Below are 71,871 nucleotides of genomic sequence, written 5' to 3'. Positions count from 1 at the left end.
TTATAGCTGGTTTTATCATATGTATGTGTTTCTTCTTTCCTCTTTTATGAGTGACTAAAGTCTATCTTTTGTTGTTGTAATTCCTAAATGATTCAGGCTTCAAATTGCTAACTTGCGGTACAAGGGTTATATGCGAAGCTTAACTTGAGCATGTGGTGAAGCTTATAGGCAAAAGAACATCAAGTTTCATATGTTCAAATTAACCAAAACTTATTACTGTGAGGGCAGCGATTGGTGCGAACCCAAATTCACTATGGTCGTGATATTATAAGTTATTTCATCATTGAAAGTGATATCCCCATTCTCATATAGCCTCATGATCTTATCTTTCAGCAGAAAACACTTCTATATAGAATGGTTGATCAAACAATGATATTTATAATAATTTGGATTATCCACTTGGTTTGCTTCTTCGAGACGTCTTAACTCTAGTAGCTCAATGAGATTTGCTTTGAGCTAATCATATAGAATTCTAGATATGTATGAGCTAGGGAATGAATACTTTTTTTCTTGTTGCTCTTTCAAGGATGACTTCTTTCTTTCATCCTTTTGAAAAGTAGTCAATGTTGCAAAATCATTCCTTTTAACTCTAGTTGGTACTTTTATGGTAGCAAAGTTAATTACTAAGATTGTTTTCCCTTAACTTTTGGAGCGCTCTTTTCAAAACTACGACCTTTATTTCTTGGGCTCTTGCATAGGTAATGATGAGTTTTTTTGTTGTAGCAATGCTAAGTTTCATATCATGTGCTTGAGCAGCCAATTCTTTAAAAGAATTTGGTTTGATGTCTTGTAAAATGTAGCATGGTCCCTAATGCATCCATTGAATACATATATTTAACATGAAAGTTTCAGTGAGTTGATCCCTACAATTAAGGCTTTGGTTTCTCCATCGATGAATGTAATTAATGATGGGCTCTTTTTTCCATTGACTTGCATTAATGAGTTTAATCATGTTGACCACGTGACAAGTGCTATAGAAGTGGTTAAGAAACTTATGTTCTAATTGTTCCCAACTATCATAACCCATTTCTCGATTATTCCCTAAAATTACATATTTTCTTTCCAAAATAAATATCAAAAAATAAAATAAAGACTGACAACATGGAGAAAACAGGCCGAGGAGGATTTCAAATATAAAAATCAAGTTGCAATTTTGAAGAAAATTCGAGGCCTAATTGTACCTTATTATACCCAAGATTGAAGTGACAATGCAGATTTAAGGTCAAATTAAATTATTATTGGACAAATTAGCATAAAAATGAAGTTCGAGGATATAATTAAATTTTTAATAGGCCAATTTGATTTAATTATAGGCCACATTAAAGTTTAATTATGTTTAAGAATTAATTTGGGTCCAATTAAAGGATTTAATTAGGTGCAAGGATTTAATTATACTTTAAATTGGTCAAATTATTTTATTAGGGGCTTAATTGGTGAAACATTAAGTTTGGGAGCCTAATTTGGGCTTAATTGAGAAGATTAAAATTTTAGGAGACCAAATTTATTTTTAGCCAAATCAATTGAATGAAATCAGGGGTAAAATCGTAAGAAAATAAAAGTTTTTGGGTTAATTAGGGGTTAAATTAAAGAAATTCATAGCTAAGAACCAATCTGCAAAAAACTCAAAATTATAGGGACCCACTCAGTTGAAATCAGGGGTGAAATTGAAGAAATTAGAAGTTAATAGTCAATTGAGGGTCAAATTGCATAAATCCAAAACGAATGACCAAAATGGAAAAGGCACTGAAATATAGGGTTAAAATTGAAGTAATCCAGGGACTAAATTGTATTAAATCAAAAGTTTAAGGTCAATTGAGGGTGAAATTAGCATAAATAAAAAGATGGAAGACTAAATTGAATTTTGGCCAAAATCCTAATTCAAGGCAAAACAACACCGTTTTTTTTTTTTTAAAGAACCAGATGATGCGTCTTCTAGTTATTGTTCATTGTTTTCTTCTTTTACTTGAAAAGGCTGTTTAGGTCACCTACTTTGCACGTGAATTTAATGCTTTTAACCTTTACCAAATTTGACAAAACTTGCACGAAAATAATCACCTGACATTTCCCTTCAGCCCGGTATGGTCCGTTCAGGTCGATTGACAATACAATGGTCACGACGCTACCGGATTCACCACAGGTAGCTAGCCCAACCACCAGCCAGTCACTAGGAGCCACCACTAGTCCCTCACTCTCTCCTGCATATATTTTTGCTTCTTCTTCCTTCTCTGCCAACCGCCACCAACTCTATCGCTACAACAGTTAGCTGCACGTCATCCTCCACGACCGGACCACCGCCATACCAGGTGAGCTCCCCTTCCCCTTCTTCCTCTTTTTCTTCTTCACTCTCTGTTTATAGCGTGAATAGTAGACGTGAATTATAATTCACATCAACTGTTCTAGATTAGCTTAACCCCTTTTTAGGCTAAGCCGAGCCAATTAATTGGGTTAGCCTAGCACATATATTTAATAATATTTAATTATAATAATATAATAATATATTATAATACTATATATTATATATTATATAAAAAATTAAAAATAAAATAAAATAAAAAATCCTTTTAGAAAAATGTAATAAAATGTAAAAATGCTACTTTACCCCTATGTGTGTTCAATCCTTTGGTTTTTAAAGGATAAAGTAATTATTTTACTCACAATCAACAACAGTAAAACACGAGTAGAATTATTGTAATGTATAATAATATAAATATGGGTCTTATCGTTAAAATAAAATTATTTATAAGTTCCATTGTTTATGTCATAGGAGAGTACAGTTCCCATGATTCCTCATAACTTGGAAAGATGGACGGCCAGTCGAGATGAAAGAAGTGCCATTTTAATTTTGATTTGGACCTGTCATGTGCTATAAAGTACAGGCTTACTGGGTGTTTCTAACTGGATTTGGATTGTTTGTTTTTATATTATAATTTATTTTTTATTTAAAAATATTAAATTAATATTTTTAGATGTTTTTGGATAATTTGGATGTACTAGTATTAAAAATAAAAAAATCTGAAAAAAAATTATTTTATTATATTTTAAAATTAAAAAAACCATTGAAGAATTTGTTTTGTGTTACAATTGGATATCTCCATTTTTTTCATGTAAAAAGTGGTTGGTATTCTTATTTAGATTCATTTTTTTTTCAAACAATTTTAAAAATGCATTTCCTACATAATGCATTTAAAACAATTCAATAAATTTTGATGTTATCTCAAAATTTAAAATAAAAAATAAAACAAATTTTCCTTAATTTTGAAGCTAACTCTTTGAGGCTAAAAATTTTTGTTATTAAGATAGGTGTTTGTTAATGGATTCATGATTGATTTTTTTTTCATAACTCAGACTCACTAAATTACATGTATTTAAAAACATCTAAAATATAATAATTTAATATTTTTTTCAACTAAAAATTATTTAAAAAATAAATTGTAACAATAAAAACAAACACCAAGATAATAATTTACCAGTATATTATTTACATAAGCTATCAAGTAATGAAACTTGAAATCAATACCACCCCATGTCTCAAGTTAATCATTTTCCCACTTATGGGTTTCGAGCATGAGACTTGCTGGAGAAAAGATCAAGAACATAATGACTCATTTATAAACAAGAGTCATGATGATCAACAATCATAAATGCTTGTAAGAATAACAGAGAACTTGACCAACTGCACAAACTGTGCGTGCCTGCAAATAATGGAGGAGATCGATCATCTCTAATTGAATGTCCGAATTCAGATGGGGATCGATGATAGAAATTACTACACAACAATATAGTAGAGTTTAATGTATTGAAAGCTAGAACCTAACATCACCAACATCCTTAAGTCATCTAGAGATGTGAGAATAAAAGAATGGAGCAGGAGACATGGATCCATGGTCGATCCACCTACATATATCTGCATCAGTAAGTGTGACTAACTAACCTCCTCTACCTCCACTTATTACTAGTATATAATCTCAACTGTCAGCAGACGACAACATTAGGAGTCTTGTCCAATTTTGTAAGCTTATAGGTATTGGTAGAATGGATATCTCATGCACATTGCATTACATATATGTATATAATATAGTCATAATATATATACTATGACTAGTTTCAACTGAGACGGCACGCTAATTTGTATGGAAAAATAATATATATTGAGTATCACTCGCTATCAGCAACATTCCCACACGCCCAAGTCACCCACCTAATTAATCCCAGCTTTTGGCTATATTGTGAAATCCATCTCCTTCTTCCACTTTCAGACCGCTAAACTACTCTCAAAACAGCTTAATTAAAACATAAATTAGCTTGTCATCTATATATATATCTCTCTCTCTCTGTGTCTTTCTCTGTCTCTCATTCGAAGATATATTTGGAGTGGTCAGGCCAGGCACAAGCAAGCTAGCTAGCAGAAGTTGCTTTGCATGTGGCTGCTCGCAGTGATTTGGATCATCTCTCTTTCAGAATCTTACAGCATTGAGTTGAAGGAATGGAGAAAAAGGAGTAAGAATCAACATGTTCTTAATTTCTTTCGTCAAAATAGGAATGAATTCTTCAGTTTTCATCCCAAATCTAGTTAAACCAGCTTGCATGCACATGTTGATATGTTTTCGTTATTTTCAATGGAGGAATTCAAAGTAAAACAAGTGTATATATATGTTTTAGCTAAAATTTAAGTAGTAGGAGGAACTTTAATTAATATACGCTGTGAAAGCTAGCCTGATCATATCATATTCAATCAACCATATTACAAGTATTTCTATATATAAAAAACAGCATAATGAAGACAAAAAATAGAAATAAAAAGCATAAATAAACACAGTTGTTTTTGTTTCCGTAACCTTATCATGAAGGTGAATCCTTGCACTCTTCGCAGTGCATCTACTTTGATTAAATTGCCCTTAATTATGGCTCATAGAAAATTTCATGCCGTAATAGCGACTGCAAATATGAAAGCATTAAATCTTAAGACAATATATTACCTTTACGTGCTCCTACTAATTAACTCTAGCTAGACACGCTTGATTTTTTGTTTTCCAAGATCTAGCTTCCATATTCGTTGGATTTTCTCTTACAAGGATTGCTTTGAGTTTTTTTTTTCTTTTCCCATGAAAATAAATAAATAGTAGGGATACGAAATTGGATACAAATTCAATTAAAATATTAGAGTGATATAAAAAACAATAAATCATAACAAATCATATAAAATATTAGAGTTGCATAAAAAACAATAAATTAAATATGCAAATTAATTCGATTACAAATTCAATTAAGAAAATATACAAATTAAATTCAAGATGTATATATGCCAATAAAAGGGCATCAAGTCCTTTCCATTACAAAAAAATAACCCTAAAGTCGGGGAAAGAGAAACTTTTCATCCATTTTGAAACCATTGGATAATTAATTAGCTGTAAGAAAAATTCAACCAGCAAATCTTGTTACAATTAGTATATTATAATCGCTATTTACACACAAATTAGTTCCTAAATCTTGTTACAATTAACATGTTTGAAATCGCAACGTTTCCTCAAAAAAATTTTAAAATTTTTGATATTATTTTATGTTTTTAGATTATTTTAATTTGTTAATTTTAAAAAAATAAAAAACATATATTATTTTAACTAAAAAAAAATATTTTATACTACCACTTCTATCACAATGACAAATTAATACACTCTAAGAAGGACATATATAGATGCATGAAGGCACTGCCTTTCTCACAGACATTATATATATAAATATATATAAAAGATAAAGTTAGTAATAAATTAGTCCTTGTAGTTTATCAAAACTAATTATCAAGTCCTTATAGTTTATAATAAATAATGAATATAACTCTTGAATAACGTTGACCATCCTCAGTTTCGTAATTGTTTGTTTAAGAACTACCTCTTCTCTTTACCCAATTCTCCTTTCTTTATTCCATCATCCAAGAAAAGAAAAACAAAATAAATTGAAAGGTCACATGAAACTTACAAGAGTACTAAATTATAAAACAAATAAAAAATGTAGGGATTAGATATATAGTTTCTAAGACCACGAGGATTAGGTAATTACTTTTACTAAACTACAAGGACTGCGTTAAAATACTCATAAAAGATAGGAAATTAAAAAGAATGCAGTCTTAATTATGCGGAAAATAAAACTCCATGATTTGGGTCAAAAGCTCGCCAAGTATGGTAAGTTAGGTAATTAATCGCGGGAAATCTGATAAAAAGGTTGCCACTCTCATCTTTTTCTCTCCATATAATACATAAAGAGAGATTAAGTAGCTCTCTCTCTCTCTCTACCCATGATCTATCTATCTTCCTTCCTCGGCTTCTCCATTTCTTTCTTATAAACAAACGTCTTAATTCCCTAGCGGTCGCACAGTTCTAGACAAAGTGAAAAGATCCAAGGCAAAGCACTGCACCCCACTGAGTAATATTCTCGAATTTTTATATCTACTGTGGTGATATATATTTTTAATTGATAATAGTCTACGTTTCTTGTAGGCCTGCATTAATTTATCTCTAAATGTGTGCACATGCATTACAAACCAAGATGCATGAGACATTTATAGAGGAAACCCATGTATATATGTGTTTTGTGAAGAGCTTTTTAGCTAGTGGTGAAGCTGCAGGCCGGCTGCTGAGAAACAAACAGATTACACAGATCCCATTTCTCTTTCTTTCTCCTGGATTCTCATGCTCAGATGATCATATAATACTATATACCTTGGATTACAATATGCATGGTTCTGTACCCTTTTTTCTTATAATAATGTAGATTGATATAAGCAATGCGCTCGAGAGACCGTGGCAGTGCCTGAAAAGAAGTGTTTCTTCTTGTTCTAGTTAAATATTCTATGTCTTTGTCTATGTATTTTTAATTAGTTCAAACTAATTAACGTACAGGAGAAGATCGAAAAGAATGGAAGCATCATCAGGAATACCCCTCAAAAGTAGTAGTGGGGCTGGAGGAGAAGTGAGACGTATTCATATCATTTACTTTCTCAGTCATAATCTGGGCCGTTTTGAGCATCCCCATCTCATTCGAGTTCATCATTTCAATCTAAATGGTGTTTATTTAAGAGGTAATTTCCTCATTCTTTCAAGTAATTTGCAAAGGTTTTTGATTGTTATATAGTTACTCAATATGAAAATTAAAATTTAAGATAGATGTCAAGAGGTGGCTTGCGGATTTGCGAGGAAAAGACATGCCAAAAGCCTTTGCTTGGTCCTATAAGAGGTTTGTTTTATTTTGTTCAGCAATATATATCTGGTAATTAATGGTGATTTTATAGATTTTTTATTTAAAAAAATAATATTAAACAGGAGATACAAGAACGGTTATGTCTGGCAAGATTTACTGGATGATGATCTGATTACCCCAATCTCTGACAATGAATATGTCCTCAAGGGATCTGAAATTTTCGTCCCTCCTGCCAATCCCTTCGGTACGTAAAAAATCCCTTATAAATAGCTAATATCTTCGTGATGCTATCGTTTTCTTTTCAAGGAAAAAACCAGCAATTTTTTTTTCATTTGATTTAATTTCCAAATAATCATGTGATTTCAGCACTAAATCCCATTTATCTTCTTGTCCCTGGAAAAACTATACAGCTGGTAGTGCATATGGTGAAAAGAAAGCTCCTGACTTGTTAATGAAAAGTGAAAATGATAGCCAAGTTGAGAATACTGAAGTTGAAAACAGAGCACAAGATCATGAGCAACTTCCTTCACCAAACCAAATTTGCGACGACACTCCCCCACGAAAGACAACATCATCTGAAATATCTCAAGAATCACCTGTATTCAGTTCAGAGATTTCAACATTAACTGACGATTCCATCAAGGAAGAAGAAGATGCATGTAAACCCAGCAACCCTCTTGAAGAAGAGCAGATAGACATTAAGGTGGAACAATATTCATCTTTTTACACCAATTTCTTGGGCAGCAAGAGCAAGAAGAACCAAAAGAAAAGGGTAGACAACAACAGCAATATTGAAAAGATGGGCACCCCAAGTTCATTCTCCTCGCTATCGTCATCAACATCATCATCACAAGCTACATTTGCAAAGAGTAAGAGCTATTCAAGTGGAACATCCAAGATGCTACGTAATTTGATGGCATGTGGTGCTGTTGACACAAACGATGCTGCATTGGTTCGCCAAGGCCAAAAATGTAATGGTAAATACAAACCAATCGAAAAGCCGGCTGATCAGATTTGTGAAGGAGAGGTACTTGGAGGGCCTGCCAGAGTTTTTGCGACTCCATGGAATCAACAAATACAGCAACACGATATTGCTAATGCTAGGTATTTTGGCAAAAAAATTGGTACTAGTAGCCTCTCAAAATTTGTCAGTGTCATGAATATTGTATAAATGGGCCATTAATACATAGTGTTTGGATTGGTTCTACTGCATTGTATTAGCAGGAAAAGCTATGATGAGGCGAGAGGTTCAAAGAAGCAGCCTGGTGGATTTGGCAGTCCAAAAGTGATTCCCCCTGCATACAAGCCAGTGGCTGCACCCATCTGCTCGTAAGCCCAGTAACCCATTTCCTCATGCTATCTCTACTCTAACTACATTATAAAATTTCTTTTCTAATTTTAGATTTGACCATTTTGAAACCCATGATTTAATGTTGCATTGTAAGCAACTAGTAAAACCTAATGATGGATGGTGCCTTGGCTTGGACTGCCAAGTAGACTCACAATGTTGTGTAATAGTTCACCTGCTTTTATGATGATGATGGAGCACTGGAGAAATGAGATCACAACAGACAACAAAGTCAAAGCAGAACCAACCAGAGCCCCTGCTTGCACGCAATTATGACAATTGTCCATCTGACTGTTCAAGGAAGTAATCAGTTCCTAGTCAAACGAAAAGCAATCTCTCAGTCAAACATTATTGTTTGTTCATGTTAGATTTTCTGTCAAGAGTTTTGATAACTGCCTGCCTGTTAGTTAAGCTAGCAGAATGACAAAGTTTTTAGTAAACAACGTTCATACATGATTTACAATCTGAATCAATAGACACACCCTTCCTTTTCTGGGGTTCTCCTTTTCTCTCTTAATTCTCTGTTCCTGTTGCCGCTGATATAAACATAAATAGGTGCTTCTACTCCTCAATTTGGCACGCCGACCCTAGAGTATTTGATTTTGTGTGCTCTGATCCAAAGCCTATTCATTACCGTACTTGGTTATTAGCAACTAAAATCTAACTGTAAAAATGCAGGCGGTGCGGGAAGTCATTCAGGCCAGAGAAATTGCACTCGCACATGAAGTCTTGCAGGGGATTGAAGACCCTGACAAAGGCTGCTTCAGCTTATGTTGAGAAAACACCGTCACCTTCACATATTTCAGTTGATTCAAAATCTGAGGATGGCTATTTCTTGACTAAATGAATGTTCAGTTGTAAATTTCGGTAGTACACTGTCCAAAGCATGAACTTCTTTACCACTTCTGCTGTTATTTGTGTAAAGTAAATATAGGAACATGTGGTTTGGCATTTAAGAAATGGCGATTACATTATTATTTCTTCTGAAAATTAATCACTCTAATAAGATTCCATTTTAAATGCAACTTAGGGAAGCATCACTTCGTCCACAGACACTGCTTGCACTTTGCTTATATTATGAGTGAACTTTGTAAAGTTTCAACATAATTCATAAAACTTGACTGACAATAGATGCAAATTGTTCAAGCAATCTATTGCATACAAACGCAGTACAGGTTACAATATTTCTGGCTGGCACGTTTCCTAACACTAGGTCAACTATGGTTTTACCACCTGGGAAAATGAAATATTCTGAACGCGCAACTTCTCAACGAACTCATATAACAATGTCTATCTGAAACCAGAAATTGGTGAGTTTCAGTGTCATTTTGTTAGCTCTTAGTATTTACCTACTTACCAGTAACAGTAGCAGAATCAACATATTCTAGCAGGAATCCATATAATTTCTTTTTCAAGCCTTCTATCCTCGCATCAACCTTAAGCCCACCCCCGACTAAGTCATCCAGCCACTGGTTCACCCTTCTAAGCTGCCCAAGAAAACCTGCAATCTCAGAAATTTTCCCTTCACATAACCCAAAACCGACATTCAATGAATCCTCCATATACCTCAAGAACCATTCACGGGAATCTAACAGCAGCTTTTCTGCTAAACTTGCTGTCTCCTTTAATCCACTTCCCCTGGGACAATCCCTCCTTTCAGGATTCACATTCTTTACAGATGCAAGATGTCGTTTCGAAGATGGCACCCGCTTAGCACTTAAATCTGGTATATAGTTGCTGTGGTTTCTAAGACATGGTTTGTTTTGAGGCAATTGATTCTCAGAATGCAATTCCTCTAGAGAATTATCTAGGATGACATAATAACATTTATCAATATCCAAAACTCCACTCTTCTCTGGCTTCTTTAACAAACTGAATTTGGAAAGATTAGTCTGTATAGCAGCATGAACCCAAGATTCTGCATTAGTATTTCTTGAACTTTTACGTACATCAGGAAATACACGCTGCAGGCTATCATAATTGCTTGCTTTAGTTTCAAGAAGACTTGCATCACTGAGTAAAGAATTAACAATCTTTGCTGATCTCTGAATGTTCTGGTAGAGATCCAAATATTGTTCCACTAATGGTCCTGAAGACGCTGATTGCGCAGACTCATGTAGTTCTGCAAATGATCTGGAGGAAAAAGAAAAGCATTAAGCTGGAACATGTGGTAAAATGGATAAAGAGAGAAGCTTTTCATATAAATTTCAAGTTGGCAGATAAACCCTTTCTTGTGGTTTCTTTTTTAATCTAGTTTCCTCCCTACACAACTCTCTGTATTAATCTCCAGAGGATGCCAGATCTACTGCATCCTCAGGCAAACCAGAGATGCATATAACACATTAGTTTTAGTTGCTTTACTCATTTTTCTTAATCCCATTGAACTATAGATGGAGAGGCAAGAGAAAAATTGATTTCATTGGGAAGAGAACGTAGGTGCTGACGCACCCTAAATTATCTCTTAAAAAGGCTCTTTCCATATTTTACAGCCTAACACCCAAGAAAACGCAGTTCAAAGCTTTGCACCATTATCCAACTGATAACCTTCATCAACACTTGTTAAGTTGGCGTCAAACTGATGACAGCCAGAAAGCAAAATCTCATTAGTTAGATTAAAATTTTAATCAAATGACTATGAAAAAGGAGGGGAAGGAGAGGGGTGTTGTTCACAAGTCAGCAACAATATTGCAGGATATGAAAAACATTAGGAATTCAACAAGTTGACAATAGAAAGAAAGAAAAGGCCAAAGGATTCATACTGCATGCAATGAATGACATTGTCAGCAGCCGATGCTTCTTCAAGCGCACGTGCAGCAGCCAAAACTGCAGCATTCTTACAACACAGAGTTTCCTGAAACCACCAAGAACATAAGAACTGAGTTCTTTTTTCTGATGAAAAGAGAATTTACAAAGAACTTGGCAACGGTACAATCTGGAACAGAATCTCATAATCCGGTATAACTTCAGACCTTTCCGAGATGGTGAATGGCAGGAGGAATTGCATCCCAGGAAATTCTATATTTGGACCAAGTTTTGGAAATCAGGGGAACTTGAACCAGTCGACTAGGAATAACATGGTCAGTAGCTGACTTCAAATCTTTTTTCAAAGGCTTGACAGTTGGAATGGATGAAGAGATCCCATTCTTGGTTTTCAATGGGGAAAGACTCAAAGATAGGCGCTTGTGTGACGAGTCAATCTTGGAAGGAACCTTCTTATCGGAACGAACCTACACAGAAACAGGTAATAAACACTGACCGTAGATAAATGGTACTGGACACAACAAGCATCATTGTATGTTTCTGGGCGTAGATAAATGGACCCTTAAATTGAGAAGCACATGACAGCGATATGATTTCAGTAAACAAATGCTTGTTGTTTCTCATTAAAACAATTACTTTCTTTCTATGGATTATCCCGTCTACTCCATAGTAAGAGTATGATGTGATTGGGATACCTTCAACTAGGCAATGAATGTTAGTATATGAAGCAAGTATGAGTTTAATAAATTTGAAGCAGAAGAGCTAGTCTTTAGATAAAAGAAAATGATTGTGAAATAAAAAATGTGAAGTGAAGAATGCAGTTAGTTGACAGTACTAAATCAAAATAATGCACGGTGTAGTGACTCTCAAGGAAATTGAAAACAGGAAAGAAGAAGCAAAAACATACAGTTTTTGATGATTTATTAAGAGGAACAGTTTTTGGAGTGGGAGTTTGGTGCTCCCAGATCCTCCTAGCAGAGTCCAAACTCAATCTCCTCGTCTGATCCAAAGAATCCCTTTTCATGTGCTTGGAATCCTCCACAACAATGTCTGATTTCTTGACAATATTGTTAATCTTGGATAGTCTTTGTCGACTTATCAACTTCTTCTTCTCCTTGTCCTTGCTAAAATCAGTTGATGTAACATAACTAATTCCAATACTGGGCAAAGAATCGCTGGACACCAAATCCTTAGGATTCCCAACGCAAGGCCTTCTCTTATTGGGCACAGGCTTCAGCCCACGAAGAACAGGAACAGGAGAGCCAGAGGCAGAAACCTCGAAGCGCGAAACATAAACGAATTGGCCCAGTTGGATTTTGTCACTGTAAATCAAGTCCAAGTCCTCATCAGAGATGGAGGCGTAAGCGGAATGCAGAGAGTCTGAGACTTTCACGAAGAATCCTTGGCTCTGCCAAGGATCATTTGGGGCTCCAGAGAGAGAGGGCACGATCTCTATAACTTGAAGAAGGGCAGAGCGGTGCTCTCCAGTGACTCTCACGTCCTTGTTGCCAGCGCTCTCCAGTAGCTTGGATAGCAACCCAGGCGTGAGAGATGCCATGTGAAACACCTATGCTGCGTTTTGCTCTTTTTGGTTTTTTGCTAGCACAGCGGTAGTAATAAGATTGCAACAGAATCACCATATCCCAATGCAGAGAGAGAGAGATGATCCTAGAAAGGTGAAGTCGCAGTCAGAATCTCAATGCTGCGACTGAGTGCAATGACATGGGAGAGGGTGCAAAGCTGTTTTGGCAGAATGGATGGGACACATGTCAAAAGGAGATCATGTGATTCCTGAGCTTGAGATTTCCGCACAAGTGAAAGAAAGCGCAGGCTCCTAGGTTTATCCAGCAGATAAGAGAAACAGACAAAGCTAGCTAGCTAGTACTAAGAACAAAAGATTTATACCAACTTTTCATGATTTTTTTTAATTAAAATAATATTATTTAAAAAATATTTGCTAAAATATAAATTTATCTCTTAATGTTTCTGAAACAAAATATTTACTAAATATTTTTATACCAACATGTTTTTTTGGAAGAAAAAGACCAACGTCAGCAAAATACCCTTCTTGTAGCCGAACATGTCGCTTGTTATGCCATTCTTTTATTTTGTGTGCTTCATAGTTGTTTCTTCTCTCTTTTTTCCCAGAAGACCACTGTCAGCAAAACGCCCTTCTTGTAGTGGCATTTTCCTCTGCGGAATCAAACCAATCAGAAATGGGAAGACAAGTTTCAAACTGAAGGTTTTGTGAAAGAAAAGAGAGAGAAAGAGGAAATACCATTCTGGATAATTCATGTAAAAGCAAGGAAGATATTAGCATAGTTATCAAACCTAACTTAAAAATTGACTAGTTAAAAAACTACGTTACAAGTATACTGGTTTAATTTGGATTGATCTAAAAAAATAAAATAAAATAAAATAATTGCTATTTTATCATAAAGGAAACGCTTTAGATTGGAAATGACAATAAAATTTTGAAATCACATGAAGTTTTTTTATTTTATGTCAAGTGGGTGTTTAATATTGCGACTGTAGGTGAGGTTGCGTTGAAACACAGTTTTATAGTGTTTGGTTAGGCATGAATTATAATTTTTATGACCGTGGATCCCATCAAAAACTAAGGTTGAACCTCAGTTTCTGAAAACAATTTTCATTTGCTTTTGAAAGCATTCTCTCTCAACTTTCACCGATAAAAATCATGGAGAAATAAATTATTGAAAAAAATACCAAAACAATCTATAGATCTAAAATTCTTGCCCACCATTGCTAACCACTACTGAGATCTATCATCATCATCAGTCCTAAATTTTTTCAGCCTTAATATTCCCATTTGTTCTCTTCTCTTTTCTTGATATTCATTTAACTTGCCTTCTTCAATTTCTTTGAGTTTACTTTGCCAGATTTGTTCAACAAAAGATAATTTTCAATGATTATGTAAGCTTAATAAGCTCTGTAATGAATATTTTTTTTTTTTGCAAATTCAAATCTTATATCCTTGCACCCCTTTCTTCATTCTTCTTCAAATCAGATCAAATTTAACTTAGATTTTCATATGATGTTTTCTGACGATGCTTTACTTTATTTTTTGGCATAAATAGACAACAGTTATGTGTTGGGAAAACTCAAGTGACAAAAAGTAAAGGTGTTGGGAAACTGTTCTTATCACAAACACTAACCGTGAGTTTCTTTCTTATCTCTATCTCAAAAAAAATTTAATTAACTATAAATTTTAATTTGTGTGATACTTAATTAATTTATTTTGATTGTGAATAATTGTCAATGTTGTTAATTAACTACAAACTACTGCACTTGCATGCAACATAAATATATTGTTTACCATTACATTTTACAATTGATATTCAAACCTGTTCTTGAAGGTTTTGAATAACTTATGTTTTATAGAGTTTTGTATGTTTGATTAGTTTATTAACATGGGTTTTTTCTGCTCTAAAATCATTTTTAATTTTTTTTTTATTTTGCTAAATGGTTGGATTTAGTTGCTTTTGTAAGGATTGAATTAATGTATTGTATAATTAATGAAGTTTTGAGTTTTTTTTTCTTATAAAGGAGTAAATAATCATCTTATTTATAACAGACAAAGTCTTGAATTGCGGATTGAGTTTGATTTGTGGAAAGTAGTGTTTGTTGTAACTAGATAACCTATAGTTACAATTGAATCAAAGCAGGGAAAGTTGCATTAATTATTTTAAGCATTTATCTTTAATAAAGAAAGCCTAATGCTCTTATCCTCTATGAACTTTGTTTCTTGATCTGTATTATATGACTTTGATGCTAGCTCTTTTATATATCCCTTTTGCTTTTTGTTTAATATTTAAAGGGGGAAATAAGGTACTATAAAAGGTATCTAATGATGAAATAAAACTCAAATTCACTTAAAAAATTAACTAAAATAATTGTTGCTCCAATAATAACCTTAACAAATAGATAAGGTAGTTAGTTTCAAAATTTGAAATCCAAATACTAGAAAACCAGAGAAAGAACAAAGAAAGGACAATGTTGAGTTGAATGTCCTTACATCTTGAGAATGAATAATTATGATGGAATGTCTTGTTGTGCAAAAGCTAGTTATTCCAATATATATTTTTTTTTAAGTAAGCAAGCATGTGACATGCTTTTGGTCATCTTTATAATTACCCTTCACAGCTTGTTGTTTTTGTTTTATTTTGTCCTCTAAATCATTAAAACTATATTGTATCAACACCTCATGCTTCTAGTTTTCCTCATATAAGGGTTATTAAAGTGTGTCTTGTCAATTATTCAACAAACTAAAGTGTTTCACAACATGCATTTTATATTTTTATGTTTTTCTTATTATTTATAATAAGTATTTAGTGTTTATGTTAATACTGATTATTGCATATAAATATGATATCATTGCTTGTTTTCTTTGTTAAATGTTTTAAAAGATACAATGGAATGTTCTAAATCTATGTATAAGGCTGCTTAGATAAAGAAAATGTTGCATATATTTTGTGACCTATACATTAGGGCTATTTACATGGGAATGAGACCTAATACTCATTTCGATAAAACATGTTGAAAATTTCTTATAACATCATTTGAAGAACAAACTGATCATGTATTTACTAAAGCATAATTGAAAAACAAATGGGATGGAAGCAAAAAGGATTGAAGGATATGGACAAAGTTGATTTTTGAAACTGATGTGGGCTGGAGTAGTGAATTATTAACAATTTCGGCTAGCGATGAGTGGTGAAAAGTGAAAATTTAGGTTAATCTTCATGATCCTAACAATTTCAATTGTAATTCTCATGTTTTATAAATTTTTTACTATATGATGTTGCATTAATTATTTTTATTTCTTTTATGTAGGAAATTAAAATAGCCAAAAAATTCAGACATGTTGGTATTGAACCGTCTTTGAAGTTTAAATTTGACAGAATGTATTTCAACATTGTTGCTACTGGAGAGTATGTGTGAGCACCATTGTTAGGAGTACTTGGTGACAATGATGTCGATCAACATAAGCAATGTCAATATTGATGCCGCTAATTTGGAAGAAAGAAACGGTGATTCAAAGGAGGATGAAATTCTAGATTTGAAGAATGACATTTCTCGAATGGTTGGCGGCGTGAATATGTCGAGCAGCAGCAACACAAGGAGGATGAAATTCAATATGTATGTCTGTTATGAATATTGGTGGAAATAAATATTACAAAGTGCAACATTCTGGATGAGCAATTTCTTAAGAATTCTTGTTGCGATGTGTGACTTTGATATAATACCCAAAAAAAAAAATAGGGAAGGTAGACTTGTATAATAGTAGATTTATTACTCAAATAAGATGTCTGCCAACATAATAAAAAGTGAAATGGGAGAATGAGAAAAAAATAAAGACAATTGGCCAAAACAAGAAAAAAACTTGAAAAGAAGAAAATAAATGGTACAAAAAGAAGGATGACAAAGGCTGTAAATGAATGCCTTTTTGACAAAAGCTACCAACAAAACTAGTAGGATAAAAGGAAAAAATTCAGGTTGATGTCATGATGACTCACAAGTGAAAAAAATACATGTAATAATGTTTAAAGTACAAATTTTGGCAAGTAATCGACTATACAAGCAAAGATTCAAAAAATATAGGAACAAAGAATCTTGAATAATAAAGAAAGAACAATAACTTGCCAGAAACCACATGAAAGTAACAAGATGTTTAATACGAAAGTATATTCATATTTAATTTTTCTAGCTCATACATGTTAGAACTTGTGCAAACAATTATACTAAAAGCAAAATATGTACAAAAAATACGTAGATAAACTTATTTCAGCAATGTCGACAAACAAATTGAAATTCTTCATGCAAGGCATCATTTGCTTCTTTCTATATAAGGGGGATGCTTCTATTCAGAACAAATATCTCGACTGAATTTGTTACAAGCAAGTGAAACACCTTTGTGGTCTTGATATGTTTGTGATAAAGTTATTCTTCTTAAGTATCTGATTGTTTTTTTTGTTACTAAATATTATTTATTTTAATTTATAGTATTTTATTAACAACCTATATTTTTTTAAATTTACATGCAATTGAAGATATGGATGATCCATGGTTTAATGTCATATTGATAATGTAATGAATTGCATTGTAAAACACATGAATTATCGTGGTTGTGAAGGTAATGTCGCCTCAGTTGGTGATGCTGGAGATGACAATGATGGAAACGACAACAACGACAACGATGACAATGATGATAGTAACGATGACAATGTGATGGTGACGATGAAAACGATGAGGATGATGAATTGTTTTTTAAGAGACAATTTGATATGCATAAATTAATTATATGCATGGCTGGAGCTATAAACATGTATTATATTAATTATATGCATAAAGAACCATGTATGATTTCATATAATATAGAGATGCGTTGATTGAAGGAAGTTTTAAAAGGTCATTGGAAGTGATGTGTTAACATGTTTAGAATGGACACAACCACTTTGTTGAGTTTGTGTAGCGATTTAAAAACACATTATTGTTTCACATGGGTTGACTTGATAGTTTACCTGAGTTTTGAATAAAATATAACTCTAGTTTTTATCTATATAAAACCCGATCAAGATCCGAGATCTTGGTACTAGTTGGCATCAATAGCTTAGCTCCAATTCCCATGCCTAGATCCAATACCCGTGCCATATGTGAATTTACAGACACATCTTGACCATCTTTTATTGGAAAGAAAAACATTTCCCCATCTAATATGAAACTTACTAGCACCTTTAAAAGTAAGTTTTTTTTTTTTTGGCATGTATGGATTTATCTGTAAATATTGTTTCAATAAGAGGATGATCCTTAGTGTTTCATTTTTTTTATTTTTTCTCTCCTACTTATTATTTTGTCTGTGTATTTCTTCTCTTTTCTGATTTCTCTATCCAAATTCGTATATGATGGTTTAAGTTTTATATATTTTTAGAATTAGATAGCTTCATTAATTAAGTTTATTTTTATTTAAGGCGGCTAAAAGTAATAATATTTTGGGTAAAAATTAATTTTTTTTGCAATTACATTAAGAAATAAGCATTAACTTTAGTTTAAAAAATTGGGCAAAAATAACAGATAAAATGATTATAATAATGAAAATAAAATTAATCAAATATAAGAATTAAAAAATAAAATAAACAAACGAGTTAAAAAAAAAGAGGCATGTGAGAGAGACTTGAAGTTGCACGGATAAGACAGGCGCAACCAGTTACACTGTACTGGATTAGAAAAAACTTTTCTCAGTGCATAGTTTGGAAAAAACACTCGAATGCCATGCCACAGCCCCCATGACCTGACTTCTTTTCTCAAATTACACGGCTGATGCCACTGCCGGAATCCTAGAGAGAGAGAGAGAGAGAGAGAGAGAGAGTCACATTACTAAATTAGGCCAAGGCTCGGCTTACTTTTTAAATTCTAACCTTCCACAGCCCCCTGAGTTCAAAAGAATATATATATATATATATATATATATATATATATATATATATATAACAGCAGCCCAGCTTCTTCCAAACAACAATCATGACTACTCAACAATAAGTTCATAGTTTTAAAGTACAGCCGACAAGTCATTCCAATACTCGGTTGATTCAGGACTAAGAGCGTGTTTGGCAGTGTGGTTGCGGGTGCTTTTCAAATAACTTTTCGTGCCAAAATGCATGTCAACGATGTTTTTTCATTTTTTAAAAATCATTTTTGACATCAGCACATCAAAACGATCCAAAACGTACAAACCATATTAAATTTTAGTAAAAAAAAAAAACAAAAAATTTTCAAATTTTTTGGGAACGCTGCCGCAGCCGCGTTCCCAAACGGTCCCTAAAACCGAGTCGGATTAAAAAAAATAAAAGAAAAAAAATTTGGGTGTGATCCAGTAATTTAATTAAAAACTTGATTGTAATTTATTGATTTTTTTTATTTACTAAAACAAAATTATTTTGATTTTTTAAAAAAAAAGATTGATCCAGACACTCTATTAAAATCTAGAACCCAAGTCTTGAATGAATCAGGTCTTAAAAACTATGTATACGTAAATTTAATTTCAACTTAAATATTCTTGGATCTTGTTTTTCATTCTAAATTTTTTTTTGTAAGAAATGTTTGTGTTCAGCTCAACTCCAGCCTTTTCTTTTGGCTTCTAAGAATTTAGTTAAAATCATGTTTTATAAGATTATAATTTTTTTAATATTTTTGAATTATTTTAATATATTATTTTAAAAAGAAAAAAATATTTTAATATATATTTTTTAAAAAATACTTTAAAAGCTCCATGAATTCATATTTATTTTAATATGAATTTGTTTACCTTTTCCCTTTCATCTACATAAAATGAAAAGGTTGACGCATAGAGCAGAGATGATAGATTCCTTCTGTTGACATGTTCTATCACCTATTCATGATTGATTGACTCGTCATGTACGAAAAGCTCCATGGATTCACCAAGAAACTTCCTCGAATTCTTTCCTTCCTTCAAATAATTATTTCTCTTTTGTTCGATGCAAAAAAGATGAATGAAATTTGCACCAACTGAAGCTCATTTTCGCTGTCCACTGAAAGCTACCAAGTCACCTGCCACAAAAAAAAAAAAAAAAAGATGTGACATCGAATTTTCTTACCATCAGTTAGAAGCTATTCCCCCACTTTACTTCTATACTACCCAAAATATAAAAAAAATCATGAAGCTTTCATTTTTAAATAATCAGAAATTTTTTTTAATTACCTTTTTAATAGTTATTTGAGATTGCTTTTGAATTGAGAAGGTAAATTAAATTAAATTATAATAATCTTTTCATTGTTTAATTTTAAATTTAGATTAAATAAGAAGTAAGGTTAAGAGTCGGTTAAGTTGTTTTTGAACTGTTTAAGTCGATTGAATCACCTTTAAAATAACTCTAAGTTAGACAAAAAAATCAGATAAAAAAATTTTAAAGTTGAAAAATTTAATAAAAATATTAAATATTAAAGAGTTTTACTGATGGACTGTAGAATAGTCAAAATTTCTATGAAGAGTAATTAGCATAACGAAAGAATTGCAGTTGTTTGGTGCCATTTCATGTCTTGTGATCAAAATCTAAGAGAGAACAAAAATTGTAGGAGGAAGGTTGCTCATAATTCAGTTGCGAGAGATGGACAAGTACCAATCCAAAAACAGACATTTCACCTCTTTGATTGTTTACAAAGGAAACCTCTCTATCAGACTTAAATCCTCCTATGTTCTTTCTCTTTTATCTTGATTTTCGTTTCTTGCCAGATGCATCAAGCGCTCAAAGCTCTTCCCTTCGGCAAGTAATGGTCACAGACCAAGAACAATGGGAAGTGATCGAGGCAATAATATTCCTAGTAAACCCCGCTATGATATTACCATGTCCAGGAGAACAAGAAAGCCGTTGATGAATCTCAAAGAAACCAATCAAAATCCCACAACAGGCGCGCCACGAGAAGGAAGTGCTGCTGAAGATGTTGGTCATGATCGAGGAGCAGATAGCGTTCTCACAAAAGCATGCGGTCATGAAGAAGGAGAGAGTCGTAAGAGCAGCTTGAAGCAACTTATAATGAAGAACGCAGGCAACGAAGAAAGTGAAGCAAGCAGGCTGCTGGTGGGGGAAACAAGGGTCGGATCAGATAATGAAAATATCGAGAGCAAATTATTACTTGGAGGCAAGAACTCCCTTGGCCAGCATTTCAAGGGAGAAGAAAAGCAGCAGCTTCAATTAGCAGTAACAAGGAAACAAGCAAAGGAAGGAATGGAAGGATTGAAGCTGAAAGGAATGGTGGGTCGTTATGTCAAGATGGTGAGCCATTTGATCAGGGTCAAGCGTGACACACACATTCATAATGGATCCCGGAAAAAGCCACTTCTCCGGTTGCCCATGTAGGCCAGCCATATATTTCAAGAGGGGGACAGTATCTATGTTTTGATTCTACTCATGCATCTGGGTGATTTCTTATTGTTATGCTGTAATTTTTCATCAAGATATTAATAGAAATTACTAGTCCTTTATGCTGCTTAAGTTGTGCAATTTAATTCATAATTTGTTTTAATTTTTTTCAAGAACAACATCTATGCATAAAACCTGATATGGGGTTGATTTAGGGCTAAACTTGAATCACGGATCAAGAGAGATGAACAAAAAAAATTAAAAATAATATTATTTTAACAAAAAATTTAACAAGTTATTGATCAAGTTTTGACCAGATCAACTAAATTATTAGATCAACTTAGTTTTTTTTTACCATGTTAATTATATTTTTTTTTCTGTATTTTTTTTAACCTAGACTAGTCTAAACCCTAGATCTTGGGTTTACACGATAACCAGTCCAAGTTTTAAAACACTGCATCCATGTTCATGATATGCAAGGTTTTTTTAATCATATTTTTGAATTTTCAATATGCATTTAATTTTTTTAAATAATCTTTATTATAAAATCATTAGTGTCATGTAATAAATAAAAACTAAATAGATGACTCAAGTTATACCACAAGCCGAGTCATTTTTTTCCTAACATGAAATAATAATACTTAAGGGATGCTAACACTTTTAAAGAAATAAGAAATATCTAAGACCTAGCCTTGTTAATTTAATAATAAGATTAAAAAAAACATTAATAATAAATAAAAATAAAAAAAACAATAATTAACCATAAAAATATAAGATATCAACACCATACTCGAGAAAAAATAAAAAAAAAAGCTTATTAAAAATTTATTGTTGTTTTGATGACACTAATCTTTACTCAAAAATAGCTCACCAAAATGATTCTAATATCATTACAAAACACTCCATGACAACACTAAAAAAGACTGCACATGTTGCCAAAATAACAACCCGAAAATTAAATCAAACAAACTATTATGAAATTAGCATTTGATTAATTAATTTAATTTAATTAAAAAAACTAAATTTAACAAATAATATCTCTAGATAATCTGAATTATTTTCAAAATTAGTAAAAGTTCATATAAAAAGCAAGAACAATAATAATAATAATAATGAAAAGATAAAATTTTTAAAAAAAAACAAGCAAACTAAAACAAATCTCCTGATTAACATTCCAAACTCATTTCCCGTAAAATCAGTCTAACCATCCCTGTATATTGCTTGCTTAACCAAGTTGTCAACTACAGCATGCAACGAGTAAGAATGGAACAGAAATTTCAGCTGGAATAGACTCATCAAAATAAATTTCACAATGACTATAATAACTATATTTCCTGAGATTTCATACAAACGTTTCTAAACAACGTGCGAAACAAGGTTAGTATTAAACTATGAAGATCCTATTTAATAAAACACCTTGTGAGCATAAATTAAATATCAATGATCACATCCCTAAAGGGAGTCAAAAACTAAAAAAATCCCCCGACGTGGCCCCAAGTATATCTGCATTCCATCACTTCTAGCTGCATGGGATTGCCTTGGGTCACATTCACATTGGTATTCAAATTGCATAGATGGATTGAGCAAGTTAGGGTTTGTCTCTACAGAATTGGATGCTTTTGTAAATCATTCCAACAACGGTTCCATCAAGGATTTTGAATGAGGTGTCTGGAGTTTCATAGTGTATGTAATAGCCATCCCAGTAAGTGAACAAACAGCTGGAAGCAGACCCAAGCCATATCTTGTGACTGAAATATATTCTGTAGAAAGGGTTTCTTGTGATCTTGGTGAGGAGCCTGCATTGAAGTATGTGGATGGTGTTAAGTAGGTAAGCCATGAACAAACCAAAGGGCTCTGTAAGAATGCTTATGAAATGGGACAATATCATGCTCAATTTAAATTTGTGGTTTCATATGGTCTAAATTCATGGTAAAAGTAAGAATCATGTAATTGTGATGGTTATTCCAGGGCGGGAGACCTCAGTCAACCCTAAAACACCACTGAGGTTTCATATTCTGATGCAGCATCTATAAACAAATTGTTGAAAAGGTATATCTACCATCTCCCACCATTGAGGTAATACTACTCTTACATAGAAATACAGAGTCTCCCAACTACAGTTGCCATGCAAACACCACAACCAGCCTTGTTTTTTCTCTACTTTTTGTGTGAATAAAAGACTAGAACAGGCCTTGCAGTTGGTGAAGACTTACTTTGAAAAGACTGAAGCACAAAGACAGCAAGTCCACACGAAACCTTGTCTAGGAAACTCAAAGATCCATAAACAAATGCACAGCCATCTAGATCTGAACCAACTAGAACACTTTGCATGCTTACTCCTGTTATCTGTGAGTCATATTTGGATAAAGGAACATGAAAGGAGGAAAAAGATAGAAACAACAACAACAACAACAAGAGCAATAAATTTAAGTAATTCACAAAATTGAAAGGTGTGAACAACCTTGAATCAATAATTAACAGAAACTAAAATACAAGATTTTAAAAATAGGATAGTGCCATAGCAAGACAAACTAGCCTTGGAATTCCCATATGAAAATCTCAAGGTCCATATATTTCTTTCCCTATGTGCTGGTGTTCCATATAACAGTACTCTTTTTCTTTTCTACCACCAATCTATAATTTCATTTTTATTACAGTGCCTACAAAGGTAAGACCATGTATAATAAACTAAGATCAAGACTAAAAACCATCAATGACACTTAAATATTGAAAACTTAAAGGGGTGTTTGAGAATGTGGTAGTGGTTATTTTTCAAAGTGCTTTTCACTCTGAAATACATCAAAATAATATTTTTTTTATTTTTTTAAAAAATTATTTTTGATATCAGCACATCAAAACGATTCAAAAACAAAAAAAAAATAATTTTAAGCAAAAAAAAAATTGAATTTTGGCCAACCTCTGTTTAGGCTGCAGTCCCAAACAGGAGCCTAGTGTGTGAATTTGGTCAATCTGTCACAGGACTAGGAGAGTTCATCATGCCAACAAAGTTCATATACAAATTTTCTTTCGTATTATTTCCTTAAGAATTCAAGAAACCATTTACAATCATGGGGAATCAGGAGAAAGACTAATAGGACTGTGAAACCAAAGAATAACTAAGAGTGGAGATTTAACCACACAATTCCACCACATAAACTAAAGTCTAAAGTGCAGAATACTATGCCATACCGTCATTAGAGTATTCGCTACGCCAATAAATACTGATATGACATACATGAAAGCACTCAAGCTTCGAGGCAAAAAGAGGATGCTTGCGCCACAGAATACCCAGAGAACTCCACCAGCACAATAGTAGGCTTTCAGGCGTTGTCCAGTCCAATACATTTCCTAGAATATGGATATATGAAGCCTAATTATCAATGAAAGGGAAGAACATGCAGAGATCATGTAATGATTTCAAATAAGGTATACGAGGACCACCTGCATAATGATAGATACAATGAAGCTGCTGATATAGATGATTGCAGGAACCTACTTCCAACAATCAGACATGTTATCAGTTTATTCATTTTCCAAAGACAATACACATAAAACTGATAAAATTGATGCTGATAATGTCTGGGAACCTACCAAAGCTTTAGCTGAGTTTGCCATCCGCATATCCTCAATAACATAGAATGCAAGATATGCCTGGAGAAAACAAAGCCATCTGGGTGTAAAAATTACTTACAATGAATGATATTTTCTTTCAAAATGACAGATAGCTTGCATACACATAGTAATGCAGTGGAGTGCTTGTAAAATATTAAAAAGAAGAAAAAAAGGAAAGCCAACTTCTAGCAAAATTTTTCTCATGCTCTTTAGGAACTTAAAAGGATAATTCTTCCAGGAAAATGATTGACACAGAGAAATTTGTCCTTTAAAACAGAATAAGTCCATGGGGAACTTTGGCTCCCCGCATATATCTAGTGTATCATATATTCAACAAAATAAGTAACTTGAGATTAAATGAAATAAGTGCCAAGCAAGACAAAGGAAAAGTGTTCTGACCTGTGAAACATTTTGTGCAAGTCTGGTAAGCATATAGACAAGACCAACTTGATAGTATAAAACTTTCTTGAACCAGTAAGCCCATGATATCCTTGCATAACTAGTTCCATGTACACGTATCTTTAATCTGCATTAAAAGGCTAATTATATTACTATAACCAACTAGCATTAAGAGCAATCACTTTGTGTACAAATTCAAATAACAAAGTGGCATATGTTTTATGAGATAAATGGAAAGGGCTGGACATGATTATTCAGACTGCACCTTGACAAGTAGAAGAATATATTCATCTAAAAGTAATCAGTACTCGTCATCAGAGTTATTCATCACAATTCTGGTACTCTAGGCAACATAACCAATTACCAAAACACCATCCAAGTAATGCAAAAAAGGTGAGGACATAAAGCAGTACCTTGGCTCTTTAGTCCCAAGATGAAATATTCCCACAAAGCAGCATCCTATAAAAATTGAAGTGTATGCAATCCAATGGTACTGCTCATTCGAGGCAGATGTAAGGACATGACCCAAAGTAAGTTCTTCGAAGAAAATCAACACAGAGCAAGCTCATACCTGATTTTCAATATCAGAATGTGTTGTTGCTTTAGTGGTACTGAATACTACTAATGCAACAGCATAAAGACTGAGGTTCGCAACCTATACAACATTTGGAGATTAAAACAAAACAAAAAAATATGCATTGATAAGTACTGAAAGAAATAAAGCACTAATCCAAAAGTCAGAGAAATTAACCATGGTAAAAGCATTCCGACAGCTTGTCATCACCACCCTGCTTGTTGAATTCAGTGAGATGCAATTCACCATGGACCTTAACAAAAAGAAAAATTGAAGTTGAAAGTGCAAATGCTGCAGCTTTCTAAAAGATTCAATTACAACATACTGTAACTCTTCCATGGAGTTTTGGTGATAATTCTTCTTCTTTGTTTATGTCTAAACAAAACAATTGGATACTGCTCCAGCTTTTCTATCAAGCAGTGGAAAGATTAAGGAAATTTAAAAATTATTGATGTATGTAGAAAACCAAATTGTCCCTCATGTTTGAAGAATTAAGGATAGTGAATGCAAGCATAACTAAACTATGGAGATCGTTACATGTGTGACACTTGGGTGGCAGCCCAACCCACATTGAAGATTGCAGCAGACGTGCTGTATGAAATAGTTTCTATTATTGGTGACGAGGAAGACAAGATTTTGCATGGCAAGCAACCACCAAAAACTGAAGAAAATGAAATGGCAGCCAAGATAGATCCTGCACCATGCCATATTTTGAAATGTCCAAACCTGTCTATCTATCACACAAACAGTTAAAAAAACAAAAATTACTCCTAGAAAGAAAGACCAAGAATTATCCAAAAAATAAAATCACATAAAATCATTCAACAATTTAGAATCTCAAATATGTCAATGATGAGGAAACAAAAATTTCAGATATATTGCATTCATCTGTCAAATTCTGATATCATCTTTCAATTCCAAATACAAAGCATAGGCATCCATGTTTTAGGCAATGCTCCATGATATCATTACAACTTGTTAAAAATGAATAAGCAGAAGAATTAAAGGTGAAATTTGAAATAAAGTAAAAATTGTAAATTTCCCTGTTTTTGTCACCATATGGTCAGTTTTTTAATCCTTGACACAACTTTAATAACAGCCATAGACCATTGGCTAATTTCTGCTGAACTAACCTATATCAAATAAAGAGTTCTATCAATGCAGAAGTGTTAAAATAATCATAGATACAAACAACAGTTCAAGAAGCTCCTTTTCTCTCCTGTTTTATTCTCCACTTGTATTTGGAAGCCAAAGCATAGTCGTGAATATAGACCAAACCAAATTACAGTTGATAATTGCATAAGAGAATCAATAAAACAACAAGCAAAGCATAAAGTTCATTGAATTTGTATATTACAGTAAACTAAAAAGCAAAGTCAATGAAGCCTGTTCTGAATCCTTAATCATTTATATTTGCCTTTCCAAACCAAGGTACTTATTAGGTAAACAGTTAGATATTAAATACAAACCCCTCAAGATCTGCAGAAAGACTGAACCTTTTAGCCCCCAAAAGCCTCATCGCATATATTTTTCTATTACGAGTTTCACCATATCCTTTCAAAAGTTGTGTTGCATAATTTAAAAAATCTGATGTACAACATCTCACTGTTATAAATCATTAGTGAAATTAAGTATTATCATCCGGCTGGCTGTGTTTTTGGTTTCTTCAGGCACAAATCATTGGAAATACAAAAACTAGGGTGGATCTATATTTTTCTGAGAAATTTTTTCAAAAACAATCATAGACCACATATATAATATCAATTCCTTGAGACGAGCAAATCGAGAAATTACAATAAAAAAATGAGGTGCTGCAATATAATTAGTTTAAAGGTACCAGTTCTCCAGCAAATACAGTAGCAAATCCATCAGCTATCTGACCTGCTAGCATAACTATAGCAGCATCCCTGCAAAATAAGCAGTTTAAATCATGAACTACAACAAGATGTACTTACAGCAAAAGAAACATGTCTGTCATTATTGCTTCTTTATTGCTTGGTTTTCAGTAATTATACCAATAAGAAACAGTTTTGATAACATGATTATCTCACCTGGGTCGTTTGCCTCTTTATTTCCAGGAAATGTATCATGTAGATCAGGTACTTTCTGATTTCTCATCTCAAGAGAGTCATTTTCAACTTTTTCAAGAAATATATAAAACTTAAACACTCAAATTCATCAAACATTTTGATTTTGTTATGATAGACAGGGGGAGAAATTGTTAAGTCATCATTACATCTGTTTTAATAACTGCTAAATCCAATGATGCAAGGGATAAACCATATGTGCTTCTCATGTATGTTTCTTATCAGGCAAATAAAAACAGAAAGGTGAAAAGTCGCAGGCATACACAGATATGCACAAAATCGCAGCTAGACATCAGATATAAAATATAGCACCAAGGTAGCATCACTACAAAACCTTGTGACCGGTTACCTTGGGGACAGTCCAATTTCTGTCAAGAACAATAGAAGATAAGTAAACCAACAGGCGGCCGTGATGTCGTTTAGCATATGACCGACACCATAATAGAAAACAGAGCTTCTTCCAACAAGCTTCGGGCATGAATCATCATCTTCAACATCATTAACCATTATGCTTTACAGGGTTGGATTCTATACCTCTTTGAAACTCTCCAAGAAGTGCAGTTCCTGGACTGTGGGAACCTGCAAAGAAGAGAAAGATATCAAGTCCACTAATTTAACAATTTCCAAAGGCAAAATCTTTCTAACACAAGGAATACCAAGCATCCTTCATAGCAAGTACAGAGAATTCAACTCAAGCATCTGTCACAGAGTAACGAATATCATTTCTGTTAAAATAATCACCTTCTTCAATTTTAAAATAGATGAGAGCAACCCAACCAATTTGGACAAAGAAAGATTGAATCATTGTGAAAATGAAGAGATTAAATCTATCAAATTAGAAAGAATATATCAAGTTGGAAAGTAGTTGATATTCAGTTGTCCATCATCAATCATCTGGGTAATGGAATTTAGCCATAAAATTTGTATGCATGTCAAGAAAAACAATATGCACTGTACACATATCACCAAACCACACTACACTACACTACACTTATGAAGCATGATAAATAAAAATAAATAGAGAAAGTCAACAAGAAAGAAAGAAAGGGAGAGTGAAGAACCCCAGGGAGAAGACGAAGGGCAGCAACGAAATCCTCCAAATTCACTCTCTGTATTTCCTTCTTCGGTCAATTTCTATAGGATAGGATTGGATTTGGATTAGGACTTCATGTAATTCATTAATTATTAAATAATTAATACATACAATAGCAATAGGGGGATTGTATTTGAATCAGTGGAGTGGTGAGCGAATGAAGGGAAAGGCAGTTTATTTTTTCTGAAAAAATATTATAATAATGCAAGGAAATCCCCTCTGTAACCGACCTCTGTCAAGCCTTGCTGGTCCAGAAGACCATATTACCCCTGTTCCATTGGAGATGCTTTGAGAAGGAATCAAAGAATGATAAAACCGAGGGAGAGATGGAGGAGGCTGCCCTCCTTGAATGAATGAATTAGGTAGTGTTCGTCGACGTTTAAAGTGTTTAAAAATTTCAAAATTTTTTATTTTATTTTTTATTTTAAATTAATATATTTTTAATATTTTCAATCATTTTAATATATTAATATTAAAAATATTTTTTTAAAAATAAAAAAATATTATTTTAATATAATTAAATCCCTCACGAAGCAGCCATGTCATCCATCTCATCTGTCTACTATCGGATTTTTTATTTGAAAATAAGGTAGTCTGCTAAATGTTTTGTTTAAATACAATTTAATTTTAAAATATTATATTTATACATAATTGTTATTTCAAAACATGTTGATTTTGTAAATTAATTAATTTAAACAAAAATTAACATAAATTTTTATGAAGATTCAATAGTCAAAAGATAAATTTGAGATCAAATAATTAAGAAAAAAAATATAAAGTGATGTGGTTGAAGAAAAAAATTAAAAGAAAAAATGAGTTATGGGAATATATAAGGATTCTATTTTTTAAAAAAATAAGTCATCCGAAACATATAAAAACTCTATTTTTTATATGTACCAGTATTGTTAAAAATATTTCTACAGAATAATTCTAACTAGATCTTGAAAAAACACCAAACATGATTATAATTAACCCTGAATAAATTCATTAACAAATTACAATCATATTTGATAGTCTTTTAAGGTGTGTTTATAATTATTTTGTTGAGATATTTCTAACGATGTTAGAAGTATATAAAACGGATTTCCAGGGTGTCATCAGTGATCCATTTTTTCTTGGTCATTGAATCTTTAATTTTATTTTTTAGCCATTGAATTTTCATAAAATTTTAGGTTAATTTTTTATACATGTTAATTAAATAAAAAAAGAGAGAGATATAAATTTTAAAACAATTATTTCCAATAGCAGTTGTATTCAAATATTACTTTTAATAATGGTTTTGTTTAACCATTATTCTCATGTTCAAACTATATTATTTTTAAAATAATTTTTTAATATATTTTATTTTTTCAAAAATTTTATTCAAATGGGTTAGAATTTTAAAATATTATCTTTGCCATTCCCAACCTACTATCTAATTTTTAAAATAACCATTATTTTCAATAGTGATTTTGTTCTATCATTATTTTTATGTTTTAACTGTATTATTTTTTAAATAATTTTTTAATACATGTTATTTTCTCGAAACTTTTATTAAAATGGGTTAGAATTTTAAAATACCATCTACTATCTACTGCTTTGCCATTCCCAACCTCCTATCACTTTATATTAAATTAATGTTATATATATATATATAAAGAACTTTCAATTGAAGAATTTCATCCATTTTAATTCATAGACCTATTATAGTCAAAGTCAAGTGGGGTTCGCTAAAAATCGAGAGGGTGGCAATGCGTACAAGGGGCAATCAATGTAAAGGAGGAGTTTTGTGGAGAAGAGCATGTTGTGGTGGGGCCTGCAACGGTCCAAGATTAATTGAAAATTGAAACAGAAAGTGGACTGGAAAGTTGTTCAGTTCACCGCACAGCCATATCATATGGCCGCCGGAGATATTATCTATCTTTGATTACTGACAAAAGAACAACAAGGCTACATGCCCTCTAATTTTTATTGAAGGTAGGCAAATTAACTGAATTATTCAAGATATGAGTGAGAATCGAATTAAAAATATTATAATTTTAAAAATAATAATCTTGGTTAGAAATGTTTTAAAAAAATATTGTAGTTACAATTTAAAAAAAAATCAATTGAATTTTTTTATTCAAATGGTTTTAACTCATTTTAACAATTGGTCATTTTTAATTCTTAAAGTACCATTTATTTTGTATACATACATGCATACATGGATTTGGATCGGAAAATTAGGGTTTGGAATTTTGATAGCACATAGTCAGCCCGTTGGATTTTTGAAAGGTCTTTTTACTTCGAGCCCATTGGATTAGCAACTCTGATCTTTTTAGCCCATAAGCAACATCTTCTATTTTGTTGGCCCAATAGTATACCAACACGTCCTGTAAAGTCACTCCTCAGTTACTGACTAGACTAGTGGCACGTTATCCGCCGCATGTAATACGTCGTCGCAGGTGAGATTAATTTTTTTTCAAAGTTAAAAAAAAATTGAAAATCAGATGATTGACTCTTACTAATATTTTTACAGAAGTCTTTATGAAAGTTTGACTCAAACAAATCGGTGCTTAAAAATTGAATTCAAATTAATTTAACCAAATATATATATATTATTTAAAATTTTAAAGGGTATGATTGAACTGGTCAGATTCTATATTTGCTGATTAAAAATCATTAATTCAAGTTTCATAAATTTTAGGATCACTAAAGGTTAAATAATCGTTGATTTTAAGACCCATAAAAATAATCGAGATGTGTACAAACTGATCTCAATATATATATATATATATATATATAACCTCAAATTAATCGGATACTTAACCCTTAAGGTCTAAGAAAACAAAAATATGTCGAGTCTTTTTTACTTTAGGTGAGTGGCAGTTTCATCAGCACGGTGGATTGGATCTAGCTAAGCTTGATTCCTTATTATATTAATAAATCTGTGTTGCCAGTGGAGCAGGCAACGTTCAAGATAGAAGAAAGCAGCAGCATCCAAGGCAATCTACAGCCTCCTTTATTGGTGGGGCTCAGCCTCAAAAGATGACAGAAAACTCTCCATCCGAAGCTGATTGTGCTGTGGACCTTACAGAGATCGCACCGGTAACCCACTTTCTCTGGAGCAACCTTAAACTATTGCCCAAAAGAGCCTCCCTAATTATTCAGCATCCATAGCCAGCTGGCTCGTGTAATAGGTCAAGGTCTTGAAAGTTTTAATGCTCTTCGTGCGCAAAAAACAACATTGGGTTAGCAACCATCTAGGTGGTGACCTAATGATAAAAGTTTGGAACTAAAAGGTTTGCTCTTTCTTAGATCTCAGGTTCGAATCCTGTGGTTGCTTATATGATGGCCACTGGAGGCTTACATGGTTATTAACTTCAGGGCCCGTGGGATTAGTCGAGGTGCGCGTAAGCTGGTCCGGACAACCACGATAATAATAATAAAAAAAAACATTGGGGGTTAGCTTAATGTTAACAAACCAAAATTATTAGTCCTAACCTTTCATAAAGATAAAGTAATTCCATTACATTTGCGTTTTAGTATTTGAAAAAAAAACAGAGAGAAATTTGTTGAAAAAAATAACAAAAGAGAAAGCTACGGGGTATATAAATTATAGGCATCCATAACTGCTATAAATATAATTTATATGTTTTTGAATTATTTTTTTAAAATTAAATCAAGGTAATTTTTACTTTCAGTCATGTCTGGTGGTAAGGCAGTGATATTTGATAAGATTAATCGATGTTTTATATTTTTATTTTTGAGTTATTTTTTAATTAAAATATATTTTATGGTTTCAAAATTAGGTTGAAAGACCTACATGATAGTTTTTTTTAGTAAACAAATGTTGGAATCTGCGTTTTCAAATAATATTATAGTTTTGTTACGGTGATATTAACAATTTTTTTTAAATCTCCTCATGAATATTTAATGCAAGCAAAATATCTATTTTATTGCAAATATTTTATATGATTTTTCTTGGATTTTTTTATTTTTGATATTTCATGTAAAACTTGTTGATTTGTATTTTTTTTATTGAAACTTCCTTTTAAGATTAGATAAATTTCAATTTAAAAACAACACTCTTAATAAAAAGAGACATTTGTTTTGTGAATAAGAAAATACAAGTTTTGATTAGAGAGATATATTTTTACTTCTAATTTGTTTTGCTAATTTATAATTTAATTATTGCTTTTATTTTCTTATTCAATAAACAATACTTCCAATAAAAAAAATAAATGCATAACAACCCAGAATCTCTTGACTTTTTTTTTTGTTAGGATTTAAATCATTTTGTTTCATATGAATATATATTTTTATCACTACATAATTAAATAAAAAATAAAGAGTTACCCATGTCACTAGATTAAATATTTACATATAAATCAATGATCAACTTTTCTTTTTAATTCTTAATTATCATTAATAATTCTTTTATATGATTTATCAACTTATATATTTTTCAATTTATTTTATAAAACATAATCACCATCTTCTTAATTTTTCTCTTACAAATCCTACCCCTAGCGTGGCGCGAGCTGCTCTGAAAAAAAAAACAGTAAATCCAAAAATAGATAGAATCCAAGGAGCTTGAAAAACTGATACATACAGGATATATCTAATCTATTCCGTGGTCGGTGATACGTGGCATTTCCTCATTAGCCACCTTTTTATGGCATAAACCTCGGCCATGTAAAATTTCCACCGTCCGAGGGATTTAATAATTTATTTTTCAAGTAAAGTTCTCATTTTTTCTTCGTTATGCTACGAAAAAACACATTAATTACACATCCTCCACTCTATATAAACCCTCTCTGCATCTTCCTCGCTTCACAACACACCAAGCTTAATCACTTTTATTGCTTCTCTTTTGGGTAAAAATCAGAAATATTATTCAAGAAAAAAGAAATGGGCAATAGTTACTCATATTCATCATCATCATCATCATCTTGCAGCTCTCAGCCTCCATTACCAGTACACCTCTGCTTCTTCCTGCTTATACTGCTAATGTTCGTTGGTCTATCATGGTACATCAACTACGAGCCAGTGCTAGAGAGCATGCTCGATCAAGTGAAGCTGTTCCTCTCGGTTTCTCCCTTGCTGCTTTTGCTGCTTGTTCATTTGTTTTCCAATGATGATCATCGATATGGCAGGGGGATTTCCCATTACATTCCTTTGCCGGAGAAGGACTCTCTTCATAGGGCTGGAGGAACTCCTTGGGGTGTTGGGTTTCTGCTTGTTTTTCTCTTTTTCTTGATCTCTTACCACTCCTATTTCCAAGAACGTTGGTTTCCTCTCTTGAGCAGGTAACACATACCACAGGACGCATTCAGCCAGCAAGTATATACATCCTAATGGAATATGAATATTTGTTAGCTATAGCAGTGCATGAACCAAATGTATAACTCCAGTCTTTTCAATATATATATGTATTTTTTTTCTTTTTTTTAGTAGGACTGTGTTAATGGAAGTGTAATGATGGTGCGGCAACGGGTATTACTTTTCCCATTTGTTTTTGCTACCAGGAAAGATACAAGGAAGAGTTCTGTAATCCAACAATAGGATGTATGCCTTTGCATAAAGCATTTTGCTTTGATTTGTTTTGGATCCTAGAATGTCTCGTGGCTTGATATATGTACCTTTGCATAAAGCATTTTTCTAGTTTGTGAGAGCCTTTCTCTTACATCGAGCAAACTAGGATTTAGTCCCTCAACCATTCCTCAACCAGGTCTTCCGTTTAAAATCTTCCCATTTTTTCGTAGAAACATAAAATTTCTTCAGAAAAAGGTCTTTCTGCGTAATACATTCTTTCAATTTAGAAGGGGGACTAGATTGAGGAAGTTCTGCTACTTTGGGAGCCAAATTGGGAATCCAGTTGAGAATTGATAAATACCCGGGGATTAATATGAGGTTCCCCCATTTCCATTTCTAATCATTTTTCCTAAAACAAATTAGCCTTATGGATAAATTTATTTTTAACGAGTCTAAAAAACTCCTATAACTATCCTTTATTGAGCATGCCTAAAAAAAATAAACATGCTCTGAGTGAGGGCTTGACATTGTGCCAAACTTCAAACTTCAGGCACGCTAGGTATGGTGTTTGCCAAAACTAGACGCAATTAAGTTTGGCAGTGTGCGCTTAGCCTCAGGAATATTGGGTCTGATGCTAGTCAAATCCAACCACGATTAGGTTTGGCGGCAGTCTGCCAAACCCCGACACGCTAGGTCCAGCGCTAGCTAGACCAATACGCGATTGGGCTTGGCTATGTGATTACATTTTAGAGACCTTCCTCTTCACAAAAAAAAAAAAAAAACAAAACTAATGAGTTATAAATATACTATAAGACTTTTAAAATAAAGATTCACAATCTTCATTCTCTACTGTATATATATTTTTAGAGCACCTTTCTCTAGAATATTATTGTATTTTCTCTTTCTAAAAAGAATACTTATTTATATATCGGAAAATCTTCATTTTCACTAAAAGAAATCTTTTGCAGGTACTTGCCGTAAGTCACCTTGGCTTACAAAACACTAAATACAGGTTATCAACCATCTTGACTAGAAAAAATGAATGAGATTGATAGAACTAATTAATTATTCAATTATCCAACTTAGGAGTTATGTTCTAAACTATTTAGATATTTGAAACTTCATCCCTTATTATAGCTAGGTATGAGCTATGACTTAAGATGCAATACAGGGGATTGCGTCTTTGATATTTCAAATTGGAACACATCACTTTTCACGGTAACACATAAAGTAATAAAATTTCAAATATTAGGTTTTGAAAATCCAGAAGTGTTAGGTAGGAATACGTCACAATTATTAGGTCGGTGAGTTCACGGAAAGATAAGAATTCAAGGTAAATGCGTGCAAAACTTCATTTATTTGGGCTTTTGCCTAGAACAAGTGTGATTTTCAATTATGGTCTTCTTTTCCTTAGAGAAGAAATTAAAAAACGAGTTTCTGGCTTCTGGTGAAGTGGTCACTTGAGAAATTGTAGTCAATTTCTCCACTTGCAATCACTTTTTGTTTGTTAAGATGGAAAGAGGATGGATGAATTAGCAGGAAAGGAAGAGATATGGAATTTCAAAGATGAACTAGCTGCATATTTTGATATATTTTGCTTTGTTCACACAAAATCAGAAAGCACTCACTCATGCCATAAAAACTCTTTAATAAACGGAAGTTTAGCTGAATTTCTCACAATGTTATAAAGAAATAATGATTAATTATGTATAAAAATAAAAGAGAGATAAATATCCAACTACTTGGAAGAACCCATGATTTCTAATCTACTTATAATTCATGTTATTGTTTTAGAAATCAATTTAAATTTATTTAAAAAAAAACTCAACTGATTTAATCAAAAATCTAAACTGAATTAATAATTTGATTGATTTAGGTATAATCTCATTATAACTTAAATCATTAATTAATTAAATTTTTAAAATTTTTTTAATTAAAACAATTGCAGTTTATTTTTTTTTTATTTTTTTTTGTTAAACTAAATTGAACTCAATCAACCTTTAAAATACTATTCTAGCTTTATCGACCCGGTTCATTTTTTAAAATTATATTTCACGCCGTTATACATGAAAAAAAAAACCTTAATTTATTTTCTCTTTTTATCGACCAACATATCTTACACTTCAATTTTTAATTTTCATTACAATTCCTTAATATCCCCTTTTTTCCCGAATACAACCGGTAATTAATTGTTTTTGAATTAATTATTGAAATAATTCTTGTAATTGAATCTAATAAAACGTGTAAGCATAGTTTTAAAACCCGGTCTAGCCCGGCGGGTCGATCCGGGGCTAGAACCGGGCTGTGTTGAAGAAAAAATAGGAAAAGTCATGATCCGATGTGACCCGGTAAAATTTGGTTGCAACCCGTTGAATTTTTTATTTTATTTTTACAAAAACAATACCGTTTTGAATTTTTTAAAAAATATAGATTGACCAGAATGACCTGATGACCCGATCAAAATCTCTAACTCAAATTTTAAACCGGATTGGTTTTAAAAACTATACGTGTCAGTAGAAAGAAAAGGAGGACAGTGCATGCAAATGCAAATATGACTTCCTTAAAAACAGATAAGTTTTTATATATTCTTGGTGGAATATTTATCTTAGCATAAGATGGGTTGTCATAATAATTAGTATTAAATGTACCGAAGATAATCCTTAAAAAAAAAATACACATCACTAAAATAGAGTTTCTGTAAGAAACATATTTTAATGCAATTTATCATTTTTAATTGATAATTTAAAAAGATGAAGATTTTGATATATACATTTTTTGCATCATAAAAACAATTTAATTTTTCATATGAAAACAAATATTTAAAATATATTAATTACAGGAGCTTGTTACTTATTTCTATAATAATAAAAATCATGATAATCATACCAGTAAAGGATTTTTCTTAAATTAAAAGCAATGATTTTAATTGATTATGCAAGATTAATTAATAAAATATGAAAAAATTAAATATGAAAACTTCTAAAGAAATAATTTTGGAGATTAAATTGAAAAGACATACTAAAATTGAGAAAAGTGAAGGGTAAATGTGAAAACTCAATAATGTATGGATGCTAATGTATCATTTCTTAAATGGGAATAAAAATACAAATAAGACAATTTATAAAGCTATGAGTTAAAAAATTAGATATGATTTGTATCAATCAATATTTTGTTTCACATAACCTCAAAGAAAAAAAATTAAAAAAATAAAATGATAAAAAAACCAATTCTTTAGAGACCAAAATGAAATATTTTAATGCTTAAACTTAAAATCAATATTGCTATTAGATGATTAATGTCAATCTCAATGCTACTCTAGTTACATGTTAAATTCTAAAACCCTCCCACCCACTTTAATGTTTATTATAGATATAACTAGCTATTTAACCTGCGCTATGCCGCAAGTAAATTATTTTTTATAAAAAACTATACATGTAGAATTTTCCAACACGTATTTTAATATAAAAAATTATAAGTGTAAATCAGAAAACTTATACATACATATAATCAAATAAATTAAGAATTAATTTTTTTTAAAAATCAGATTCTCATTTAAAAAATTGATAATAAAAACAAATACACATGAAATTGATTGAATAAAATAAAAGTAAAAAAAATATATTATGCAAGGTAATTCATATTAGAAATATTATCCAAAAAAAGATATTTTTTATTTATTTAAAACGTAAAAATAATTATAGATGAATTAGAATAATCTCTTCAAAAACTATATACATATAAATAACTAAAAAATAATTTTTATTTAAAATAAAGTATATAAAAAAATAAAAGAGAGAAGATGGATTAATTTAAATATAAATAAAAGATTTTTGGAAAAAAATATAAAAAATTATATATAAAAAAGGCCAATTGTTGTTAGGCAAATCAGCTGCATGATCCATTTTTTTAGAGCCCACTTGCTTGAGCTCTTAATCTTTTTATTGCAGCTAGGACAAATAACGTATTATCTGTCCTAATTTGTTTTTGAAGAACGTGTTATTAAAGAAAAAAAAAGAGTAAATGATAATAAAAACTAATTTGTTCTGCAATTCTTTTGGTATTAACTGTGTACATTTCCAATATGAACGTGATTTTTTTCCCATCTTGTAACTGGATCATACATTTATTTAAAAATTCATGGAATAATAAAACTAATATTGATAAATAAAGAAACCTTAAAAAGAGAGAGAGAGAGAGAGAAAACTCAAAGTTGACATGATGATTATGTAAGATTTAATATAGTCTTTTTTATCCAATTGGACCATCCAAATTGATCTTTATAATTTTAACCATATTAACATAAAATTTCTACAACTTTCCAAATTCCCTTTCATGTGAATTTTATTTCTAGGATTTCTAAAGAATTTCTATTCATCATCTTTAAAGCAAATTTTCGTATATAAAGTGGCAACATCAATTTTTACAATTTGATCCTAATTCCATTCTATTGTTCTTACGTAACCAGATATATCTCTCTTGCACAAAAACAATAATTAAAAGAAAAAAAAGTGTGGGTCCATCCATGTTAATTCGTTAAGCCCATGAATCAGATCATGAGATTCGAATAACCCTATAAAAAAATAAAAAAAACCATAAAGCTTATTTTAAAAAAATCAATATTGATTGTTTGAATGGAAGTTTCAAATTAAAAAAAAACCATGAAGCTCAAATTTCAATAAATCAAATGCCAAAAGTTGAGATTGAAAAAACATTCCATCACAAAAAAAAGATCCAAAAGAAAAAACAACAATTAAAAAAATAATTTTGAATTGAAAGGTTAAATTGAAAAGAAAAATCAATTTCACAAAAGAATTAAAGAAGAAACCACCAAGAGAATGAGGACCAAATATAAAAAAAAATTAAAAATTAAAATTTTTGATTAAAAGATGAAATTAAAAAAAATTAAAAGTTCAAAAAAAAGGCAAGAAGAAAATAAAGAAAAAAAATCACGATCAAATTTGAAAAACCAAAACATGAAAAATCCAGATTAAAGGATGAAATTGAAAAATAAAATAAAAAACATACAAAAAGGTGAAGGACACAAATTAAAATTTCAAAAGAAAGAGAAATATTACTCAAATATTCTCAACCAAGGAGATTTCCATGAATTTTTCAATGCTAGGCATGAATTGTAAGGGAGGAGAGAGAAATGAAAAGAAAATAGCTTTGATGACAATCCATCTATCACATCCTAACACACCTCTAAAACTCTGTGGAACTTTCCATGCGCCTTTGCATGTGAGGCATGCATTTGGCGAGTTTTATTTTTTAATAATTTTTAAATTATTGTAAAGACCAATTTAGGCCTCTACCCATTCAATTATAGTGAAAAAACTCAAATGAAAATACAAAAAGGAGCCCCCCAAAAAATAAATTAATTCTGAAAGCGAGGGTAATTTAGTAACTTTGATGTGCAATAAAATGTGAAATTTCAAAAAAAGTCCCTAGAAACCAACCATCATATTTTTTTTCTTTTTAAGGGTAGTGTAAGTATTTTAATATTTAAAAAAACAAAAAAAACCGTTTTACCCTTGAAGTTAGTTTTCTTGGCTGATTTGATGAAGGATAAAAACATTAATTCACTATTACAATCTACAACAAACTCTCTCTAGTGCTACATTGAATATCCCACTCCTTATATATTTTTGGTAACTTAAGGAAATTAAAATAGAATAAAAAATAAAAATAATAAATTCAAAAAATCCTAGGAAAATAATAAAATTACATAATTACATTAAAGTGGCTTTCTATAAAAAAATTACAGAATCACCTAGAAAAATTTAAACTCAATCTAACGGTCGAATCTTCTGTTATCTTAGTTTCAAAGTGCTGATCTAATTTGTTGCAATTAGACTTCCTACTTGATCTAAATCTATCCCCCTAATATTTAAAAATGTTTGCGAGGCTATTCACATAATCAACTTGGATTAAATCCCCATTTAACAGTGTCAAATCCTCACCCAAATATTCAAAACTTTTAATTTCTGCAGATCTATCTGCATCATATAACTAACTGTGGTAAATCGTAGCTCTACTTCTCTCTATATTATAGTGTCGTTTAATTATTCAAAGCATGTAACATATTTCTCAATATTTCATTCATGCATGCATAGAGAAAATAAATATTCAAATTAAGAAAAGAAGTACCAGATTGGTTGATGGAATGCGAGAGGTAATTGATGTGAAAAATAATGAATAGGATTATATACAGCACCACTTACATATGGATCATCATTTGCATATATTCTTCGATCAATGATGAGTGTAATTGTTCCAACGAACATTCTCTGACCTATGCGAATCCCAGATAGATTAAGAGAAGGAAAAAACAAAAGATGATTGGTAAAAAAGGAGACAAAAGCAAAAGCAATCTATCTTCTCGTGTTCTTGGCATGGACGCCCTGTGGTTTATGTGCTTCTTCTCTTCTCTTCTCTTCTTTCTTTTCTTTCAACTCTAACCAGCGCGTCTATCAATGCTATGACAGCTTACATGGCAAAAGAAAAGCAAAAGAAGAGTAGTGGGCTTCACCTTTAGCTTTATCTTTGCTGCTGCTTTGCATATATCTCACCTGCACTGTGTTAGTGTCCAAAACCATAAACATACAGAATCCACATAATCAATCAACATTCCCCACCTTCTCTTCCCATTTTTCATCTTCTATACTTGATATATCGAACATTACAAATAGCTAGGCAGAGACAAAATCATAATTCACCAACCCAAGAACACACAACAGACTGATATGGATATATTGTCACAACTTTGGTCACTCTTAGGTCTTCTCACAGTACTTCAAAACATCTTACCTGCACAAGTCCTCTCCCTTCTTCACTCCCTCATTGAGTCCCTCCAAGACCTCATTTCCCAATATTCATACTTTGACATCCCGGAATTTAATGGCTACTGTGGTGTTGACATCAATGATCTCTATCGCCATGTCAACCTCTACCTCAACTCTGTCAACTCCTCTGCCACTGCCTCCACTTGCAGACGCTTCTCCCTCTCCCGGTCCAGGTCATCCAATTGCATTTCCTTCACTATAGCTCCCAATCACACCATCCACGACTCCTTCAATGGCCACTCCCTTTGTTGGACACACCAAGTTGACACTGTACAGGACTCATTAGAAGAGAAACGTAGCTTTACTCTCAAACTTCCAAAGAGACACCGGCATATGCTGCTGTCGCCTTATCTCCAGCATGTGACATCGCGTGCTGAAGAGTTCGAGCGAGTATCAAGAGAGAGGAGGCTGTTCACTAACAATGGCAATGCTTCATACGAGTCAGGCTGGGTCTCAGTTCCTTTCCGTCATCCATCCACCTTCGAAACGCTGGCTCTGGAGCCTCAATTGAAGAGGCAGATAATGGAGGACTTGAAGGCATTTGCTAGTGGCAGAGAGTACTATCATAGAGTTGGGAGGGCATGGAAGAGGGGTTACTTGCTCTATGGTCCTCCAGGGTCAGGCAAATCAAGTCTAATAGCTGCAATGGCTAATTATTTGTGCTACGATGTGTATGATCTTGAACTCACCAAAGTCACAGACAACTCAGATCTCAGAGCTCTGCTAATCCAAACTAGGAATAGATCAATAATTGTGATCGAGGACATAGATTGTTCCCTTGATCTGACTGCTGATAGAATGCTAAAGGCCACTACTGCTACAGCTACAAGAAGGAAAACATCATCATCATCAGGTTATAATAAGGACCCGCGTTCAGGCAATTATCAGTTATTAGAGGAGAGTGGGCGTGTTACCTTATCAGGTCTCCTCAACTTCACAGATGGATTATGGTCATGTTGCGGGGAGGAGAGGATAATAGTGTTCACAACCAATCACAGAGACAAAGTGGATCCTGCATTGGTTAGATGCGGGCGGATGGATGTGCATGTAAGCTTAGGCCCTTGTGGTATGCACGCGTTCAAGGCATTGGCCATGAACTATCTTGGGATAGAGGAGCATTCTTTGTTTGATGCGGTAGAGAGCTGTTTACGGTCAGGTGGCGCACTCACTCCTGCTCAGATAGGGGAGATATTGCTGCGGAATAGAGGGAGCAATGCTGATTTAGCAATGACAGAAGTGGTGTCTGCAATGCAAACCAGAATTTTGAGTGCTGGTGGCACTGAACATCTAAATACTAGTATAGAGTATGAAGATACGGTGACCTTGACAAGGTCACCACAGAGTGTGTTAACGGTAGGGTCGTCACCGGAGAATTGGGACTCATCTCCAGGCAAGATTAGCGGGAAGAAGAGGAAGGCCAAGTTTCTTGTTAGATTAAGATCTTTGACCAAGTCCGGCTCTGGTAGAAGGGGTGTATGAGAGTTTCGATGTGCTCTTGTCTTGTGAAAGTTTTGAAAATTAATTGAAACACCAGCTTTTCTTAATGGAACCTACCAAGCTCCATAAAATGTTTTTCAGTAATTGTTTTTTCCGTTAAAAGTTCTAATAATCATTTGAACCTTTTCAGTAAAGGATCATGATCATCAAGATTCAGGAACACGGATTGAAATACAATTACTATCAAGTTAATTTGTATTTGAGCAGCATTAAGATGGCGCTTGTGTGGGAATTCCATTAGTTTATGCTGCAGCTTAAGGCTAAGTGATGAAAATAATGAGTCACGTCCAGCAAATGGACAGCAGAAAGTGATGTGGAGCCATAATGCCCTTGAAAGCAAACACCTTCCCCTTTGGAACTCATCGTTTTTCTTTGTTGAGATTGAATAATAGCAGAAAGCTCTCTCGTGCGGTATAAGTAATCTAATCATCATTCTTCATGGCCCTGGTAATAGCAGGTTTGAACAGTTCTTTAAGAAATTTAACTAAGCATTCAATTTTTTTGAAGGTTGACTTTTCCATTAAACTGTAATTATAATTATCCTTAATAAATAATCAAAGAATTAGTAGTCGCTGATCTTCTTAGCAGATGATGGTGGTCGGTGAAAGTTGAAGGGCTGTAATTGGAGACCATAAATATAGATCTAGAAATCAAGATTGACCAATTCCTTCAGTCAACTCTTTCTAGCAACTTCCATGTAATACCTTAGGACAACAAGTTTTGGTATGTTTTGGCCAACAAGTTGCTATCAAGACAAGGGATAAAGAGGGTCCTACTCTTAGGTGGCATGAATTTTCCTTCGCACAATTGTGCGAACATCAATTTGTTATCATCGTGCACGTATCTATATATGCGTACGTGGTAAGGATTAAAGATAACGAAGAACAGTATAAGCCCGCGTGCCAAATTATTGAATGCTTGAAAAGTAAGCCGCCTAGTCAAGGATGATGTTCTAAAAGGGATGTTGTCTCTCACTATAAATATATGGCTTCATGAGCTCAGATTGGAGTTAAGGATTCAACAGCTTTTTTTTGTCAAGATCAACAACTGGATCGTGTGTATACTCAGAGCAAAAGAAATATGATGATGGAAAGCAGCTTAGGGGACGTGTTATTGAAGGTGGCGATGTTTGTCATAGTCCAAGGATTGGTCTATCTCATCCTTTCAAAATCATCCAATATTTTCTCCAAGACAAATGATAAGAGATCATCTAGCTTCAAGACAGCTCGCTCTGTTAGCATTCGACGGATTCTTGCTGTTCTACAAGACTTGCCTCCTGGTGGTGAGTTGTCTCCAGCTTCTTCAAAGAGCACGCAAGTGCAATCCCCTACCGTTGAGAAGTCTAAAGATCGAAGGTGATGTATAGCTAACGGATTATGGCTAGCTAGCTCCGCGCGCGCGCGCGCGCAGTGGGTTTAGATCAAAATATATATGTTGTGACTACATACAGCTAGAAGTGATTTAATTAGTTGGGCAAAATTGTGTTTAAGATGTAGTATGTATGAGCGGATTTGAGTGATTCTTTAATTTTTTTGGTTCATTTTCCAGTATTGTATTGATGTTCATATCTGAAGTTGAAATTAGTTAATTTGGTAAAGAATATATAGTTTAAGCTATTCTTTCGTTATCTAGCTATTAATTTGATGATTGAGGAGTATGTTTAGTATTAAAGAGGAGTTGGTGGAATAAAAAATGAATAAAAGTGTTCGTTTAATAGCGTTACCAACCGTGCGGTTGACAACTCAAATGAAGCCTAAATGGAATTATATATATTAAAAGCGAGGGATTAGGGAAAGTTGATTGAATTAATACCTTTTACCTAGCTAGATAGATATTTTTCATTAACTCTACTGCATTTAATAATTCTATCGATGAAATATTCTAACAATATCTATTTTATTATTTTATCAACATGAATTTTACCGACCGATTTATGGACAAAAAATATCCATCAGTCAACCTCTCATCAGTAATTTTTTTTTGTCAGCATTTCTATCGGTAAAAAAAAACTCGATGATTTTACAGATGAAAATGAGTTAAATTTTTTTTTACTAACTGGAATATACCAATGAAATAATTCTGTTGGTGATTGGCAGTGGCATTTGGAGTAATTTTTTCCAACCCTCTATAAAATATCGATGGAATAATTTCGTCGGTGATGTAATAGTTGAAGTGACATATACAGTAATGTTTTCCCAACTCTTTGGAATATACCGACGGATTGTGTCAGTTTGGTAACTCCGTTTATAATAATTAAATATATATATATTTTAAAAATCTATTGAACACAAAATTAAAAAAATTAAATTGTATAAAATTCAAGTATGTAAAAATCAATTATCTTAATATAAAAGCCAAATATTCATTACAAATTTATATGTTCAAATAAAATTAAATTAAAACAAAGCTGGTGTTGGAGGAGTAGGTTGGTCGTTCCTGGGACCATAGGGCCAAAAAGAGAACGCACACATACCACTCATTTGTGATCTCATATCCATGACCACTTGACGGAGTTCATCATAATCCGCAGAGATTCTTTCATATTTTTCAATGAGATGGGCTGTATGTTCTTGCAATGCTGCAAACTCCTGAGACTGGGTGCTCAATATCGATTGCGAGCTCCCAATGGTTAAAATTTCAACTGCATATTCATTACTCAATCACTTCAAAATCATCATACTAATCATTCCATCAAGCAAAACATTATAAAGGGAATAATTTTTATTCAAAATCATGGGCAATTAGAATCGGCAAAATACAGAGGATTGGGGAATATCACATTATAAATAGAATAACTTATAGTGAAGACCGAAGAGGAAGCCAACGAGCTGTTGATGATGGAAAAAAAGGAGAGTGTTGTTGATGAAGATTGAAGAGGAAGCTGTTGATGAAGAGTGAAGATTGAAAAGGATGTTGTTGATGATGAAAAAAAAGAGAAAGATAGAGAGCTATTAATAAAGAGTCGAAGACTGAACTTTGAAGTTTGAGGAGAAAACTATTGATACTAGGGGAAAAAAAGAGATCATTGCCGCCTGCTGTTGTTGATGAAGAGTGAGGACTGAAGAGGATGTCGTTGATGATGGAAAAAAAAAGAGAGAGGCAGAGAGCTGTTGATGAAGAATCAAAGACTGAACTCTAAAGATTTTCTCTGCCGCTGTTGATGAAGAGGAACCCGTGAGCCATCGATCTCAAAGATTTTCTCTTAAGAAATTTAGGAATTTAGGGTACAACATGGATGAGTGATGTGGAGTGCGGACAACTGGTGTGTGGCTATTGGCCTGGAGGAAACATATATTGCACTATTGCAGTGCAATATATTTTTTCTGTTGAAATCGTAAAACCGGTACCAAAATCATGATTTTTTATGATTTTATCGATTTCACTCGATTTTAACCTGATTTTATCAATTTTCGAGTTTTTAAAGCGATTCAACACATTAAGCATATATTGACTCATAAATCATATGATTTGAACCTTGTCTGCCACTCACTAAGTGGACTTTAATTACATCACTGACATGAAAAGGGGAACAATTCCCTTCGCATCTGGAATACAATCTCAAGGAGAGGGGAACAGTTCCCTTCGCCTCTAGAATACACCGACGAAAACAAACCATTAGTGTTTTGCACAATGAACAATGCTAGGAGGAGGGGAACAATTCCTTTTGCCTCAGAAATACACCTACAAACACGAACCGTTGGTATTTTCATTGGTGTTTTGCACAATGAATGACTATCTGTATTCCCTATCTATTCATCATGCAAATACTTAGATTGAAAGTTACACGCACAATACAATAACACAAGTTCACATAATAATTATAAAGTAAATAATAAATACTTCTTTGTTGAAATTTTGTCAATAACTATTACATTATAGTTTATGGCATTATACTTTCTTGTTTTGATAGTTAGTCGGAATTGTCTTCTTCTTCTTCTTCTTCTTCAATTGACCATTCATTAGCTCCATCGCAATCTTTTACATTGATAACATTGTTATCATCATCTTCATCGACTTGTGCTTGTTCGTTAGAGTTTAGAACAACATTCAACTCTTCAGTGTCAATATCAACAAAAATATTATCGAAGATGTGAAAATTTGAATTTTCTTCTAAGTCAATCTATGGAGCAACTCGATATGGTTTAATTAACTCACTAACTTGAAAGACATCATCTCCCATATTTGAGTCATCGTTCTCATCTTGAACAACCTCTACACGACCCTTAGCATCGGTTTTCAATACCAATAACCAATCAACTTTTGAACGATCCTTTCTAAAAAAAGAAGTGTATATGTAATAAAGTTGTTGGCATTTATTGATGAAAATAAAAACATTGTTGATGTTATGGAGTGTAGCTTTTGAGTTAATTTTGGCCAAACCATGATAGGAATCTACTCTGATTCCTTTGTTAGTGGTGTCATACCAATAACATTTGAATAAAAAGACTATATTATGCTCACTATGATATTGCAATTCAATTACCTCTTCTAATTTCCTTAATAGTCAACTTCAAAATCACTAGAAGTCGATCCCTTAACACAAACACCATTGTTATATGTCTTTGTAACCTACCCATATTCTTGAGTATGAAACACATATCCATTGACAAAATACCCGTTGTAGCATTTCATCTTTCTTTTAGGACCCAGATTTATTGAAGATAATGTAGCACTACCATTCATTCCTAATTGATAAACCTTGTACATCAAATACAACAATGAATAGTAAACAAGAATTATGAAATGAAATTAAGTATCCTGATAAATAATGAGTTTGTGATAGTACTTACATGTGTTCTGAATCACATGACAAATTATTCATCTTGTAATCAAAAGATTTAGGATTCGGTCACCTGTGAGTTATTAAATATTAAATATTGACAATGTTGCCTACGATCAAGGTATTCAACAATGTATGAGTTTGTGATATTACAAGAGGTAAACGGTCCATTTTTAACAAAGTTTAAGTAATATATATATACTTACTGAATAAAAGGTCTAGTTCATCATAGTTAAATAACATATAATTATGTGTTTGCCTGAATTTTATTTCAGATAAATATCTTCTACTGACAATATTTTTGGTGCGGGTCATTCAGGATTGGAGAATATTGACAAGTTTTCACTTGAAGGCACTTCACCACCACCATCATACTTTGAAACACAGTTGATTCGTGTTCTCAAATGAGGCTCGAAATAGTATGAGATAAATATTGAGATCTCCACAACAATATAGGCCTTACATATCGAAACCTCAATATGCGCCTTGTTTTTAACCTTTTTTTAAGGTTGAACAAGTTCTGTATGAAATTAAATAAATATTTTCAAATAAAAAAAAACATACACAATTAAGAACAAACACTCTTATTCTTAGAATTTAAAGCTTATTTTCTCATTTATTTTATTTTCTTAGTAAAAATCATTAACTGTACTATCAAAAGGTCCTTAAATCCTACAAAGAACTATTTTATAGGTGTAAATTCCTACCACCAATCATCAACTTTCTATACTTTAGAGAAGAAAATATTGACGTTAAAGTATGATCGCTTTCTATCTAAAAACTTAAAAAACTATTATTTCTATGCATAATGAATTTTTGGACATCGTGATTAACAAAATTTGAGAAAATCTAGAAATTGATATTAATTTTCCAGGACTTTTTAGAAGTATATATAAAAACTCCAACTTGTAAAGTCAAACTCCTTTTTGAAAAGTCTAAAGCCAATCTCTTGGGGTTGTTGAACTAAAAAGACAAACTTATATGTGATCTTCGTACTTGTGGGTTCGATAAATAAAAAAAATAAAATTGTGTCGGTTTTTTGAACTTATCACTTCAAGCATAATTTAATTTAATTTAACTTCAAAACACCATAATAAGATATAGAACCATATAATTTAATCAAATCGTGCACCATATTCTCCATTAATTAGGAGTCACAATTCACAAGTTGCTTGCTTGAGGGTCAAATAATTTAGAAGTCCAAAACGTGTGTCTTAATTTTGCCAATCTTGCTAACTAGTTCTGGCCCTTGGTTAATTTCTCAATAAGAACATGATCAAGGCATTAATTAAGACTACATAGTTTTTATATTAATTAAAATATTGAAGCTTTGCTGAAATGGCGATCATATAAAACAGAAAAAGATTTAACAAATTGGGCCATACTTGATTTTTCTACGTTCATCCATTTTTTCATGGGCGGGCTACAACCATTAGAAAATTAATGCTTGATTAGAATTAATCGCGTTCATTGGCTATTGAAGTGAAGGAAACTGTTCGAACAACAACATTTTCCATCAACATACATTGAATTACACCTCTTTCAAATAATTAAATAATTTTTTTTAATTACTCAAATGATCACACTCATACAAAGGCAGCGAAAGTCTATTAATTTATCTGGACTACTTGACCTTAACGTGTGGTTTCTCGTAAACTTAAACTTGTAAATTAAGTCAAATTTCTTAAAATTTGGAAAATCACTCTAACAAGATATCCAGTGGGTGGAGGAAATTCACTGCTGATATATATGTACTCCTCCCCCCTGGTATAATACAACCAAATAGAGGCCTTAATTAGGCCTCGTATATTTTACATATATTCATATCCATAATTATTATGCTTGATCACTTAAAATATGAATTTTAATTTAATAATTTAGTACAACATGAAAGGTAGCTGATAGGCTTTTTTACCTTCTATATATATATATATATCAATGAGCCTTTTTAATATAAAAATAAATCCGGGGATCAAGCCCTAAAAATACATACATAGAGGCACGTATAACCTATTTTTGTTGGAAGAAATCCGTGGATCAATCCTCAAAATACCTAGAGGTACATACAAGATATCGTTGTTGGAATTAATAAATGTCATGTGTTTTCTTATTCCAAAAGGAACTATCGTGGAGCAACAAGTGCAAGCATATGCCTGAAGGAAATCCAATCCATAGCAGAAGGGATAGAAGAGAGACAGTGAGGAAAGGTAAGAAAAGAAACATGGGTTTTCTGTGACAAAATCTTTGTGTCAGCCATGATCTCTTCTCTGGAGGATCATGCAAGCTAAGCTATATATGAACATGCATGCGGGTTTAGCAATGAACGAGTCTTGTGGGTGTCTCTGTCTCTGATTTGATTTGATTTGATTTTCAGTACAGTTCACAAACTCTTGCAATTGTGATGTCTCTCTGCTGCCACCTTCACGTGCACATCCACCAGCACCCATCAAACGGTTACTTCATCCTCACCTCACTAGCTTGTAGTACTCTTACCCTAATTTGACAAGTTTTTTCTTTTATATTTATTAGTGTTACTAATTGTAATTTATTAATTTTGTTTAAACTCCTTCCTTCCACATTTCGTGCCTTAATTGTTTGTTTGATTGGTGATATATATGCTGCAGATGTTTTTAAATTATATTGAAGTGAGTAAGCATTAATTTGATTTTTTGAGTGTTTTTTAATAATTTATATTGAAGTGAGTAAGCATTAATTTGATTTTTTGAGTATTTTTTAATAATTTTAATATTTCCATACCAAAATTGTTTTTTTTAAAAAAATTAATTTCATCATGGTTTTGGTATTTTTTAACCCATATGCATTTTAAATGAATTAATATATATATAAGTTTTCGGCTTAGTTGGCCAAGGCCTAACTAAGCCACACAACACTTAGTTAGGTCAGGTTCCTTGTCAAATTTAGCTGGGCCAAGATTTTTTCTCTATATACAAAATATATTTTTTGAATTTTTTTATTTTTATGTTTGTCATTTGAGTATCTAGAACTCAAATATTAATTTAATTATTAGAATATTTTTTACTCCATTAAAAACTTATTAGGTAAAATTCTAGACCCAAAACTTATAATTTTAAAAAAAGTTTATTTCTGTAAAGTTTTTCTATAACTTCATTAAACCTCAAAACTATATAAAACTACAAAAAAAAAAATGAATGTAATTAAGAAAGTGTAATAGAAAGTTTACCAAATAATTTTTACTAATTGTATATGAGTTCTTGTTGCTAGATATTAGAATTTAATTAGAAGTTACTTATATAAGACTAAATAAACTCTACAAGCTATAAATTTAATTAAAATTCATGATGAAATTGAGCTGACCATGTCCCTTTTCTTTCATACCAAATAAATAAATAAACCCTCCAAAACTTCTTGGGCAGTTATAAGAGGGGAATTGAGATATGTATATTATACGGTTTATATACACATACTATATACGTATTTTTCAGCTAATTGGCTTCAGGCAGGAAAAGGCAAATTGAAGCTACTTGCCAGTTGGTTTGTTTCATTGACTCTTGTAATTCTATATAGCATGATCGATCGATCGATCTCCTTGTATCCAAAGCCAGTTTCCAAAAGACAGCCTTAATGATCATTAATTAATTATCAAACACCCCTTTTTTAATCAAGTCAATTGCCCGACTTCCCTTCTATTTATGCCTACATTTATTCCTTGCCCCAAAACATAGACAGATTGATATCATCTCAACCTAGCTAAATACTTCAAGCTCTCTCCTTTCTTCTCCTACCCTTCTTTCTTGCTATATAGCACTTGTATATAACCATGGAAGGTACAGTTAGGCCGCACTCATATGACCCTAAATCATCGCCTCCTTCTAAGCTAGGCATTCACAGAGATTCACATGTAATATCAAAGTTGATCAAGCCCAAAGTTCGCGTAATTCACATATTTGCACCAGAGATTATAAAGACTGATGTTGCAGATTTTAGAGAGCTTGTTCAAAGACTCACTGGCCAACCTTGTGAAAGTAAAGGCATGATCAAGAAGAAAGCAGGTAGAAGTAGTACTGCAGACAAGGGAAAGAAGAACACGGCAGGTTCCTCAATATGTGATTCAAACAAGAAACGCATGCTTCAGTTGCCAGAGTTGGGGTTGCCTAGTTTGATTAGAGCAGAGAAACTTAAGGTGGAGGTGGAAGCAAATAAAATGTGGGGAGGTGAGTGTTCTTCGAGTAACTGTAATTTCCTTGATGGGTTTGAAGATTTGAATGGTTTTATACATGATTTGAGTGACAACTTTCCTTTGACAACAACGAGTTCACAATCTTCTCATGAAATGGATGTTTATGAAGACATATACACACCTTTCTTGGCAAAAGGTGGATTTGTTTAATTTGAAGGGCATGGCATGGCAGGGTTTGGCTTTTGGTTCTTTATCAATTCTGTCAGTCGATGACTCTCTCACAAGACAAATTGAGATAAAGGGTAAGCTTTGTTTGATGGGTTTGCAGATTTGGATGTGCAGCTGATTGATTTTGTCATATGAGGCATGCATGAGATAGATGAGCTTCCTCAATCTTCTTTCGTGGACATGGTTAATTTATGGTTTCTTCATGGTTTTGTTTCCACTGATTTGCTTCGTGAGACAGGTCTCTTATCTCTCAATCTATGGAGGATTGACTTCTAGAACTGGGTTCGTTTTGGGTTTTTTTCTTCTTCTTCTTCTTTTGGCTTTCCTTTGTTTTGTTGACTTTATGACCTGATCTCCTCCAAGTAAATATTTCAATGTACATATATTTTGCCGACTTTTTAATGTCATGATTGTACTGAGCAACCGGTCTTGGAAATTACATGCTTTCCTTTTCATTTTTTCCGCAGATTATTCTCCAATTTCTTCTTTTTTGCCTTGAGTTCGGGAAATACATTTTGCAACCACCACTATTCACCCCATCACAAAATATTATAATAGATAATATTATATATTTTTATAGATTTTATTTTGGTCCTCAAGGTTTTATTTTATACAATTTAATTTTAATTGAAGGTCAATTACTTCTGAATGTTTAGTTAAGAATAAAATTAAAAAAAAAAAACCGAACTGACATAGATGCCAAACATTGTTAGCTTGTAGAAGATTGCATGAAAAATCCACTTAAGTCCTTGATCTTTAAAAATAATGAAACATATACCATTTAGTCCCTTTAATTTTTCACAAAATCAATTTCCATACACAAGCTCATTTGTGTTATTTTTCAGTTTCTTATTAGAGAGAGGAGATATAGGGTTGCTGGATTTTTGACGAGGAAAGACAAATTCACCATTAGTTCCATTTTTTGCCACCAAAATGGGTTTTCTTGGTGTCCGCAGGCTTTCTAAAATGAGAGGGACTTCATGATAGTTTCTTGAAGCATCGAAGTTATATAAAAAATAGATCTAAGCTGAGAAAATCAAAACTAAACCGATTTGATTTTAGAATTTTGGACCTTTTTTTAGGTATTTGAAATTGATGGAATGGTTTATAAGTATTATAAGGGTGTTGGTAAGGTGTTTTTGAGTTGAAATAGTTGAAATAGACAAAAAACAAACTGCCTCAATTTTCGACCACCATATTGGTGGCTAGAATCTAGGCTTGCAAGTGACATGCTGTCTTCCTTGCGAGTAACGTGTCACCCGCTTTTGTATATATCTTTTTTAAAAGTAATTTTAAAATTTATGCTTCAATTAATATCCCTCATCAATGATTTTGTTTTTTTTTACTTATTTAATCTTTTTTTTATAGAGATTGTTTTTTTATGGTGCTATCCATATTTAATCTTTGAAAAAATTATTATGATTCATCAATATTTTTGTAATTTTTTTTGTATATAAGAACTTTATTTTTAAAATAAAAAAATATTTATTTTCAGATAATATTTCTGATATATGCAGCCTTGCATAATATGTTTTTCTCTTTTATTTTTTTAATCAATTTAATATGTGTCTATTTTCAATATTATTTGATTGAATAAAAATTAAATAAACACAATTAGATAAATATTCTATTTTTTCATTTTAATTTTAGTTATCGTTAATACCCTTTCTCCTGTTTATTACCATACATACTTTTCAATTTATTTGATTATATATATGCATAAGCTTTTCAATTTACACTTTAATTTAAGAGGTTATTTTAATTCAGTTATATATATCTTTTGTATAGATGAACTTTATTTTTTAAAATTAACACATTTTATTTTCAAACAATATTTTTAATATATGTAGCTTTGCATCAGTTTAAAGTATGTGTTTATTTTTATTATCATTTGATTGAATAAATAAATATTTTAATAAATAAATTTAGCAAACACAACCGGGTAAATATCTCATCTTGCGAGATTAAATATTTTAATCTACATTTTTCTCTCGATTTTTCTAATTTTATTTTTAGTTATTGCTTATTTTATTTTTTTCATTTATTAACACACATGATTCTCAATTTATTTGATTACATGTATTATGCATAAACTTTTTGATTTTTACTTAGAATTTTTTTAACTGCGAAAACATGTTAAGAAAATCTATATAAAAATCTTTTGTTAAGAAAAAAAAAATCTAACCCATGACGTGTCAGGTCAAGTTTCTGGTGTATGTGTGTGTGCAATGTTGAGCATTTAATTAAGGTTGCCTGAATGAAAAGACAATAAAATCATGGTAGTAAAAACCGTATTGGATGGTTGATTTGTTAAACTCGAGACTCCAAGCTTGACTTCCAATGGGGTTATTAGTTTAGATTTTAATTTGATAAAAGTCATTAAATTTCCAGTGATTTGAAACCTGTGAAATTGTGTCGACAATATTGTCAAGTTCCAACACATTTTTCTTTGCCGCGTTTTCCCTCTAGAAAGTCTTCCTAGAGGCCTCATCACGAAAAATCAAACAAGAAAAAAAATAAATAATAAATTGATATAGATATGTGGAAGGTAGAATAAAATTAAAAAAAAAAACATATAAAAAAAATTAGCAGAGAATTGTGTTTTATTGATTAAAAAGAGATTTTGTTCAGTTTTTTTAGGAGAAAGCTTGAGAGAATAGGGTTTAAGGATTGAAGTTGTAATACATGTTTTTTTTTTAATGATTTTTAATATGATAGTATTAAAAATAAATAAATAAAAAAATAAATATTATTTTAAAATATTATTAATTAAAAAAATACTCTTGAAAATTCTCATCCCCTCATTTCCTGGAAAGATCCAATTCTAGACAAAAGACAAAGTCAACACCTGCCTTTGTCAACTTTCTCGAAAGCAGCAGCCGGTTGGGTAGCTTCGACGTTTCTCTCATATAATACCTAACCGCCACAAATTGCAAGATTAGATGGATATACTTCTATCAGTATTGTGCGATGCATGCCTCAATATCTCTTGAACCTTTAATTTATTATGAAATCTTTAAATTACTATTTTTTTAATGTTATTAAATATCATGTGGAGAAGACAATCAAAGACCAGAAAGTCTGGTTCAGGTGGGGCGAGTTCCCATCCACCTTCCCCCTTGAAACTCATGACTCAATCAGCTCATTATACTGTTTCTCTTTCTTGTTTGTGTAGAAATGGCACAGAAGAAACGATGTGAAAAGAAGAAGAGTAGAAGGAAACTGGTTCAAGCCACGCTGAGAACAATGATCTCATGCCGTCCATTGACTTGAACTTTTGATGAGAAGATGTAAGTTGGAAAATCCCTGCAATATTTGACAAACTCCAATGAATTATCTTTCGGGATGCAATATTATTATCCTTCACACATTACAGAAAGAGGAGGGTCAATTGTTACAGATGCAAATTGCTTGGAACTGATTGAAAGCGAGAGTTTAGCTACAAATGCGCAAACAGAAACTGGCCAAACAATCTCAATATGCAATTCCTGGAAATTGCGAATGGAAGCAGTAGAATCAATGGCTTATATCATGCTTGATTAAATAACAAAGTCTCTCTGTTTTTGTTACATTGTGGTCCCAATATGACATTGCATCTATATTGTTCTCTGTATACGTAAAATAATCCATGGCTTGCTCACTGAATCAGAGCTTGCACTTCATTTAAAGTAAAGCTAATCATGATGAAAGGCACAAGACTGGTAAGAACTTAAAGACATATTTGTCACAACACTAGGGTATAACTTCCGAATTCTTATCACGCCTTGCCCATTGATTTCGGGTTGGGGCTTGTGATAGCACATGAGAAGTAATCAGCACTGTTTTTTTCAACTCAATGCAGTGAGATCAACTGAACGATAGAATGAAAAGAGTTGTTTCCGCACTGCATCACCTCATCAAACCTGAAAGGAATTCCAAATGTTTTTTAAAATTGACAATCCATTTTAGCTTCAAATTGAGTGTTCAAGGTGGACTTTTAGAAGGGCAATCAGTTGTCATACTTTTCGCAGCATCTTCATAAGCTAAAGCAGTCCTATGTCATAAAGACAGGATAAATGGAAACATAAACGATACATGTTTAATCTCATTTAAGCACATATGTTTCACTGCCTTGAGTAACTAAACTAACCAGAGAAAGCCCTTCTACTACGAGTCTGAACGGAAAGAGAACTGGGTGACAGGTAATGTCTTGATGGATTGAGGGCATTTAAGTTAGGGCTTGTAAGATTCACATGCTGTATAAGTGTGAGAGTACCTTGTCAACTCTGAAGGTGGTAAAAACCCAAGGGAAGTTGCAAAAGCTCAAGTGAGCTGGCTAAGATTTTCGTAAAAGTTTTCCAACTAGTTGAAAGAACACTGTCATGGTGAAATCCTATTCGAAGCTGCAAGAGCAGACTAGGTACTTAGTTTTTTCCAGAACTACCAAATCTTGTACTATATTAAGATTGTACTGCACTCTCATGCATAGGATCTTACCTGTAAGTAGTTTTTGAGTTGTGAGTATTTGCATTTGTGAGAGCACCTATTCACCTCCCTCACAAGGCTATACCCAAACCTAATATTCTTTCAAGTAATTAAAACCCATAAGATATGTCAGTTTTTGAGGTGAATCGAGACTTTAAGAAAAATTATATTTGGCGAAGCAAAGATTTTAAAACAAAACAAGTAAATTTGTGAACAATGGAGTTAGACAGAGCTGACTAAATAATGCAGGAATTCCATCTCAATGAATGCTAAACAGGAACGAACAAAAGAAAATTCAACATTAGCACTCAGAAGAGGAGTCACTGGACATACCAAGCCTTAGCCGCCTATATGTATCATTGGTCTATTCGCTGTTTTTGCAATGTCAAACATTCCAGCATGTGAAGCTTTTTTCCTCTTGACCTGAAGCAAACAAGAAAAACTCAATGAGACAAACAGTGAAAAAGCTTGAGAACAAATCATGTTTATTTTTTACCTAAACATTTCTAGAATCTCTTAGTTTAAACATGAGTTAGGCTAAATTGGTAAAATTTTAATCTCTAATGAAGAAAGACACAATTTTTTCATTAGAATTAAGGCATGCATTTATTTAAAGTATTAGTTTTTCTATTTCCAGTGATATTCTTTAAAATTTGTACATAAAAGACAAGTTGCTAAAATTCGATAAAAATTCATGTGCACAAGGTCCAAATACAATGCCCAAAATGGCATGACCCTGGGACCAGGGAAGCAACTGCAACCACAACTTAGAATAGTGCAAGGAATTTTCTTCCCAATGATGATCTACGCTATCTATTTATTTTATTATAACATCAATAAGAAACTGGAGTTTTGACAATTGTGCCTCTCTGACTGCTACAGAAAGCTGACAAGACTATAAATTGCATACCGCTGCCCCAATTATTTCCCTCAGCTCATGTTCTTCAGCACCTTCACGAAGGGGATCTCTTAGGCTAACCTGCAAAGACAAAGCAATATAAGGAATCATAACAAAATATTGTAATATGTACTAGACAGGACATGGCTAAAGGATTTGGAACCAAAAAGTGCCATCAAACAATACATGGGACATTCCCAGGTACTTTCAGCCAATACTACAGGCCCAGATAAAGTACAAAAAATAACTCGGAGAGAGAGAGTGAAGCACTGCAAGATATCACATTCACTATCAAAATCTTAGTTTGATCATGTATAGAGCATGCATGTCAAATGTTGTTTGAAAGGATTCCATCTTGCCTTGGGTAATACTCAGGTCTTAGGTTTTGACTAATTTTTGAACCCTCTAGAACTTTGCATGAGATTCAGAGCATATTTCCTTTCAAAGTTTGTATGAACCTCAAGGATGCAAGATTTCATAGATGGAGTTTACATCTTCCAGGTTTTTCCTTTTCCTTTTCCTTTTTTTTTTTACTATTTAGTTTTATAGCACAGTTCCAATCTCATACAAAATGCTCTCTAGCCAAACTGTTTTGCCTGCTTTTATATCATTCAATTGAGACTTTCTAGAATAAAATAGTCAAATAATTTTAGGATGAACTGAATTCAATGTAATAGTAGCAACAACCTCAATAGAAGAAAGAGGATGCTGAACAAGCAAGTGGGATAGATGAGCTAAATTTTTCTTTTTAATGGGTACCAGAATAAAAGAAAAGGAGAAGATCCTTAATACAAAGAACGTTCCAAGCACTCCAACTCAATTGGCACCACATTAGTCAAATTGAAGAAAATATTGTGTACTAGAGTACAGTAGCTAAATGTGCCTCTGTATGACACACAGACTGTATGGTCATTACAAGTAAACCAGATGCGAGTATAACCTCATCTAAAAGAGAATGCTGTGATGGATCTGAGGTAGCTGAAGGAGGAAAAAGAAATATAAAATTTTCAACTTTAGATAGCAGCGGTCAAGACTTAAATCTAAAGCAAGTTCATTTGGAATAATCTGCAACACCACAAAGAATTTGGAAGATTCTGGTTAAGACAAAACAAGATTAAAAATGACCTGTGAAATAGGCTCTGATGAAACATGGCATACCGTATTTTAGTGGAAACAGAGATGGTATCTGTAGAAAACCCCAAAAGCTAAATTATACTCTACCTAATTGGCTAAACTTGAAAATAAAAATCCCACATACTGAGCTAAATGTGGAAACTACGAGAAAAGGAAGCTTATATTCTTTCTATCTGGTACTGGCAAGTCAAACTAATAGATATTCTGATCATAAATTTGCGTTATGCATTCCAAATTCAGTGAGCATGTGAATCAGTTTTTATGCCAAACAATGCATAAGGAAAATAAAGAAATCAAGCAGAACCATACTGAAAAGTTAACCAGCTTAGGCAAACGTACTAAACGCCACACAGAGAGGAAGATGAAGTAATAGAAACTATATGATCAGGTTCTATAACTTGAATAGAAGTTGATCAATAATCACTATAGCAGGGAATGAGATGGTCACCTCTGAAGGACCAAAGAGGCATACTTTAAAGTTTCCATCAGCTAAAAGTCGCAATCTATTGCAACCAGCACAGAAATGCTCAGTCATTGAGGTGATAAAAGAAACCATACCAAGATGCCCATCTATCCTGAAGTTCTTGGCCGTATCAGCAGGGTGATCCTGCAGCCTCTTTAGGCTAGGAAACTGTTTTCCCTGTTCAATTAAAAGAAGTTACCAAAAGAATCCATAAGGGGACGCTAAAAAATTTCCTCACAGACCTGTCAGAGTTCTACCTTACCACTCTATCCAGCATTTCCGAGTAAGGAACTAGTTTCTTGACATTCCAAACATTTCCATCAAAAGGCATGAACTCAATGAACCGAACATTAATTGGTTTGTTATGTGTCAACTCCACAAAATCACAAATCTCATCATCATTAAACCCGCGCATCACCACACAGTTCACCTAATTGAAAATAACAAAGAGGGGAAAAGAAAACAATTTTTAGTTTAGAGCCAGTGAAAGCCCTAAAATTAGTAAATAAATAAATATGAAGCTAATAGTGAACCTATCATTGCACCAGCATATCACTGGTTAGTGGATCAAATATAGAAAGAGCATAATTGAGAGAGAAAGCAAGGATGAACATAATTGCAGAGAGCGCACATACTTTTACTGGATTGTACCCACAGTCAATAGCAGCATTAATTGAATCCATAACTCTTTCATGCCCTTTCCGCCTAGTCAAAAATTCAAATTTTGCCGGGACTAATGTGTCTAAGCTGATATTTAGAGAAGTAAGTCCACATTCTTTCAGCTTTGGAAGTTTTCTCGCAAGAGTGATTCCATTGGTTGTCATGGCCAAGGTCTTTAGTCCTTTCAAGTTAGACAGCTGTAAGCATATGTCTTCAATATCTTTTCTAATGGTTGGCTCGCCACCAGTCAAACGAATTTTATCTACTCCAGAGCTCACAAAGAGATTTGCCAAATGAACAATCTCATCCTGCGAGAGCAATTGAGGACTACGAGTGAGCTCCACGCCCTCAGCTGGCATACAGTACTGACAACGTAGATTGCAACGTTCTGTCAAGGAGATCCTCAAGTAAGTGTGCATCCTCCCAAATGAATCAATTAACATGTCAGAAGCGAGATTAGTGCTCTGTGGATCTTCTGGCAACTTAGCACAGTAAGTTGCATATGCCTTTGGCATGGAGCCATTAAGATGGCCGCTAAAAAAACCTTGGCATTTGCTGTTTCTGGATGCATAATAGGATTCAGCCTCACAGCCAACCTACAAGCGAATTCTGAACATCATCACCATTTCAAACTTGCACATTAACTGGAGTAGCAATCAAAAAATTAAAAAGCATCAAGAATGCTCATTGTCTAATCTAAACACAACCAAGTGCAACACAAGCACATAATTGATCAATTTAAACTCTTGAAATGAAAATTAAGGCAGAAGAAGAAACCCAGTTATGTGAGACTAGAAAGAAAAAAACTTTGTATTGGACATTTATCAAATAATTCAACTTCGAAAAGGCTTGTGGAATAACCTAATGAGTACAAAAAGTGATCAGATAACAGTACCACTAAAGTATTATCTAGCTTGACATGAAAAAAGACCATCCTAAAGCCAAATCTCCAAAGGTTAACAATTTTCAAGAGGACACTAAGATGAAAAGGTTGCTACAAAAAAAAATAAAAACACTTTGTTACTATTGTTCCCCTTAATAGTTACAGGGCAATGAACTTTCCGTGTGCATTATGAATGTCAAAGTTAGGAGATTGGCATTAATGGCGTGTCTAAATCATGATGACAGACAATTGAAGATGTTTAGCTAGAACTTTCCGTGTGCATTATGAATGTCAAAATTAGGAGATTGGCATTAATGGCGTGTCTAAATCATGATGACAGACAATTGAAGATGTTTTGCTAGAACAAACAAACGGAATGATCAAAAAATTGAAAAACAAAATAATGGGCTTCACTAAGTGGCATGAAATAAAACAAAAACAATTTCAACTCATCTAACATGGTTCTCTACAGGCAGGCTGCAGCAAGGAGCTACTTTTGGGCATTGCTCCGAAGTGTCAATTAGTCCCATCCAATGAGAAAATACAATCCTAGTGGGTACAATACTCAGGACTCAACACAGATAAACTGAAAATCATCCAAACAAATGTAAATTAAACAAAAATACGTTGCTACTTGTATATCCAATTGTGCAGAATCTTAATGAAAAAATTACGGTGAGAAAAAATAAAAGAAAAAGAGAGAGAGAGAATAGAATTGATACCATGGAGAAACTGAAATTCTTCAAACCCAAGTGCCAATTAATAAACTTTGAAGCATAGCGCCTCATCATAGCTTAGCTGATAATTCAAGAGACAAAGTTGAAGTTAAAATAAGATATGCCTACGTAAAGGGGCACTAAGAAATTAAACACTCTCGTTAAAGCATATAGAGAGAAGACAAGAAAAAACAGCAATGATAGAGATGGGTTTTCTTGTGTTTTCTCGTTAAAACACATAGACAAAAATACGTTGATACCTCGTAGAAATGGGTTTTCTGGTGTTTTTCCCGAAAGTGGAACGAGAGACAGAGAATGAGAAGATGGAGATGATGACGAGAAGATGGCTGAGACTGACCTTTCATTTAGTCCAAACTCCAATGTTTTTTTCTACAAACAGCATCAGTCAGCGCGATTATTTTTATCTTTTTTTTTTTTTAATCATTGTTATTGTTTTTTGGGTCGGCAAATTACAGTCGTAAAACACGACAAGACATTAGTATGTTCATCTGAAAAGACTCGGAAAATTCGATACTCGAATTAATTAAAGTGATGAAGATTTTGATCCATGAAACCCATTTGATCACGTTAGGTTTTATAACCCAATTTAATTGATATATTCGGTTAGCAGAAATTGGGGATTCTTGTTGCAGTTAAATTGGAACACGTCATATACAAACTATATAAAAAGTTTTAATATACAGTTTTATAAATCAATAAAATATTATTTATCCAAGATAAGATCTAATCACATCAAATCAACATAATAATTAAAAGAAATTATAATATTTTATCCTATCATTATAATAAGCTTTTTACATGATATTTTTAAGACCTAGTCCTATGGAGATTGCATTGTTGGTCTAATCGCTACGTGGATTTTCTCATCTTAAGCTTTGAAGATTATTTTTTATTCTATTTTATCAATTTTATTGATTATTTTAAATATCATCATTTTTAATAATTTTTTTTTATTTTAAGATTTTAGTTTTTCTTACCTGTAAGATTGGTTTCAGCTTATATAAATGCTTGCAAACCTTGGAGAGATAAAAATAAAATAAGATTTTAGGATTTGTGTGTTAATTTTATTTTAAACAATATCTTGTCTTTTATGCTTGATTTTTTTTTTTTTAGTTACACCTGCATCATTACGTAGGTTACACAACCAAATCAATTTAAATCTAGCTGGGATTATAACAAGGTTATGTTTAAAAACACGATGAAAATTGTATTCTGTCAAATTTTATTTTGTTTAAAAAAATTTTATTTTTAAATTATTTTGATGTGCTGATTTTAAAAATTTAAAAAAAATATTTTGATTCATTTCTAAGCGAAAAGCACTTTGAACCGCTACCGCTACCACAATCTCAAACAAGCTAAGCATCTTCATATTGCAAAGTTCCATTTTTTCACCACCGAAACTTATTTGCATCACAATTTCCTCTCTATCCGTTGAGCTCACTGCAATAATTAGTTTTTCCCCAATTTGTTTTATTTTTATTTTTTTAATTAGCACAATAATTTAAAAGTTTTGACAGAATAACATAATTTAAAAAATATTTAGTAAAATAGCATATTTTTACTTTTGTCGTACTTTAGAAGTGTGACATTTACTAAATGTCATCATTCTTGAGCGCAACATGTCATGAATTTAAAACCCTCCCCAGATTGAAGAATACAACAGGCACAACAACTCTCACTCCAAACCAATGTTCTCCCCCGTAATATGTCGTGAAATTAAAACTCTCTCAAAATCAAAGAATGCAACAAATGCAGCAACTCTCTCTCTTCAAATCAATGTCCTCACCCCTTATCTCTCTAAAAACCCGTTAAACACTTGTCTTTTTGCCCTTAAAACACCCAAAACTCGAATCCATCCTAGTGTACAAGCATCCTTGGATGTTTTTCTCTTTAAAATCCATACTTGTTGTGGTTGCCACCGTCTCAGCCCTTTTTCTAATCCTACAAGCAAAGTAAACATACTACATTGCTATGAATTTGTGTTTGGTTTAGTTAAAATGAAATAATTGTGTAGGTTGAATTTAGAATTTGTTGAATTAATGATAAATTAGTTATGAATACAATCAATTAGTGTTGATTTCATATGGTTGAACATGAAAATAAATTAAATTAATTGTGAATTAATTGTGTTATTTTTAATTTTGAATTAGTTGTTGAGTTAGAAATTTTGTGTGGATTGTTGGAATCATCTAATAATGCTCTCAACATATGCTTGATGATTTCATGCAATAGAGCATAAAATGCGGTAAAATTATGATGAATTACATGTTGCATTGAATTGTTGATAAGATGTCGAATTTGGTATTTTCTTTAAATTATTTTAATTTGCTATGAATTTGGGTTTGATTTAATACAATTGAACATGAAAATATCAATTAGATTTTATATCATAAATTATATTTAATTTTGGTCAAGTATGCTTTTGCGTTATATTTTTGGGATTTGATTGAATTTGCTATGAATTTTGCCAATTAGAGTTGGGGTAATGTAATTTAGTTAAGATTATGTCTAATTGACCAGAGTCTGATTTGTTTTTCCTACATAATATTTGATAACATATTTATGTTATGTCATTACAGTGGTACTATTGTTCCTAGCATGAATAGTAGTATCATATACAATGATAGGAGCAATTTGTTATTAAATAGTAATTTAGACATGTCATATGCGGATATGAAAGAAATGTTTTTTCATGGACTTAGATGGAATTATAATAATATTAATGTTGAAATAACTTAAAGGTCTCAGATTAGTAAACATCAATATTATCTTGTACCGATTGTATGTGATGATAATTTTAAAATAACGATTGATTCTTTCATCCAAAGTGAGTTAAACAGAATAGTATATTATGTGTGATTAGTCGAATAAAATCTTTGTATGTAGGGGTAAAAATAATTTATTTTCGGATGATTTGCTATAAAGGATTGATGATACTATGGGCATTTAGTCATAGACTTATGCTATGAGGGTCAGATTTTGAGGTAGGACATACATTCAAGTTTAAAAATGAATTAGTTAATACAATTACATGATGACACATTGCACATTCAGTTGAATACCGAGTCCAACCGTCGAACTTTATATTTGTTATATTACAATGTAAGAGTTTAGAAAGGCCTCGTGATTTAAGTCAACAATCGGGTAGTTTACATGAAAAACACACAAATGCATAAGTGAGAGGTAAATTATAAATAGAGGCAAATCATTTTTTTAAATAGGCAAACCCAAAACATCCAGCAGCAATGGAGTTTCGTTTCTTCATCTTTTCATCTGAAATTTTTTAGAGAAAACACCTAAATATGGTAATATTTGACTGGAATCAAGTGGGTTTTTGAAGGAAAATGTCATAATCTATTTTTGGGCTATTACCCATAATTTTTACCTTTTTTCTTTTCAAAATAAAATAATAATAGTAAGAAGATTGGTATTTTGGCAAAAGCAAGTTGAGAGTATTTCAAATGTAAAAAAAATATCAAGTTGTAATTTTAAATGGAATCAATAGCGTAATTGTACCTCATTTTACCTAAAACTGGAGAGACAATGCAGATTCAAGGTCAGGTTACATGATTATTAGATGAATCAACATAAAAATTAAGCCTAAAGATATAATTAGATTTTTAAAAGGCCAATTTGTTCAAATCATGGGTCAAATTAAAGTTTAATTATGTTTAAGAATTAATTCAGGTCTAATTCAAGGATTTAATTAGGTGCAAGGACTTAATTATATTTTAAATGGGCTAAATTAATTTTATTAGGGGCTTAATTGGTGAAGAATTAAGTTCGGGGGCCTAATTTGAGCTTAATTGAGAAGATTAAAATTTTATGACACCAAATTTAATTTTTACAAAGTCAATTGGTTCAAATCAGGGGTTAAATCACAAGAAAATCAAAGTTTTGCGATTAATTAAGGGCTAAATTGAATAAATTTACAGCCAATGACCATTTTATAAAAGGCATCGAACTATAGGGACTCGATTGATTTAAACTAGGGGTGAAATTGAAGAAAATTAAAAGTTAATGGTGAATTGAGAGTCAAATTATATAAATCCAGGACCAATGACTAACGTGAAAATGATGTTGAAATTTAGGGCTGGCATTGAATTTTAGCAGGGGCAAAATTGTATAAAATTGAAAGTTTATGGTCAATTAGGGGTGCAGTTGAAAGAAATTAAAAGATGGAGGACCAAATTGAACTTTGGCCACAACCCTAAATTAAAACCTTAAAATGTCCAAAACAGCACCATTTTGAACCATTAAAAAAAAGGACCAAACAACACGTCGTCTAGTGATTGTTCATCTTCTTCTCCATTTAAGCCAGAAAAAGCTACTTGAGTGGCCTCCTTTCTAATACATTTAATGCTTTATTTATCCATCAAATTTGACAAAACTTGCACGCAAATGATGGTCTAACATCTTACTACACCCTAGTATGGTCTTTTTTAGCCGATTGACACCACAACGGCCTCGGCGCTGCCTTAAAGTTGTCAACCCAACCAGCCTTTCTACAACAACATTTTCAGGCCATGATGGCAACTTTGAACCAATGGTTGGGATCCTTCCAGATTGAGTTAAGGGCCAAGATTAGACAGCACAAAAGACAACATGTCCCTCTTTCACCCCTTATAAATAAAGGTGAATTCCATTCCTTAAAGAAGGACAAATCATAAGCCAAAGTTGAGAGGAAAAAAAAACCATCTTTCTGCCTAGTTTTTCTTTCCCCCCTCTCGGCCACCACTTTGGCCACTTTCTCTGTCGCGCCTCAACCATTTTTGTCGCCACCAACCACTCATCGGTCTTCGCTGCAACATTAGGAACCCCTCTTACAACTTTTCTCCTCTAACCAAACAAGTTTTCCCCCTCTAAAACATCCCTCGCCACTGCATTTTATATGCAGTGGCCATAATAATTAACCTCATGGTCACTAAACTAAGCTGTTATCAACCCAACTCGACTTAGTTGGGTCCAACCCAGATGGTTGGGTCAGTCCACCCTAATCTAATAATAATAATAATAATAATAATAATAATAATAATAATAATAATAATAATAGTAATAGTAATAATAATAATAATGTAATAATATTAAAAAAAAATAAAAATTATAAGTCCTTTAAAAAAAACATGTGATTTTGTCGCATGTTTTTCTACCAATTTTGCATAATATCAGATTGTAAATTTACACTGTAAGATACAGATCCAATATTAAAATACCCGGTTTTCTCTGAAACATTTCTAAAATAATTTGAAAATTAAAAAAAATCTCAAAAATTTTAAATTAAATTCCTCTTTTAAAAAAACAAAAAATATTAGGGTTTGGCCAAAATATCAAAAATCCTTCATCAATCATTTTGTTCACTTTATATTTATAGTGTTAGGGTTTTGTTGTAGACTTTTATATTCGGGAGTGTAAAACTACACAATAGAGTACACCCTCAGGTATTAAAAATACAAAGTGCAAAATAAATGTGATGCTAGAATTTAGATTATAGAATAGTTAGGATTTAGCCCGATAAGGTTAAGACTTCCTCACGAACGGAGATCTACCTTGAACTTTAGAGACAAGAACAATGAATAGAAACTTAACCTTGAAAAATAATCAAACAACAATGCAGCTTACCTCAGGTATGGTGCATTAGGTAATGCATCTTTCCCTTGAACAACCAATCCCTTATGTGGACTCTCACATACCATAGGTTTTTTAGTAATCATAATATTAGGTAGCTATTCTTAAACCTTATAATCATAACTTTATAATTATACTCAATATCGTTTCATTTCCTAATATCTCTCAGGAGGCTTAGCCCGTCATTTGACGTCACCCTACGACAAAAAACATGATGTAAGTGAATTGAGAGGTTAAAACAATTAAGAGAAGAAAGTGAAGTTCTTAGATAGAGAAACTTGGGTCTAAAAAAGGATGAAAATGGAGAAGATGAGTCAAAAGACCACTTTAAATCCATTCTAGACATCATGAGTAAGTGTTTTTATTATAACCAAATGCTTTGATTTTTATGGGTAATGTAGAGGATTTGAAATTTGTGATGTAGTAATGTTGAGTTAGGGTAGGAAAGTGTTGAAATGAGTATTTGTTTTGTTGGAAATCATGTTTAAATGAATTAAATATTGTTGTTGATGAATAAGTAAGTGATCTTGGCCTTACTTCCTTGTAATTATGGATGATTTGAAAGGATTGAACTAGTTAATTTATGGGTTTGTGATTGAATTTAGTGTTGAATTGAATAATGAGTTTATAGATGCTACATTTGCTATAAGTTGAGTTTTTGAACATGAATTAGGATGGGGTAATGTTGTATTATAGAAAAAATTAAAGAAAAACTCATGAATTACACCACGATAAAATTCAGTTAAATGATGAAAAATGGAAATTAAGTTTGTGAATTGAGTGGGCGTGCTTTGATATGAATTTTATATTTTTGTGTAAGAAATTAATAATGAAAAGTGTAGAAATAATCATGGTTAGGTCATGAAGGATATTCACCATTTCACTTAAAAGGGGAAGGAATATGTTGATTTGAGAACTAATATTGCTTAAGATGATTTATTGATTATCTCATTGAATAAGGTAGATAAAGTTTTAAATGAGAGAGAGAGAAAAAAAGGAACACCTATGGCTCCTTGAATGGAATTCGACCATAATAAAGAGACAGTGGGAAAAATGATTTCGTGTGGGTTATACTTTTGAAATTATTGTTGAAACTTGAACTTGATTGTGTTAAAATGACTTTAGAATGAATAAAATAAGAATAAATTCCTTGAAAAATAAATTTTAAATTTTTAGTTGAAAACACCGGATAAAAAAAAGAAGAATGATAGGAGTCTTCGTACTAAGCGAAACTATGTTGACGATAAATGTTATAGAGAGATATGACATGTGTAAAAATTGGTCAATGGGTTAGTATATCTAAAGAAAAAGAGTATGTTAGTTGTGACAATTGGCTAAAAATAGATATTTGACTGTTAAGTGATGTATTTGAATGCATGATTATATGTTATTGTGTGAATAAATGAACATACTCTGAGTGAATGCTAGATTGGATTTTATAGATGATTATGACATTTGAAAATTAAGGACACATATTAAATTTTATACATGCTTGTAAACATATGTTAAATGGGAACCAAGATAATGTTCCTAGTTTGATTAAATGTGCTTACAATGATTGAAAATCCTATGAGCACAGGGAAAGTATGGGAGCTGGATTAATACACGTTTTAGGTATGTGCTCGACACCTTGTTTTTTAGAATCTTTAAATGATGTTCTGTATATATGTCATTCTTTTTATAAATTTTTGTGTGTTAAGGATAATTGTGTCTCGGAAATTAGGGATATGGTATGATGTAAAATGTTATGGTTGTATAGAATGTGATATAAATTATTTAAATGCTTTATACATATAAGGTAAGGTGTTAATAAAAGAGGTCAAAATATGATGCTAAAGTTATATTCAGATGGGATAGGTAAAATACGTATGAAGAAATGTAAAATGAACTAAATTATAAAGACGATATGAAGGTTTAAAAGTTAAAAGAAGATGATGAATTCATAAAAATTTAGTATCAAGGTTTAGAATAGAAGGATGGATTATAACAAGTAAGACTTACAGTACGAATCAAAATATTTGAACATGGTATGTTACTTAGTTTGGTAAAGAAGAAAGTTATTACAATAACAAATTGATTAGTCTGCCTAAAGGTGGACATTAATAACATCAATGATACTGATAACCGACATTGATTTATTAGTTTGCCCAAATGTGAAGACTAATAACATTAGTAGTAATAATAATCAACATTGATTGATTAGTCTGTTTGAAGATGGAAACTAATGGCATTAGTGATATTGATGACTAGCATTGATTGATTAGTTTACCAGGAGGTAGAGATTAATGGTTTCAGTTGATAATAATATTGGGAAATTATTTGATTAGTCAACCATGAGAATCGTGACTAATGATATAAGGTGTTTTGATTTCGGTATTGTATAGTTAGCCAAGATGAAAAGAGGGTGGATTAAGAACTAATTGTAAAGAAAATGATTGTGGTGGGATCTTAAGTATTCTAATGAAAGGTGGTGTTTGATCCTTGTGAATGATAGAAAGAGGAAATATCCTGGTGATAAGAAAAGTGGTGTAAATAGTAGTTGGACATATAATTCATTTTTATAAAGAGGACGAGAAGCCAAGTCGATAACACAATATCAAGTCAAGAATAAAGTTTGTTATGGTAATATGTTAGGGTGTGAAAAACACCTTTTTCGATAGCATGATAGTGTGAGAATCGTGGTTGTTTTACCAATGGAATATGTTTATGAAATAAGGTTGTTTAAACAGTATATTTTGAAAATAGAGATAAAGTGAATACGAGTTATTGTAGGATTAGATTAAGCGCAAAAGAATGCTAAAATAAACAGCCCAAAAAATAGTATAAAGTAAGTCATTTTAGTAGTCTTACACTAGAAGAAAAACTAGACAATAATGACTAAAAGTGAAAGGTACTATATTGTAGAGAGGTTTTAGATGTGGGAAAGTAAAGGATTGTTTGTTGGTTTATGTGTTTAAGTTAGAGTTATATGTTGCATGGAAATGGATGAAACATGTTTTGAATAGGTGTATGGTTTAAACTTCTTAAAATGTGCATAATGATATTAATTTTCTTTAATTGGGTTAAATATATGAATTGGATAAGAATTAGAATATGATTCTTATAATGAATTCCTTAGTTATAATAACTTTAACCTTACTAATATAAGGGAGACTTCAAGAGTTGGGAGTAGCTGAGAAGAGCATCAGGTTTAAAAAGGTGCTCGACACCTTATGCCACTTTTAGAAAGTTATAAAATTTTATAATTGCAAATTCTTTAAGTTTGTTTTTGTATGTTGATTATTGATAGTATTTTTTTCATGTAAATGAATTTAGTAAAGTATAATTAATCGACAATTTTTAATTGCATTATGTAAATTTTATGTTTACATATTATATCCATGTATGTGTTAAATGTAATGTTTGAAAATGATATTGTTTATTGAAGGATATATAATAATTTGTGTGATAGGAGTAATCTTAAGGCTATCATTGTATTATATTGGTTGATGGTTCAAAATGATTGAATCAGATCATATGTGTTAAATTGAGTTGAGTACTTCTAGGTTTTTAAGAATGTTACTTTTAAAAAGAAACTCTATCGAATCGAAGTTTTGGTAGATTTAATGACAAGTATAAATTGATACCAAACATGATTTTAAAAAAGGAATTTAAGGATTATTAAATTAATATAGAAAAATAAATTACCTCAATTTTCTTATGAGTTCAAAGCTCAAAAGCTTTTAGAATTGTAAGCTATTATAAGCTTTTTTATTTTCACTCGAAGGGTGTGGGTGGTTTCCACTCATTAGGGCGTGACAATCACAATCCAACTACGTTTTCTTTTCTTTTTTATTATTTTTATTCATTAAAAGATTGATTTGACTCTAATTAAAATAAATTATAACAAAAAAATCATGATCAAAATATCAAAATACTCTTTTTTTAATAGAAAGAGACGGACACACCTTATTTTTTTTTATTTATTTTTGTTTATTTATTAAGGGTATTTATACAATTTAAATGTGTAAAAAAGTGTTTAGAGTAATATGCCCCAAATTAATTTCATAATATCAAATGAACCTTTTAAAAAAGACTATTTTATCCTCATAGAAATGTTATTTGTTTGTTGCAATGAGGGCAAAGATGTCATTACACTATAACAATCCATAATGCCATGTGTCTTGCCCTACAATAAAAGACTGGTGGGATTTAGTGGATTTTTTTTAATTTTATCCTTCAACATTAGATTGGTTAAAAACTAGGTTTTATGATTTTTTAGTTTTTGTTAATTGTTTTTTAATTTAACCCTTCAACAACACAATTTTCTTTTTTTATTATTATTTTTTTAATTTTATCATTCAGTATTAGGTTGTTTTAGGAATTGTGCTTTATAATTTTTTTAGATTTCCATTATGTTGGATTATATACCGATCTCATATATTTTTTTTATTTCAACCTTCAATATTAAATTTGTTGAATTTTTTTAATTGTTTCTATGAATTTATCTCGATTTCATAACACAAGTTACTGGTGTGATAGGTGAACTCAGGTCAGGGTTTTTTTACACCTTTTCTTCTTGATTTTTTTTATTTAGGTCAGGTGTAATAGGTCTCATAGATTTTTTTTTATTTCAACCTTCAATATTAGATTTGTTAAATTTTTTTAATTATTTCTATGAATTTATCTCGATTTCATAACATAGGTCGCTGGTGTAATAGGTTAACTCAGGTCAGGTTTTTTTTACACCTTTTCTTCTTGATTTTTTTATTCCATCTTTCAACGCTCAGTTGGTTGAAAACCAAGCTTTGCAATTTTTTCTTATTTGTTATCTATGGGATTATCCTAATCTCATATCCAATTAACAAGTTTTGTAATTTTTTCTTTTTATGAAGTTATTTTAATCTTAATACTAGGTCGCAAGCTTAACATGTTAATTTGTGTTGACTTAGTTTTTTTTTTTTAATCAATCTTTAATTTTTCAATTTCATCCTTCAATATTGGGTTAGTTGGGAATTAGGTTTCATAATTTTTTTTATTTCTTTGTACGGGGTTATCTCAATCTC

General features: G+C 32.1%; 7 protein-coding genes and 1 long non-coding RNA gene across 17 annotated transcripts; 5 read left to right on the top strand and 3 right to left on the bottom strand.

Annotated features, from left to right (window-relative positions):
- Positions 1-4,361: 4,361 nt before the first annotated feature.
- LOC133679849 (protein SOSEKI 1-like) lies at positions 4,362-9,533 on the top strand. Its single transcript, XM_062102562.1, has 7 exons — positions 4,362-4,497; positions 6,894-7,072; positions 7,158-7,227; positions 7,314-7,435; positions 7,602-8,295; positions 8,416-8,520; positions 9,218-9,533. Exons 1-7 carry the CDS (start codon positions 4,484-4,486, stop codon positions 9,384-9,386), a joined length of 1,353 nt encoding a protein of 450 aa, XP_061958546.1. The 5' UTR covers positions 4,362-4,483; the 3' UTR covers positions 9,387-9,533.
- A 110-nt stretch (positions 9,534-9,643) lies between these two features.
- Positions 9,644-13,166, bottom strand: LOC133679848 (uncharacterized). Its single transcript, XM_062102561.1, has 4 exons — positions 12,207-13,166; positions 11,509-11,766; positions 11,299-11,390; positions 9,644-10,672 (listed from the first exon to the last, which is right to left on the bottom strand). The coding sequence occupies exons 1-4, from the start codon at positions 12,855-12,857 to the stop codon at positions 9,889-9,891; spliced, it is 1,785 nt and encodes a 594-aa protein (XP_061958545.1). The 5' UTR covers positions 12,858-13,166; the 3' UTR covers positions 9,644-9,888.
- A 7,219-nt stretch (positions 13,167-20,385) lies between these two features.
- LOC133679791 (uncharacterized) lies at positions 20,386-21,327 on the top strand. Its single transcript, XM_062102487.1, has one exon. It carries the CDS (start codon positions 20,626-20,628, stop codon positions 21,190-21,192), a length of 567 nt encoding a protein of 188 aa, XP_061958471.1. The 5' UTR covers positions 20,386-20,625; the 3' UTR covers positions 21,193-21,327.
- A 1,169-nt stretch (positions 21,328-22,496) lies between these two features.
- Positions 22,497-29,328, bottom strand: LOC133680135 (uncharacterized). 2 transcript variants are annotated; one of them, XM_062102955.1, is made up of 14 exons: positions 29,191-29,328; positions 28,929-29,001; positions 28,217-28,446; positions 27,618-27,687; positions 26,318-26,514; positions 25,958-26,033; positions 25,778-25,861; positions 25,620-25,699; positions 25,207-25,333; positions 24,787-24,846; positions 24,637-24,687; positions 24,385-24,543; positions 23,409-23,541; positions 22,497-22,991 (listed from the first exon to the last, which is right to left on the bottom strand). In XM_062102955.1, the coding sequence occupies exons 3-14, from the start codon at positions 28,372-28,374 to the stop codon at positions 22,822-22,824; spliced, it is 1,365 nt and encodes a 454-aa protein (XP_061958939.1). In that variant the 5' UTR covers positions 28,375-28,446; positions 28,929-29,001; positions 29,191-29,328; the 3' UTR covers positions 22,497-22,821. The 2 variants fall into 2 exon arrangements, with proteins under 2 accessions (XP_061958939.1, XP_061958941.1); XM_062102957.1 differs by lacking the exons at positions 28,217-28,446; positions 28,929-29,001; positions 29,191-29,328 and adding an exon at positions 27,832-28,209.
- Positions 29,329-40,945: 11,617 nt separating this feature from the next.
- On the top strand, positions 40,946-44,411 carry LOC133679441 (AAA-ATPase At4g25835-like). The gene has a single exon (XM_062102046.1). The coding sequence runs from the start codon at positions 41,200-41,202 to the stop codon at positions 42,775-42,777; it is 1,578 nt and encodes a 525-aa protein (XP_061958030.1). The 5' UTR covers positions 40,946-41,199; the 3' UTR covers positions 42,778-44,411.
- On the top strand, positions 43,720-44,411 carry LOC133679442 (uncharacterized). The gene has a single exon (XM_062102047.1). The coding sequence runs from the start codon at positions 43,876-43,878 to the stop codon at positions 44,152-44,154; it is 279 nt and encodes a 92-aa protein (XP_061958031.1). The 5' UTR covers positions 43,720-43,875; the 3' UTR covers positions 44,155-44,411.
- Positions 44,412-54,109: 9,698 nt separating this feature from the next.
- Positions 54,110-55,531, top strand: LOC133680420 (uncharacterized). The gene is made up of 2 exons (XR_009836317.1): positions 54,110-55,052; positions 55,138-55,531. It is a non-coding gene; the product is annotated as an uncharacterized LOC133680420 (long non-coding RNA).
- LOC133680419 (GTP 3',8-cyclase, mitochondrial) lies at positions 54,948-61,592 on the bottom strand. Of its 9 annotated transcripts, none has more exons than XR_009836311.1 (9): positions 61,441-61,592; positions 61,187-61,262; positions 59,557-60,177; positions 59,184-59,351; positions 58,907-59,098; positions 57,337-57,405; positions 56,760-56,849; positions 56,439-56,525; positions 55,474-55,864 (listed from the first exon to the last, which is right to left on the bottom strand). XR_009836311.1 is itself a non-coding variant. In XM_062103358.1 (8 exons), the coding sequence occupies exons 2-7, from the start codon at positions 61,253-61,255 to the stop codon at positions 56,766-56,768; spliced, it is 1,203 nt and encodes a 400-aa protein (XP_061959342.1). In that variant the 5' UTR covers positions 61,256-61,262; positions 61,441-61,592; the 3' UTR covers positions 54,948-55,268; positions 56,760-56,765. The 9 variants fall into 9 exon arrangements, 3 of the variants coding, with proteins under 3 accessions (XP_061959342.1, XP_061959341.1, XP_061959344.1); XR_009836313.1 differs by having other exon boundaries at positions 56,439-56,517; XR_009836312.1 differs by lacking the exon at positions 55,474-55,864 and adding an exon at positions 55,882-56,344.
- Between the last annotated feature and the right edge of the window lie 10,279 nt (positions 61,593-71,871).

Source organism: Populus nigra, chromosome 19 (assembly GCF_951802175.1).
Source record: "Populus nigra chromosome 19, ddPopNigr1.1, whole genome shotgun sequence".
NCBI classification, from domain to species: domain Eukaryota; kingdom Viridiplantae; phylum Streptophyta; class Magnoliopsida; order Malpighiales; family Salicaceae; genus Populus; species Populus nigra.
Note: the sequence above shows the minus strand (reverse complement) of the source record. Positions and strands in the feature narration are given on the sequence as shown.

Coding starts and splice junctions, on each gene's coding strand:
- LOC133679849 (XM_062102562.1), top strand. Junction 7,073..7,157: donor AAATGGTGTTTATTTAAGAG/GTAATTTCCTCA, acceptor AATTTAAGATAG/ATGTCAAGAGGTGGCTTGCG. Junction 7,228..7,313: donor TTTGCTTGGTCCTATAAGAG/GTTTGTTTTATT, acceptor AATATTAAACAG/GAGATACAAGAACGGTTATG.
- LOC133679848 (XM_062102561.1), bottom strand. CDS start 12,857: ATGGCATCTCTCACGCCTGGGTTGCTATCCAAGCTACTGGAGAGCGCT. Junction 11,767..12,206: donor TTAATAAATCATCAAAAACT/GTATGTTTTTGC, acceptor GTTTCTGTGTAG/GTTCGTTCCGATAAGAAGGT. Junction 10,673..11,298: donor AATGTCATTCATTGCATGCA/GTATGAATCCTT, acceptor TTTTTCCTCCAG/ATCATTTGCAGAACTACATG.
- LOC133679791 (XM_062102487.1), top strand. CDS start 20,626: ATGGGAAGTGATCGAGGCAATAATATTCCTAGTAAACCCCGCTATGAT.
- LOC133680135 (XM_062102955.1), bottom strand. CDS start 28,374: ATGGTTAATGATGTTGAAGATGATGATTCATGCCCGAAGCTTGTTGGA. Junction 25,334..25,619: donor CTTGGGACTAAAGAGCCAAG/GTACTGCTTTAT, acceptor CTTTTAATGCAG/ATTAAAGATACGTGTACATG. Junction 24,544..24,636: donor TTGTATCTATCATTATGCAG/GTGGTCCTCGTA, acceptor TCCATATTCTAG/GAAATGTATTGGACTGGACA.
- LOC133679441 (XM_062102046.1), top strand. CDS start 41,200: ATGGATATATTGTCACAACTTTGGTCACTCTTAGGTCTTCTCACAGTA.
- LOC133679442 (XM_062102047.1), top strand. CDS start 43,876: ATGATGATGGAAAGCAGCTTAGGGGACGTGTTATTGAAGGTGGCGATG.
- LOC133680419 (XM_062103358.1), bottom strand. CDS start 61,255: ATGATGAGGCGCTATGCTTCAAAGTTTATTAATTGGCACTTGGGTTTG. Junction 60,178..61,186: donor AGAATTTCAGTTTCTCCATG/GTATCAATTCTA, acceptor ATTCGCTTGTAG/GTTGGCTGTGAGGCTGAATC. Junction 56,850..57,336: donor GGGAAATAATTGGGGCAGCG/GTATGCAATTTA, acceptor TGTTTGCTTCAG/GTCAAGAGGAAAAAAGCTTC.